The sequence below is a fragment of the Cebidichthys violaceus genome, unplaced genomic scaffold, assembly GCF_023349555.1.
Source record: "Cebidichthys violaceus isolate CVI_PGR_0920_01 unplaced genomic scaffold, fCebVio1.0.p SCAF_39, whole genome shotgun sequence".
NCBI lineage: Eukaryota > Metazoa > Chordata > Actinopteri > Perciformes > Stichaeidae > Cebidichthys > Cebidichthys violaceus.
Window position 1 is genome coordinate 844,534 of NW_027176583.1, and position 72,089 is coordinate 916,622.

General features: G+C 40.8%; 1 protein-coding gene and 1 long non-coding RNA gene across 2 annotated transcripts in view; one reads left to right on the top strand and one right to left on the bottom strand.

Annotated features, from left to right (window-relative positions):
* Positions 1-19,942: 19,942 nt before the first annotated feature.
* LOC137884593 (uncharacterized) lies at positions 19,943-43,038 on the top strand. The gene is made up of 3 exons (XR_011104749.1): positions 19,943-20,120; positions 41,414-41,471; positions 41,618-43,038. It is a non-coding gene; the product is annotated as an uncharacterized lncRNA (long non-coding RNA).
* Positions 43,039-69,137: 26,099 nt separating this feature from the next.
* rnf144aa (ring finger protein 144aa) overlaps positions 69,138-72,089 on the bottom strand; it is a 26,793-nt gene continuing 23,841 nt past the window's right edge. Inside the window, exon 8 of the mRNA XM_068726446.1 lies at positions 69,138-72,089. This exon is cut by the window's right edge and continues 852 nt beyond it. The gene's annotated coding sequence lies outside the window, so the exon portion shown is untranslated.

The window sequence follows — 72,089 nt, forward strand, 5'->3', positions numbered from 1 at the left end:
TGGCGGCTGGAGTCGATCCCAGCGCACACTGGGCCAGAGGCGGGGCCACATCCTGCGGCGGTTGCCGTTCCAACACGGGGGCTGTGCATCCTGTGCGTGGCCAGTGAACCTACAGATGATTCACTTTTAGACCCGGGACCGTTTAGCTGTGAATGCTAACGACACTTGTACTGCTAAGTGAGCCACTGTGTCCCCATTAAGCTGAGGAAATTAATTATGTAATTTAGGGGTTAAATTTAGTACTTGTATGCCATGAATTAATAATTTGATGAAATTTGTGCATAGTTGTTAATAACTTTCCTTTGAGGTCACAATTTGATCATTTGAAGGCACACAATAGTCATTTAAAATCCGAAATGATTAATTTAAGGGACATCACAGGGCATGAGATATTAATTGTTAGGAAACAAATGAGTATTCACTAAACTTTACCCTTGATATGTAATTTCCAATACTAAACATGTGGCTATGCTTAATGACTCTCTTTAATGAATCATTTTATTTTATTATAGCACACAAGGAGAACAGAGGTTGTTTCTTCTGGAAACCTTGTCTTCAGTACGACTCCAGGAGAAAAGACGCAGAAAGACTCAATGATCGCTTGAAAAAACTGGAAAACAAAACGTTAAAAAAAAAGTGTCAGCTCAAGTGCTGATTATGCGCGTGATTATGGAAGCAGTAGGAAGCATATGGGTTGTAGATATAAACCATAGCACGCATGTGTGACTGCTTTGCGAGATGTTAAAGATGAGAGGGGATGAAAATTGGATTAAATTGTGTGTGGCAGCTCACTGTAGGGAGGTAATTAGGGACAAACATTGAGACGCAGAGTCTGATCTCTCCTGCTGGAGGTTAAGTGAAATAGGAGCTGTGAGTCCCAGCGTCCCGGTGGCACAGTGATTAGAATTTCCTAATGTGGGGCTAATGGGATGTCAGCCGGGAGCAGAACCCCTACACAGAACCACTCATAACAACAAGTGGTCAAAGATCAAGCCTGATTAAAGAGATAGAGAAGAGAAGCAGGAGCAACATCGCCAGCGTTGACGAACAAGTTGACACTTTGGAGACACGTGAATCCTGACTATCAGCTGTGTCATCAAACCATTCAGGAGAAGGGAGAGGGGAAGCGGGCCGTTCCTGTTTTGAAATTAGAGACATCATTGAAAAGACAACGCTATTTTATTTTAATAACCCGCAGCTTGAAAATGCTTTTGCACAAAATCAATGTTATTTTACAACCAGCTCGTTATAGGCAAACAGTTGCAAATCAACAGATTTATACGTCATTAAGATGAACCACAAGATAAAACCAATTGTAGACAGATGTCTGAGTCATATTTCCAGCTGTTTTGAATGGAACGTTCCTACTATTGCTGTTATTCTCCCTCCGCTGCCGCGCCGTCCACCATTCCCCTGCAGCTCACGTACCTGCTCTTTCTCCAGCTCTGTGTCTCATCCTCACCTTGTTTGTTCTCTGTGTTCATCCACCCCGGCCCCATCTTGCATATTTGATCAAACCCCGGTGAGGATGTGATAGCGTTGCTAGTTGCCAGTTGCAGCCGGGGCCTGTGGTTGAAATAACAACAATAGCAGCGCAACTTGACTGCCAGCCCCTGATGATGAAACGACAGGGGGAAACAAGAGCAGCCCCCAGAGCTGCAGATGTTGACGCTGGAAGCTGTTTGTTGTATAGAGGTGTTTGAGCGGTAGAGGTTGTGTGTGAGTAATATATCGGTGTGTGTGTGTGTGTGTGGGTGCATCAGCACATGTACTTGCATGTTGCTGCGTGTGCGTGTACTGTACTGTCTAACTGCATGTGTGTCAGTGCTGTGGCCCTGTGGCTATGAGGAACCCAGCTGGGAGGAAGAGTGAGTGCATTCATCCTGGCTCTCAGGGGCCGGGGGCCACACAGGTACCCAACGAGGGGATGAAAGGCTGCTCTGCAGATGTCACCCGCTGGGGTTCAGTGGCCTAGCCAGCAAATGTCATGTTTGGCAGCTGGCACGCTGCTGCTCTCCCGCCAGTTGTTGGCAGAGGCGTCTTTTAAAGGATGCTAGAGTGGGATGCAAGCACCGGGAGCGCCCTAATGGGAGCAACATTAAAGAGAGTTGCTGGCTTCTGTCTGTCATAGAACATTAACCTTGTCCTGTTTCCTGCTTCTCTCAGGCAGCTGACGCATATACTCTCTCTCTCTCTCTCTCTCTCTCTCTCTCTCTCTCTCTCTCTCTCTCTCTCTCTCTCTCTCTCTCTCCTTCTCGCTCCACCCCCAATAACCTGCTCATGCGCACATGGATGCAGGATTACTCTCCATTAAGCATTGATCTCTCTCCATACCCTAATACAATGGAGGTGTTTGTGGTGTTTACAGAATTTTGCTGAATGACATGAAGCAGGTCTCTCTATAAAGTCAGGTGCATTTCTTCTTCTTCTTTTGTAATTTGGGTGAACTCGACCCTTTAGAACATCTTGACTCTTGCCTTTTCTCAAACCTTGTCTTGTCCCAGTATCTGCCTTTCCCTGTTTTGCAGCACACACATGCCTGATCCGTGTCAAGGGTCGTGTGACCGGCCAGCGGTTTGTGGACCCTCCTGCTGGCCCACAGCTGAGCTCCCCGAGGTTACCTACACACAGGAATATCAGCCGCTTTGAACACGCTCCACACATGGCTACACATCCAGATGCATACGCACATGCACATTGGAACCACACAGCTTCTTCTTTTTTTTTTTTACCATCCTCTACAAAACATTTTGTTTGTGTTATCAGAATAAGATACAAGTAAAAGTATATACAGTTATTCAAATGGGCCTACATGTCAAGCTCTATAGATGTTATTCACAGTTTCAGCAAGTTATTTTAAGCCTGTGTTCCAAGTGTGTACAACAGAGCAGGGTGGTGTGTGTGTGTTTTTTCCTGCTAGTCACACAGTAATTCCGTTGGCATTGACAATACTATTCCAGTTGTTGGCCTTTGTGTTAATGCTCACCAGGGCCTGTACATGAAAATCCAATTTGTGCAAATGCTAAAAGAAAGCATTAAAGAAAGGTCAGTTTCTCACTGTAGGATTGCTATTTAACAACACATCAATCCTTCCATAAAGCGAAAAAACACATGGGAGGAAAGCTGATGCTTTTGTTTGTTGTGTGTGTGTGTGTGTGTGTGTGTGTGTGTGTGTGTGTGTGTGTGGGTGAGATCATTTTTTTTGATTATTTTCTGTCAAGCCACTAATAAGAAACATACTGTATTTGGAAAGAAGGGTGAATCAGTGGGTTTACGTTTCCATTGACGCTCCAAACGCTTTATTTTATTTACCCTGCCTGCCTAAAAAAATGGTAATATTCAAGTAAAGGTTTGTGTTTTGCAACATCTGTAAATAATTACACTAAATTTGAATCTCCCAAAAGGACAGCAGTGTCCATATATTATAATCATTTAAAAAGATGATGTTATGGTTTGCTCCATAACAGAATTGTTGTTGGAGGAAAAGTTAGACATTAACAACTTATTAATAATAACGGTCATAGCTGCAGTTAAGTTAAATGGTGAACAACAAAATACTTGTTTGTTGCAGAGGAAAAATAGCATCTTGTAAGCTGAACACCACGTTATTATTCTAACTCTGTTTTCTTTTATTTCTAACTAATAAGAGATCTTCGTATTTTGTTCTCATTAGAATTTTAAAGCCAGTTCACTAAAATTAAAAACACAGGACTGGAACTTATTTTTCCCAAATTGATTCATGATTAAATTTAAGTCATAATGAAATTATAATTTTCTGATCCTGCTAAAGGAATTATTTGATATTTTGGGAAATCCGCTTATTGGCATTCTGGTCAAGGGTTTCTATGAGGAGACTAATGCCACTTTCATGTTGGTACATATGTTAGCTTAGCTTAGCATAAACACCAGAAACACTTTCTGGTCTCACGGCAGGGCTGTGTGCTGGACTAGTTCCTGATCTCCAGGCCTCTGGTATGCGCTGTCCAACGTGTTTTAAGCTTATTACATATCAGACATATTGTGTTGCCTTTGGACAGAGCCAGACTATATTTCCCAAAACTGTTAAACTACAGGTTTGTTAACTTAATGTTTGGAAATACAGAGAGAAAAACTGGTTCATATTTCCAGTCAAGAAGCCAAAAAGATGAATGATTGGGCCTTTAAAGCTGTGACGCTCTGCTCAAACTCCTCTCTCTTTGTGTTAAGATGTCCTGTAGTTTAACAATGTAAGCTGACATTCCATGCATACTCATATGTACTTTACATGCACATACACACAAACATGCATGCACAAACACACACACACACTCGTGGCAAGTGGACAAATCACACCCAGGGGATTTGGATGCATGCAATTAAGATTATGATCAATGACAAGTCAATCATGTGAGCCTGTTCTCCTCTCCCTTCCCCAACTCAGCAATTATTCTCCAGCTGGTGGGGTCTGCCCTGAACCATTGGAGGAGACATTATGCTCCTCTTTTTCCATGATTTCTTTTTCCTAGCGCCTCCACCCCTGCTCCTCCTCCTCCTCCTCCTCCTCCTCCTCCTGCTTCTCCTCCTCCTGCCCCCCCCCCCCTCCTCACTTCCCTTACAGAGCAGTTTGCTTTGTCTCCTGCTCCGCCTCTTCTCCACGATCTCTGTGGAGCAGTTAGTTCTGTCAGTCAACTCTGACAGCTTGGGGCTTTTCACCATTAGCCCGTGGCCTCCCAGCCTTGAGGCTCCATGTTAGGTCAGACACCACCCCCGAACCCCCAAACACCAAAAACACAAATTAATGTTCCTCTCATCTGAACCTTGAAGCTTCAAACCGCCGGCAGAAAGGACGCTATGTGGTCAACTCTGACACATTTGCGCTGGATATTTGCCAAAGATGGACAAAGTTACTTCAGTTACTACTGTTTTCAGTATTGCCACTTGAAAAAGCTGCTCGTGTTGTTGACCACTCAGAGCTGTGTGCAATGTACACAGACAACAGCAGGAGAGGAGCTGCACCTGTCCTCTTCCCCGTTTTGTTCTTTTTTTTGTTTTTTTGTTGGCAGCCCAAACATGCTGGATTTCACAGTATCCCAGGTACGCTCGCCACCGTGCTACCGACTGCACCGGATAACAGCGCTCTGTGCGGTTGTGTACGTTGAAGAGAGGCATGCGCTCGGCTCTGCCCATTATTCATAATAGAAAGGCTGACGGTCCTGCCAGCAGACCCATCGCTCCCGTGCTATCTGAGAGCAGATAAAGGAGGCAGGTGTGAGGAGGAAATTAATGTAAATCCATCAGTCTTCAATTAGAGCTCTGCTCACACCCAAAATAAAGACTCCATCTCAAACCAATAGGACCCCAGCTTTATTCACATCCCAACCCCACCTGCACAACCACAACAGCAGCAGCAGCCCGACTGTGTAAACATTCAGGAGCTATATAATGCAATGTTTAGTGAAGAGAAGGCGTGGGATGTGTGATATTTGCAGGTGCAGGGTGTTATCTGGCTCCTGAGCTGCAGCCGTGCTGTACACGGGTTGTCCATTAGGCTCCCAGTGTGTGGCTGGGCTAATTCTGTGTGCCTGGAGGTGCAGGGTCAGAGACTCTCCATGGACTGTGGGCTGGGGGAAGAACTGCAATTTAACCTAATTTGGTTCTAATTACAAAGACAGGACGTCCACCTGCCACACATACGGCTGTGCTCTCCTCCTCTCTCCAAAGATTGGAGTCTGGAGGGAAGGGGGGGAGGGGGGGAGAAGGGAGAGAGAAAGAGCTTTTTGTTTTTCTTCTTTTATCTCGTGTTGTGTCCTTCTGTGCGGTACAAAAAGACCCGTCATCTCACAGCATGTACAGTATCGTCACAGCTGAAACTGAATATTTTAAATATCTGCCTCAAGAATAAATATTTGAAAAGCAAATAGCCCATTAGATAAGAATTTACAAGGAGCTCTGGGAATCTTATAAATGTCAAAGTGAATGTTATCTGACAAGAACAAAACAGTATTTTCTCAACAGAGCCACCGCAGCTATGCCAAGCACTGAAACAGCCTTCATGTGTGTCCGACGGTTTTCAACTCGTCGCTGTTAGTTTTCAGGAGTTGGGTTTCTCTGGTGTTAGCCATAACAACGTGCCACAGACCATGTGTACAGTTTGAACACGACGCTGGAGTTCTCATTCAACACACGACATCATCACGACATCATCACGAGGAGGTTCTAGTAAAGCAACAGAAACAATTGGTGAATGAAAACAGAGGGTATCGCACGCTGCAGTCCTTGTCATGTTTACAGCATTTGGCTGTATTTGCACAGCTCTATTAACTTGCATCCAAACCGCAGTTGTACAGAAATAACGGGTTGGAAGTGGAAATGGAATTTACGGGTCATTCCAGTGGTTTTTGTATGTTTTTGATCGCATTGTGTATATTTTAAATTGACAACCACCGTTTTCCAAATGGCACCATATGTTCATTGAATAATTTATCACGTGTCAGGCAGCCAATGGATGCTATATATCTCGCCGCGTCTTCAAAGGATAAGGCTGTCGATACTCTATGTTTTTGTTGTTGCCAAAAAAAAAAATCCCATGAAAAGATCAAAATCAACAACGCGCTAGTCTCTCCATTCAACTCTTGGCTTTCAACACAAAACCGATTGAAGATGGAAATATTTGTTTTGCAAACATACTTTTCTATTAAAAATAGCTGAGCGATGTAGTTTTCATCAAACGCTGCTGAGACAGGAGTAAATAATGCTGTTTTTCGCTGTGGGTTTGGTAGACCATTGAGTGATGGAAGGTGTAACAGTGATTGACTTGGAGTAAACTAAAGTGCTCATATTGATGAAAGGACATGGAGGTTTATGCCCCAGAGAAACAAGCTCCGGCTGCACAGACGATACATCTCCAGAGATCCAAATAATAGTTTGATTTGGTCTTTTCACGTCATTTTTCACCAATAAGAAAAGTATGGAACATCACCAGCTTTTTTTTTGCAGAGATATGCAGAGATTGGAAACATGCTGAGTCACATTAGCATTGTGTGGTTATGCAGTTGCAAGCAGGAAACCTGTATTTGCGCTGACATCGTATAAATTAGTGTTGGCTGTTGAACAATAAATCAAGGTACTGATTCTTTTTTTATATATTTAATTCAAAATATACAAATATATGCATATGTTTGAACTTTGTAACCTGCAAAACGCCTACTGTGGCTTTCCTCTGTCAGGCCTTATCAGCTGACCAGATCCCCCAGTGGTGTTAATGGCAGGCTCTGGGGGTGTAAAGCTCCCTAACAAGGAACCCGATTGTTCCGTTAATGTGTTACTTCCTGTCGGAGTTGCTGCTGCGGAATGGAGCCGAGTGGCCAGTGCCGGAAGAATTCCCCACATCAGAGCGATCGCAGGCCGGCCAGGGTTTCCCTGAGCCGGTCAGGCAGCTTCCACGGCCCCTGATTGAGAAGATGGATTTCACTAAAGCAGTCTGTGTAACCTGACACCCAGTCTAAGGAACCTGGTGGTCCAAAATTAAGTTGGGCACACAGAGGATTTCATACCAAGGAGTTAAGTCTATATAGTAGTGCAGTTTTAAATATGAATTATTCAATTTAGAGTAAATTCTAGATTTCAACATTTTTAAGTATATTCAGATATGCGCCCTCACATAATACGGTACACTTCCACCCATTTTGTGAAGCCACATGACACAAGCTTCAGATGTCTTGTATGTGTTGTTGCTATGTGCCATCTGAGTGTTAGCAGTAGTGACTGTTGCCACTATGGATTCCTCCAGCTTATTCCTCCACTGGCGGATTTACACTCTGTGCACAACTTTGATCTCGAGGTATTAAAGTCAATAGTAACCCAAACAGGGTGTGAAGTAGAGCAGGGGCTTATGGGGCTTTATACCCTACTCTACATGCGGGGAGCTATCTGAGACCAAACAGAGTCAGCGTGGGTGGAGGTGCGGAAATGATGGGGCAGAGACACTGTTCGATAGAAGAGAGAGAGAGAGAGAGAGAGAGAGAGAGAGAGAGAGAGAGAGAGAGACAAAACATCGACTATCTGGCCGATCGTGTGAGTAGCGGGTCAACGCTTGGAAGAGAAAATGCTGTGTTGACGTGGCAATATGCCTTTTTACCCACACAAGAGTCGCGGGCCAGGGCGGCATCAGTAGTGTGAGCCTTGTTCAAGAAGCAGTGGCATCAGAACCTTAATCAGTCGGCACCGAGACAAGGGTGAAGAGTGGGAATGGAGCCTGGGGCTGTTTGGAAGCGAAAACATCAGTACACACACACACACACACACACACACACACACACACACACACGGACACACACGTGCGTACACACCGACACATCCGTACAAACACAGCGTCTGATGCACGGACGAGTTAGCAGGACTAGTGATGCGTCTGGTGTGATTCCGCGTTGTTCTTAGTTACTAGAAAGGGAATTTAGAGTGTCGATCCTAGCAGTGATAGCTCCACGCATTAACATGTTAGCCTCATGTCCCCCGTGATCACCACGTTGCTCATATGCTTCAATATGTGCAACTCCTGTTGGCATCTTGTCGTAGCTGCAAAGAAGTAAATAAGAAGAAACTTCTTGAGTGTGCCCAATTTGAGTCTTTTTCCCTCCAAGGCTCTTAAAGTCTGAGGAGGAAATCTATCCTGAAGTTATGAAACTTAATAACTGACCGACCATCTGATTCACACCCTATCTGTCCAAGACGTGGCACATATTTATTTCCAGCGAGTGATTGCATCAAATTTGTCCTGTTTTTAACTTTGTTAGAAAAAAAAAAAAAAGCATGCTTGGCGGATGCACGGCACACACTGGTGGCTGCAGGGAGCCAAAAGCACTTTATTTATGTTTGGATGGCAGCGGGCGCTCAGTTCTGCTTGGCACAGACAGTGTGCTGTGGTCTTTGGCACCTCCTTGCATCCCTCCTGTCCCCCCGACATACACTCTCCCCATCTCTACTGGGCCTCTGGAGCGTCTTGTGTATTTCTGTGTACGTATGCATTTGCATGTGTTTGGAACTTTGCATGTACGCTGTTTGCTCCTGTTTATATGTTCTTTGAACTGCAGTTTCGATATGTTCTACCCTGAATATCACATGAAAGAGACAGGCAGCAGCAGTAGGCCTTGTATCAATTTTTCATAGACTCCTTTATCTGTCCTTTTTCAGAAAGGACTACTAGCTGCTTTAATTAAACATGAGATGTTTTTCAGAAAGTGGTTTTGAAATTGAAACTAATCTCCAGTGCACCTAAGGTCATGGGACTGCAAAGCTCAAAGTTCCAAGAAGAAAAAAATGCAACATGAATTAAGATGAATACGCACGCCAGTGGCTAATCTTTTACTTTGAGACTTTGCTACTTGAAACTTACTTAAGACGTCACATGCAGGGCATGAGTGACTCATGTAGTAATGCCAGCCAAGTGCAAATTCTAATCTTCCCTCAGCTCTGCTTATGCAGGAGAGAGCACTCTGCCAGGGCGTCCACTGAGCACAGCCATTCCAGAAACTCAAAGTTACAAGGTCGCTGTACATCTGCTGCCGGCAGAACCTAAAGTAAGCAAATATCCCCAGGTCTATACCCCAACAATCTCATTTATTATTCTTCCTCCACCTTCCCAGCGCTTTTCATTTTACCTCAGGGAACCGACTGACCCTCACTTGGTATATAAATATATAATTTATATCTCATATATTTATAAACCGAGCAAGTCCAGCCACCTTAAAAGGAAGCGAGGCCTTTTTTTTCCCTTGTGCCGGAGCTCTGCGGAGTCTGTTGAGGCTCAAACCCAGGATCCGTAGCCTGGGTTTCCTCAGGCCCGAGCAGCCGCTGCACGGCAGAGGGCTGGGAAGAGAGTGGTTCTGGTCAGGCAGGCAGGCAGGCAGGCAGGCAGGCAGGCCATCCGCAGTCAGATAACGGCTGATACGGGGACTAATTTGGTCATGTGCAGGGCTGCCGGATGACGAGGGGTTGATAAAGAAAACATGGCAGATAGACAGCTGGGCTGCTGAAAGAGGATGTGAACTCTCTCCAGATCCGTGCTGCAAGATTTTAAGTATCCTGAGTCTGTCCGTCCATTCATCTGTCCACTCATTTGTCCATAAAGTCATTCACGCATAGCAAAAATATCTTTATTTCTCGTGTTTTTGACTGATTCATTTACATTGACGATATGTTTTCTCAACATTTATCACACATTTTTTCAATTTAACTCGTTCACGTGTTGTCCCATTTGCACTTTGCCGACACCGGCATGTCGTGGATTGACATCTCAGCACATAAGGGCAGCATATAGAGCCCCGCATATCCCCAAAACCAGGCTGATGGATGGATAACAATCCCCAGCGGAGGAAGCTGCTGTGCTGGAAACACACTGTGAACATGAGCAGTCTTGGCCGGCGGAGTATGATTACGGAGCAGCGGCGCAGTTTGAGAAGCCCTGTCGGGGTCATATGGTTCTGACAGTCCCGGTCTGCTTAGGCTAACACGGAGCCTGTTGCCCGGGCCCAGAGAGGGGAAAGACAGAGAGATAGTGTGTGTGTGTGTGGCGGTGTGTGTGTGTGTGTGTGTGTGTGTATGTAGATTGGCTCCCGGAAGAGCGGCAGTGGCTCAGGACAGCAAGGAGGCTGCTGGGAAATGTCTGTGTCACTGGTGTCACCCAAGCAAGGCAGATACACAGAGCAGCAGCCGCGGACACATTCTTGGCCCGGGCTGATCTCCAAACACGCTCGCTACCGCGATCCCCCTTCTTGCACTTTCAAGCCTTCACTCCGCTTCCTCTCCCTCACTCACAGATGCTCTTTGTCTCGTTCTCTCTGACATCCACAGCTCTCTTCTGCCTCCGTCAACAAAAACACACACTTTTTAACTATTAACTAACAGAGTGAAATGAATCCTGAGGACTCTAATGTCATAACGTATCAGACTATATATCACGACCAGAAACATCTGTTTAGATTCTTTTCAAACATTCTTTTTTAGAACTAAAACAAGCAAACACTTCATTATCTTCGGGCGTTTAGCGTTGAATCATGTTCATTTTCTCCACTGACTCTGTTATTCAGTGCAACCCGTTCAGAGCAGCGCAGGCAGAGAAGCCAAATGCAGATAACTAGCACCCCCTTTTGAAAGTGCTCACTTGAGCAGAAGAAAAGCAGTCCTCTGTCTGTCTCATGGAGCAGATAGGACTGCCTCACTAGAATGAATGGATATAGAGCGATGAGCTGAATTAGCGATTAATTTGGATTAAAATGTTTACCACAGAAGGTTGTTTTGGATGACCTTTTACGTACAATGCGTGTATGTGGAGAAAACAACAGCTTAGCTTTGATTAATATGGATTAGGATTCTTACAACTCATAATTTGCACTCTGAACAAAAACATGTTTGGTGAAAAAAACATAATTCATCTGAAATTTGAAAAAAAACACACTATAGAAACATATTGAATCTAAACGTGTCTGGCCTTTTTTCTCTGGCTGAAATATGGACTAACTTTTACAACTATCACTTAATATCACATAAAATAATCTTTTATTATTGAAGCATAAATCATCCTCCAGAGACGTTGCTTAGTTCATCCTCACCACGCAGAGGAGTCAGCGTTAAAGCTGCCTACTAAAGTTGCCATTAGCAATAGTGTGTGATTAAAACTGCAGATTTAGAAAGTAAGTGCAACTCATTAAGTGGTTTAATGCGACCATTTTTTCCTCTTAAATCTCCATTCACACTGTTAGATGTACGAGATAGCTCAAAGCATCTCAATATATCTGTATTTTATGACGCAATTCCATCATTTAATGTGATTTTGATTAGGTTTTGACCATTCTTGGAATGTCTTTTGCCCTGTTTTTAAAAAATATATTTTAGTGTCAGACACAGAATGAATCCGTCTTGATTAAAGCTGGTGTGTTAACAATAGAATACGTCCAGGACGCTATTCCTTCCTGATATGTTCTGTTATTATTATATTGGAGTGTAGATCAGCTGGTCAGAAGGTGTCACTTAATCTCCCAGCCACACACACACACACACACACACTGTGTCTGATATACCAGTCATTGTTAAGCCACAATGCACATATCCATCCATCCATCCATCCATCCATAGATACATACTGTACATCCAGCCAGACACATTTCCAGGCAGCTAGTCGGAGCCCCAGGAGTTTGAGCTCTTACACCAGAGAGCGGTGTGGGAGAGACCCGATAAGCGGCTCAGACTGGATCAGTGGTAGCAGGAGGGGAGCATGGGAGCTCCTTACAGCCCCTTCCTCAGTATCCTCCATGTGCTTACACCCCACCTCCTTGGTATATATATATATATATATATATTTTTATGAATTACTGTAAATTTCTCATGTTTTTGCCTTATTTCCACATAGCTTGCCTTGATTACTCATTTTGCCCGCTTGCAACATGCATCCACTATCTCGCTCAACGCCTCCTCCACCTCTTTTGTTTTCCCCATCACGTTCACATCCTCCTCATAACCGCCCCTTCTAACTCAATGCTCCGCCAACACAACTAGTTTCCACTCAGAGTTCGGGAGGCGTTGGAGGTCAAAGAGGAGACGGAGGGAGGGGGGGGGGGGGGGGGGGGGGAAGGGAGGGCTGAGTGAGCGTTGAGCCGGTCGGTTCGGTCAGGTGCAGCGCCACCAGTGATCATTAGGGTTACAGCTGCCCGGGCCAGATTGTGTGCTGCCTGCACCAGGCGAGATGTTTTGCCCAGGGAGAAGAGCGAGCATCTGTCTGTCCCTCCCTGTAGACAGCAACCTCCTACCAGCCTGTCCAACTCAACCCAACTGGTAACAAGGTCACCCAACTCTTACTTTCTCTCGCTCACTCACGCACACCCACTCTGAACTACTCTACACTTCTTTTCCTGTTTTCTTTTTTTTTTTTTGCTCACTCGCTCCTTCGCACTCAGCTCTTCTCACTCGCTCTCTCTTTAGGACAGGTTGTGAAAGCAGCAGGCCCTTAGTGCAGTGCAGATTGAAAAAACAAAAAAAAACGAGTGCATGTGATATTTGGAGTGAAATGAGCTCACAGAGCAGCTTCTCCTCTTCAAACGGTAGAGACTGTTCATACGTTATCTCTGCCCAATGTTAATTGCATAGTTTGATCCGTGTTGATAAAGGGACACTTTCATCACAAGAAGAGAATTGGCTCCAGCTGCTTGAGAACTTCTTTTTTTTAAACCATTGTTTCTCCTTATCTTATCAAACTAGTACAAAATTATAATTAGGCACAAAGCCCAAAGGGGAACTTGTAGCTGAATGTGTATTCACTACAGAGCTGACATTCTCTAACTGCTGTTTAAAGACTTAAACCTGACGAGAGTGTCAGAGGACACCATGTGGAACTGCCTAAGAAGTGTTGAGATTATATCTTGTTTTTATACATATATATATATAATCATTCACTTGAAGCTTGAAACAAATCAAATTGTAAAGTACCATGAAAGCTATAAGTCACTATCATATTCCCTTAAAGAAAAAGGTTTAGGGTTGTTAAAGGAATAGTTTGAGTTGGATGATCGACATATTTGGAAGAAGAGGGAAATCTGTCTGCCAGCTCCTCTAAATACCACTAGTTTACATCTTATTTGTACACTAAGTACACCGACCACATACTGAACGTGGGGGACTATTTCTTTGCCGGTCGCGGCGACTTCCTGGAAGGTGGTCGTCGTTTCGAGGTTGCCAGGCAACTAATGGAGACTCCGGGAGAATTGCTTTTATAACGTAGCGAAGTGTAGACAATATTAAAGTAGATCCTACTCAATGAAGTCCTACAGCACTACAGATGATTAGCAAACGGATTGGTGATCTAAACTGTTGTTTCAGAATATTCAAAGTGAATTATAAGCATGATTGCAGAGAAAAGGGAGGGTGTGCGTTTATTGCTCTGGGTACAGAGGGTCTGCTGTTTATGCTCAAATCATCAGCTTCCCACCAGATTATTTGGGGGAATCCTCAGAGGAGAGAGTTCTTCTCTGGTTCTGTGCCAGGCGTCGGTATTGTTTGATAGGGTTTGGGGTAATTTGCTGATTGAATGCATTAGGTGATGGCTGCTAATCTCTCTGATCTAGCTTTGTCCATGAACTAACAACAGGGCTGTGTGAGGAGAGAGCATCTTACAGGGGAACAAATAACACATGGCCTCTGTTGTTAATCTATCAAACACGGTCGCTCCCTTGACAGCAATGAACACTTAATGAAAATGTAGAATATATAACGACTGAACGGATGATTTTTTTCCTAAATATGTACGCGTAAACAGCGACTTTGATCGGCGAAGTGGAGGGTTTAGAGAGCAGTGGAAGCTTTGATTCATTTCGACAGCATCATCTGTACTCGGTTGTCAGACACACTGACTGAGCTGGACCAGGAGCGGACAGAAACGGGCTGAAACAGGTGTGACACCAACTTTCTGCCTCACAGGAGACGACGGAGCCCTTGGTCAAGGGCACAGCACCTGGGCCATTGTTTTACCACACAAAATAGCTTTTAAGTGCAAATTTCCACTTGGTCCTAAAGGAGACCTGGCCTCTGCACTTGCTTTACTCGTCTGAACCAACATGTGATCCGTCCTCATTTGCATAATGGGCATAATGGAAATGAGGGGCCAGCTTTGTCAGCCCAAGACAAAAAGAAGAAAGAAAAAAAAAAAAAAGAAGGAGGCACACTGATGCCATTTTGTTGAACTGCATCTGTACAACACAATGGTGTGATATCTTGAGGCTCATTTGGACACTTTTAATTATGATCAGAGGTTGTATTGAGCACTGCTGCCACTCTCACGGTTTGAAAAACAAGGCCTTATGAGTGGCTGGATAATCAAACATGTGGACAGATGACGTAAGCGTGCGCCCGTCTATACATCCTTCTCTTTTGTTAATACTAATAGGATTTAGACCTTTTTTTTTTTTTTTTTAAATTACAAAAGCACTGTTTGACACCGGTTAATGAGATGCTGACAGCTTTCAGTCGTGCACAGGGGCTGGGTTCTTCTGGTTGTTTTATGCTGACTGCGTTGCACCGATGTTGCATCATATGTTTTGAGAGTTTCATCTCTCAGTCTGACTAACAAGAGATCAGCGAGTGAGGACTTGGCAGTTGGGCTGGAATTAATCCCCGTGGTGAAACTGATTCTTCTGCAGCACTCCAACTATCAAAACTTTATCTGCTGCGTTAATTAATGCAATTTAACCAAACTGTACATATACATGCATCACAGCTGCCGATGCGGTTTCTCATATCGGTTGTATGTTTCAGTCAATTTGATCGTGGTGGAAGTCAACAACAGGGCCCCAGGATAGTCACAGGTAGAGACAGTTGAGACAAAAGAGGTTTAAGTTTGTCGGCTACTTAGTCAACATGTGTAACAGCTAAGTTGTAAAAGCTTAATTTAATGTGTACTATATCTGTTTTGGCACCGAAGCAAGGCAGGCTACTTAATAGCAGGCCTAGTTTATTTACGTTCCTTTTTTCCTCCATTAAATTGCCGTTTACCTTCTGCCTTATTTAGGTGGTATAACTAACTCAATTACTAAGATGAAGGAGCATCGAAATGTAGCTTTCAATTACAAGAAACTGGTCAGAGAGACGATATTAGTTCTAGTTAAGACAAGCTGTGACTACACCAGACGAGCTCTTACTGCCGTGTCGTAATCAATAACAAAAAGCCACAAGACGCTCGTTCAAGTTCGAGCGAAGCGACGAGACTCTCCTCACCCACGTCTGAGGCACGTTGTGCACGTTGCTCTGCAGCAGCGATGGCCTCCTCACCACCTGTACGGCGGCTCTGCGGCCGGGTTCTCCAAACCGTCAGCAGCGGTGCACTGCAAATAGCAAAAACCTCTCTGCTTGTGTCAACACCAGCTCCTCAGTATGACTCATTTCTGCTTCTTCAGTTAACCGCTGCCAGTTCTTCTTGTTCTGTGACATGAGAGCAGCGCTGCGGTGAGATGGTGCACCCTAGATTGATAAACAGTAGAAACACTGCAGAGAGACCCACACGTCAGTGTATAAAACAACATATGGGTGATAAAATGTTATTGTTTGTGTATGACGTGCAATTATATTCATCACCTGTAATCAATTATTGTGGATTTTAAGCACTCCCAGTTGAAACAGTTTTACGAGAGCCAACAAGAGCTGCATTATCTTGAGATCATGTTATATGTATGGGCATTGTGTTGTTGTATGAACAATAAGTAAATAGACACCTCTCTCAAAGCCATACACACTCATACGCACAGAGGCAAAATAAGAGTACATGATTCCTGTCGAGAAACAAAACAAACGCTCATTTTCGATGTCTGAAAATGATTTCTTTGCTGTTTCCTTTTGGGAAACATCATAATGAGATATGTACGCCAAAGTGATATTTCCAGTAAGCCGCTACTTGCTTTCACTGTCTTTTTTTTCCCCCCTTGCCTTGCTGGCACTTAGGCACAAAGGTATTTACTTTAGTTTAATCTTCTTGAGCTTTCCACAACCAGGCAACACGTCCACATAAATTCTTACATGGACAAATACACAAAGAGGCAAAACCCTGTCGCCTTGTTCTCTGCGAAGGTAGATTATCTGTGAATGCGCGGAGAAATTTCTCGGGGGATGCTTTGGCGCCGAGAAATAAAACTCGGAGAGTGTTGCCTTTGCCAAGCTGAGACATCTGGTCACCTTATCACAGATAAGTGGGGGTTAGTCCTGGCATCTGCTAGAATTAATCCATTTTGCAAACACAGTTATCCTAATCTCCTAAATATGTCATTCCACAACTGTACAAAGCAGTAGGTATAGTTTCACCTTTCCTTCCTCCGATGTGCGCGAGATTGATCAAGGCGCACTTCGCCGCACCTCGTCGTGAAACGTGAACAGTGACACAGGATAGAAGTGGAAGACAAAAAGAGGTTGGAAATTGGTGTCACAACCTGCACCTGGCCAACTATTTGCTGGTGCCCAGTCTGGTCTACGGCTAGCCATCTAACATCCCCGCATGAATATTCATGTGGGTGGATTTCTCTTTTGTTGCCTGCCTAGTCAGCAGTCACAGAACACATGGTGAGTGTTGGCAGAGCCCGGCCTAGGTAGAGGGGCCGCGGACGGAGGCAGTGGCAGGAACCAGGACCTGTGAGGCTGACTGACATTTCCATCTGTGGCGAGGCCTGGTAATTATCGGGGAGAGGAGCGCCCGCAGCAGCGCGCCATCTGCTAGGGGAGATGGCTCAATGAGGTATGAGCACGAGCGGCACTCCGTCGGGCCACTGCCTGCCTCTGACATGAGGGCTCGCATCTGCTACCGAGGAGCCGGGCCGCCCAACACAGCCTGCCTGCCTGGCCGAGAGAGGGGGCTGACAGGAGGGAGGAGAGCAGCCAAGAGCCCCCCCTGACCCCCTCCACCACCACCACCACCACCCACCGCCATCACTACCACCACTGCCCTGCCAAAGGCACACTTGACAAACAGCAGAGCCCACTCACAAGTTTCCATACAGATCTCATCAAGTTGTTGTTTGGTTGTAAAGGACGCGTCTTAGTTCCAGTTATTACTGAGGAATCCATCATTGTTATGTCAGTGTCAGTGCATGTTGGAACAGGCTTACAGTGTGAGGTGAGATTGAGTGAACAAATGTATTATACAATATGCATGTTGGCAGTGGATGGCTGGGCTCAGTGGAGATATTCTCTGCTGGTGTTCTTGTTACCAGGATTTGCTTCTGACTCATTTGTGAAGCACAGTTCTCTGAGACCGGTCGGTTGTGGGAGCCCAGCACCATCTCACACAGCCTCCTCACACACCTGGCAGGTGTGTGTGTGTGTGTGTGTGTGTGTGTCTGTGTGTGTGTGTGTGTGTGTGTGTTATCCTCATCTCCTCATTTTAACTCTCATTTTGCGCTCAGCATGGTTAGTCCAACTGTGGTTTCTGTTATTACACTCTGCCCACAGACACAGGCACACACACTCTCTGAGCCACACAATAACATCCCATTAACAATGAGCACAGAGCGCAGGCCCACCGCTCACTGAGCAGTCAAGATGGCTAACCACTGAAAAAGACAGCTGTGTGCATCATTGTGTGTTTGTGAGGTGCGAAACCAAGAGAGTTTCTGTTGTGTGGGCTATTCTTGTTCTGCTTCACAGTGGCCTTTAGTTAAGCAGATTTTGCAGATGAAGATCTGTACTAGTTTAGGAAGCAGTCAAATCCGCATTTTTGACTGAAATCGGCTAATTTCAAAGGAGTCGCCGTGATCTAGTAGTAGTAGTAGTAGTAGTAGTCACTTCTGGCATAACCTAGTTTGAGATGACATATGGATGAATTCTGCTGCTTTCTGGTGTAACTGGTCACTTACTTGCATTGAACAAAGCCAACAAACATCGGTGATGCAGAGTAAAGCAGTTCATGTGTTCTGTAACTCGCTAAATTTAATTTTAGCTTCTCCTGTTTTACTTTTTTTTAAAACATCTGTCAAGTCCCTGACAAGTTATTGTGAAAGTTGTTTTTTTTTACCTTTGTGGATCAGTGTTTTCATTCTGCCCTCGTGACTCTTGCATCACTTGTTACCACTTGAGATTTACTCTAAAGGAGAGACGGAGCGAAGGATTCAGAAGAGGTGGAGAGAGGAGGGGAGTGACAGAGCATGAGAGAGAGAGAGGAAGGGAAGGAGGGGGGGAGAGTGAGAGAGAGAGAGAGAGTGAGAGAGAGAGAAGCGCATCTCTTCATCGCAGGATTTTATCTGACTGTTTGACAGATTGGTAGAATTCAAAATGCAGCAGGGGCCTGTGATGTGGCAATAAAGCGTTTGCCTTTGATCCCGCCTCACAATTTTCTCTCCCCTGCACATGTGCGCGTCAAAATCAATTAGATCAACTCTGAAGAGGCGAGGCAGCTGCGCATCCGCACAACAAACCTTTGCATCACCTTAGTTTACCAACAATCTGGTTTTATTCTCATTGTCAACTCATTGCTACAAACTCCGGCAAATGCTATCACCTGCATGCACAACAAACTTCAAGGTGTGTAAAAGATGAAATGGTACACAAATAGAATATCCATCTCAGCAGACAGAAGCGCATGCTTACATCTTAGCCGCAGCTGTCAATTACCTACAAAAAAAACCCCCTCTTTGATAAGAAAAATTTGAATTTCTCCCCTCCCTACACTTGGAGTGGCTTTTTCAGATGTCGTAGCACTTATGAAAAATTTGTGACAGCATCAACAGCGCCTATTCCCCATTCAGCAGCATTAACTCTGTGCCATGTGTCTAACAAACGGAGGCCATTCTGGAGCCCTTAATGACAAGGCTGCTCCGCTCCTCTCCTCTCCCCCTCGCTCTTTTCAAATTGCTCTCTAAATGAAGTACAGCTGTGTGGACCAGGTGCTGCCATCCCCCTTTCAGAAAGAACAGGAAATTATGAAATCCCCAAATCCTTCACAAATGGCGGGCAGGAGGGAAGGTTGGAGAACGTCAGCTCGGCTTGCCTGGTCTGTAGCTACATGTCTCTCGTCGGCGGACGATCTTTCATTCGCGTTTATCGCCGAGCTCTCTCCAGCCACCGCTCCGACCCAGTACCCAGCGCTTACGAGTGCCGGGGCGTACGGCGGCTGAGCCGATAGCTTCATTCACTGCAGCATCGTTATGACTGGCGGTAGCATTTTTGGAAACATGTATTCATACTAGTGGCTGCATCTTTTTGGAGCAGCTCTAAATTTGTGCATTAATGCCTTTTTGTTAGGTAGTTTGCAATTACTGAATATTATGTTTTCTAGTTTTATGACTAGCCTGATAAATAAAAGGTTTTCAACAAAGAAAACGTCAAATGAAGGCTTTACCCGGCTAACACTCAGCGCTCTGTGTTTGTTCTCTGTGTTCTCCACAACAGAAAGAGCACAACTGCTGAAGTAGGCCTCCTGCTCAGGAGACTGTCAATGTGCAGCTGTCAATGTCTCCATAAAGCCCCATATCCATAATAGACAAAGCACTCATCAAGCCTCAGCTTCATCTGGCCTCCCAGATGCCCCATCACCAGGGGCAAATCCCATCCAGGACTGAGCGCCGCACCATGCAGCCAGATGTGAGCTGGCAACATGGCCGTGGGGTCAACACATGGCAAAGGTAGACCCAATAAATGAATTATACTCTGATTATCATAAATGTGGCATCTGAGCACGGCTCTTGTGTTAGTGCTGTTTGGAAGGGAAATGCTGGGACATACTGCATCAGCTGCACCACACACACACACACACACACACACACACACACACACAGAGACATTGACTTTGTACACGATTTCATCATGTTGATGTTAGAACATGGAACTCAAGTTTGAGTACATTTCTTTTGGTATTCATTCACATATTAAACTTTGTTTATATGACATGGGGTAACATGATGAAGCCAAAAACATATTTAGGATTCTCAGAATGATTCCATGCCATATGCCCTGTATTTGTACATAATTCCACAATGTTCTAGGTCGCTCCCCCAAACATATTCTGTTTCGTCACATGCCAAAAAGACCTTTCCCCCCCCCCCCAACCCTCCCTTCCTCAGTTCGACACGTTTGCATGCGGTAGCTGGCTGCCCTGGCTCCCGGTCTTCCCCTTTAAAATGCCATGCCAACTTCAGAGGACCCAGGTGTATGGGTCCGTTATCAATTCCACTAACAAGCGTGCTTACTGGGATCACAGGACGCGTTGTGGCTTGCTTTAAAGTCCCCGTCTGTAGCCAAGGCTGACCTGAATTGGAGACATGCGGCCCCCTGCTGATAGCAGCCAACCTCTGATGGGCAGTCCCTCTCCCAGACTTGGCCAGCACTCCGCCTGGGAAGGAGGAGGGGAGAGAAGAAGAACTCTTTGAAATGCTGGAGTTCCATGAAGAATTGAGAAGCAGGACAGAATCAAAGGCTTCGGATATAGGAAAGGAAGAAAAAAAAAATATAGAATCAAGACTTGGAGATGAGGAGAAAGGGAAGATCGAACCCCCTTCCCATACACACACACACACACACACACACACACACACACACACAGACTAGATCACATATACACTGCGAACAAAAGACATATCTGAAGCTGCAAGGAATACTTATCTATCCCTTTGCCACAGAGGCCTTCACATGACACATAAGAATGATGTCATCTAAACCTGCAGTACATGCACACACAGTGTTAACATCAAACAGCTAACCTCTACTGTAGATATTACACAGTATAGCTGTTTTTATACACAGAATACCATTATCTTTTAAAGATATTTATGTATATGTGTGTTCCCAGAAGGTGTGGTTGTGTGATTGTGTGTTTGCATGCATTGTCTATGTTTCTCTGTAGGTGTGCACATCATAAAAAGAAAATGGCTTCTAGAAATGCGTCTCTAACTCAGCTCTTTCTGCAGCTTGTATTGCTGGTGATGGTGGCAGCTGAAGGCCATTATGTCCAGGTGGCCTAGAGGATGCAGGGGCTTTACTGAGAGCTATACACTCCATACACACACTCTCACACACACACACACACACACACACACACACACACACACACGTGCATGCACAGAAAGCTTCACAGCTGCTAGGGCCCACTGCATGTCAATTAGGACAGCAGAGGATGTACAGGGACACATGGACATTCACACAGCACATGTATAATGCATGATAGGTTGGATGGACAGTATTCAGGTCTACCGGTAGTTTGGATCCAGCAGTACTGGTGTATAAAAAAAATACAGGATCACACACCTGAGGTTCTCGCTGGCAGGTGGGTTTGATGCGAGTTGATATTTGAGCACCATTTGTGTGTATGTGTGCGCAGACGTGCTTGTATTTTTATGCGAGTGTGTGATGTATATGCAGCTCCTGCTGTTGCTCACACACACTTAAAATAAAGTAGGTAAAGGTGTGCGCTGCTTAGGGAGGTTGCGCCGAGAAATAGAAGAAGTGAAATTGTTGTGACAGCCATTATATTCCCCAGAATATACTCTCATTTCCATTCACGGTTCAGCCTGCAGCAGAATAAAAACATCTTCACTGAGCAGAGAAATAATTGTGATCTTTATTAAGATTTAGGAAAGTCATAGATCTTTTTAGTTTGAATATCCAAATTGTCTGCGAGCAAAAGAACATTCCTTTTAAGGTCAAAGCAACTCAGAAGTTATCTCTAGAAGCTAGCACATTATGCTGATTACTCTTATGAAATTTACATGTTAGTGGGGTGAGGGGTCACCCGAGCTTAATTCCGTTTTCATGTTTTGTTTCACACTGGCCAAGCTGTGGGTGTCTGTGTGTGAGGCAATGTTTTCTATTGGCCTTGACAGCGCGTAGTGTAATTGGCTCACTAAGGTGATTCAGTAATCGCCTGAGTGACACCTTCCCTGGTACATTTTGACATTGGAGGTGGATGAGGATGCCGTGGGCTTCAAGTGCCAAGGGAGCTAACCTTGTAGGAAAACCAAATTTATAGCAGGGAGCTGTGGAGGAGACCCACTTCAAGATCTGCATCATATAACGAAAAGGTAACATGGATAGGGAGACTTCTTATCTGATCTAACCTTATAGACTTCAACCGATTGTCCTTGTTCTTGATTATGTTTAAAAAGGTCATCATCTGTCCTCGTACACTTCCTCGTCTACCTCTTCCTCGTTTCCTTTTCTTACTTCTCCTTCACTCCTCTCGGTCTTTACTTCTCTGGATCATCACTACTCCTGCCCTTCTCCTCTTCGTCCCATCACCATTCCCCTCACACCTCCATCCTCATCCTCCTCCCCCTCCTCCCCCCTCCCCTCCCCTCATCCATCTCCTTAACTTCTCCTCTCCCTTTCTTCCGCCTCCTCCACTTCCTTCTCCTCCCTTTTGCTCCTGGCGTAGCTCATGGAGAGGAGGAGCAGCCAGCGCTGTTCTGTTCTGTTCCTCAGGACTGTCCTCCTCCTGCAGAACACAGATGGTTATTATGGAGCTGCACATAAATTGATTATGTTGGAAATTAACTGTTGCTGTCAAAGGCAGCCGCCAACCTGTCCCAGTGTGTCCCTGTGCCCGCTGATGCATAGGATCCAGCTGATGGACCAGATGTTTGCACAGTGCGCCGCTCCTTTTAAGGTCAGCACAAAAGTGGTATGGGGGCTCTCTGATCTCCATCTCTTTGTACTTTCAGCCTGTGCCGTCTTGCCTCTTGACATTTTGAGGAAGTAAAATGTGAGTTTTCAAAATGCGGATTGTGACGCCGCAGCGGTCGATGCGCTTTTGTCACACCAAAACTATTTTAATTGAAAATCACTTGTAATGTGGTTGTGGAATCATTATCTTTTTCCTTGGGAGAAATGCTCATTGTTTAGTTTTTTGACCGGCCGTGTGTGTGTGTGTGTGTGTGTGTGTGTGTGTGTGTGTGTGTGTGTGTGTGTGTGTGTGTGTGTGTCTGCAGGATTTGTGTGACCAAGGGTGGAGGCTCCTGCTAAGAAACATTCAATCAATGGGAGGTTGAAGTAGGCCTTATGTTTGTGCCAAAAGACCATGTAGTGTCTTCGACAAAACCAGCATGCCAAGAGTCTCTAAACGCCATCCCTAAGTAGGACTGTCTTCCAGCAGCTCATTACAGGTTGGTCTGGATAAGCATGATGGGTGACTCCTGGCTGTGGCCTCGGGGGACAGGCAGCACAATGCCAAACTCAGCAGAAAGTCAGGTCTTAGGAGTGTTCCTACATTGTTTTCCAGGCCTGACCTTGATTCCAGGCCCACTCCTGCATGTTTCCGTATGCATGGCAGAGTACGCAGGGCTGCCAAAATCTGAGCCAAACAGGGAAGAGACACACACACACACACACACACACACACACACAGCAACGCACAGACACATGAGTGAACACACACACACACACACACAGAGACGTTGGGCCAAATCCCATCAGGAAGGTTAACTTGCATGGAAATGGAAGCTGAATAAGTTGTCATATGTATATAATGGATTAAAAGTACATGAGAAAATACGTTTTTTAAGACTTTTTTTAACGTGCTGTACGGTGCATAGTGTATATAATATCATAACTTTAGGCATTTTCCTTTCCTGCCCGTGTCACTGCATTGCACACATGGCTCGCTCCCTGTTTTTATAAGAACATTTTGTTCTTGTTTAATGTCAATTTCTGGTTTTGTTTTTATATTCATGACAAAAATCATCTTCTCTGATGCACCTCCACCTTGGCGTTAGACATGTTAATACCTCTCCAGTGCAAAAGTCTCTTTCAGCATTTTGATTAGCGCCACGAGATGAAGAAGAAGTTGTAGATCGCTTTAAGAACCTTTCTGGTTGAAAGCTGTTCGATGCTTTCAGCAGCTTTTTAAAGCAGAATACTCCTTGGTGGTCAGCTAACCAACAGACTCCTATAACAGGCGAGGCATAGTGACATGAATATGAATGTCAGCAGGTGATAAACAGAGTGGATTTCTGGGAGGTGTGACTGCTTGCGACACGTACCCCTCACACCCCAGATGTAAGCGAACTGGGGAGGCTGCCACTCAATTTGACGACATCTGAGCAGCTATAGCGGCAGTAATTGGCTACAACAGCCTGGTTGTATGGAAATGAGGCTCGTGGAAAACTTTAGAAATACGGAAGGAGATACACAGCACCGACAGTCACTGACTGTATTTTACCTTTCTATAAATGAAATGCTGTTACTGCAGATATGGTAATTTGATGAATCAATATAACTCCAGCGCAGTTTAATTACATTACAGACACTTGAATCAAAGTCTTTTCTTCAAAGGCTTTCGCATAACTTTTGGATCTTGAAGAACTGTAGGAACTTAGAGGACTCGAGCATATTTAGAAATCAATATTTAGTTTTAGAAAACCATCCAGCTAACTATAGCCAACATCCACTTTAGCTCAGGTCAATTTGGGATCATGAACTCTCAGTATCATCAGTCCCAGATCTTCATTAGAAGACGAATCCTTAAATACTTAAGGATAGCGAATACTTCACAGTAATCTCTATAAGTACACACAATATTAGGAAATATAATTCTGGTTAAGCAGCCTGTCCTGAATCAAACGTCTGAATATATTATACGCCAGTAATAGTTAGTGTCACAACTTGGGTCAATGGTCACAGTACTGATTCAAAATGGAATCCATAGTAAGCATCTACAGACTATATATATTCATAGCCTAATATTTACCAGCAACTCACAAGAAAAGCTGAAAGTGAGATGTTCGTTGATCCATCCAGACACTTTCATGAGACCATCACCTGACTTTCTTCTTCTTTGGCATGACAGTGTCTGAAAAATGAATCTGGTGAAACGAGTTGCCACACAGCACGCAGTGGTAGAAACACTAATGTTGTGTTTATATTATTTCATACTGTATCTTAGACTGTTTGTTCTTGCTGGTCGAGCACAGGAGGCACAGAGCGGAGGACGACCCATTGCATATTAATTATGGTTTGGTACGGACATATTTGAAGAGGTTTATCTTCTTTTACAATATATTTGTGTATAATATCTTTCAACAACCAGACAGAGTAAAAAAAAAAAAAGGAAAAAAAAGCCAAAGAAAACAAATTCAGGATTTCAGAGCAATGTGCGTTCATTGTTACCCAACTTAGATTATAAGAAAGAAAAGGCTGGAGGATTGCTGGTGATTTGCAGTCCTCTGTGTGAATAAAACGTAGGAATCTCCTTTTCTTCTCATCTCTATCAGACTGGAACACCTTGGGTTGATAGGAGCCCAGAGGTAGCTACAAGCTCAATGAAATGTTCCTCGTTGGAGTGTGTGCGTGCAGGCATGCGTGGGCATGTTCCGGTGCACATCTGTGCGTCCCGCGTATCTTCATGTGTGTCTGTGTGGGTGCGCGTCTGGTAGTGGTGGGAGATATTTTCCAATCACCGCTCTGCCGGTTTCTCATTGTTCTGGGAAGCTGTTTGCCACTCTGCACGATTAACAGTATTATCTGTACCTAGCCTAGTCAGCCAGCCAGTCCTTGGGTCATTGTGTTCCCGTCAGGGGTGAGTGCTCTGGGCGCTGCGTGTGACGCCTGCCCCCCCCCCCCACGACAGTAGGGACAGGCTTGGCTAGGCCCAGGTGGGACGTGCTGGCATTTGAGCACCGTCCGCTGCAGGAGGGAAGGGGAGGACGGGAGGGGGAGGGGGGAGTGGCCTCCACAGCAGGCAAGAGGCAGAGAGCCGGTCCCTTTGCCCATCCAGAGCTCCGGTTTAGGGATGAGGAGGGGTGAAAGGGTGAGGATAGGAGGCCCCCGGGGGCCACCTTTGTGTGCCCTGAGCATCAAACTCCATCTGGTCACTCTGCAGAGAGGACAGTGCCTGTGACAAGCATGCTTTTAGACAACAGAGTGGCCTCATCGCTTTTGGTTGTCTCTGTCCTCTCCCTCATATTCTCCCTCCGACGTGTTTTTATGCAAAAAATGTCACAAGTGAAGGACAAAGCAGACATTGATATACTTGTAACTTAACATGTATTTATGCACAATGTTGAGGCACTTCAACTGCATTTGACTTGACTTCGATTTGACTTTTTAAGATTTTGAAAATTAAACATATGATGTCTGTTTTATCTCATGTTTGTAATGAATTCAACCACCCTATACCAGCTGCAACATTAAAACGCTGCTTGCTCATTATCATGTAAATAATAATGAGCAAATAATAGAATATATAAGCAATCAAAGGGTTGATTCTGCCTACATCATAACCCTTCGGGTCAGATAAGAACAATCGTCACAAAAAAATACAAAAGTGAAAGATTTAAAAAGAGAGAACTCTCCGTTAAAACAACAGAGGGAGGTTTCACCCTCCGTTATCGACGGCAACACAAGAATTACATTATGAGGAAGCAGAATTACAAGAATGTATAACATTTAACCACCGCGGTTTATTACCTGGTAATTACATTCAACCCTATTAATTTCCAGTACAGTGAAGGATACTGAATCAAGAGGCAAACACTCATATTAAGCCTTTTAACCAAATGTGTGTGTTATTTCATTTGATGATGTAGTCTCCTCTTATGCAAATGTCACATTAGCATACCACTGGCAATCTACGGGACTGAAGCTCTCCATCTCAGCTCCTCTTTCTCTCGCTTCCTCGCGGCCTCTCTCACCGCTGACCTCTCTGCCCTCTCCTTTGATGAACTCATGCATTCATTGCCCTGGTTCTCGGGCCCTCCTCTTCCTCTCCTGCTCTTTACTCCTCTTCCCTACGCTGCATAATTGACTCAGCTGCAGCCTTTGTGATATAATAGCTAGTTTACCTGGCAGAATGACATTTCACAGGCTCTGAGCCACCATAAAGCTAATTGTTCTCGAGCGAGAGGGAGAGAGCAGTGTGTGTGTGTGTGTGTGTGTGTGTGTGTGTGTGTGTGTGTGTGTGTGTGTGTGTGTGTGTGTGTGTGTGTGTGTGTGTGTGTGCGTGCAGCTGATGATAAGAGGAGAGCGGTCGCTCCATTTGTGCTGTATAGGCCAACGGAGGGTTAGAAGTGACATTTATCTCCACATTGAGCCTCAAACCCAGCCATGGCCTGCTGTACTCTCTCCCCCTCCTGCTCTTTCTCACTCCTATTTGGTCTCTTTTACCATAATAGACTTTCTGTAGCTTTATTATTTTTCTAATAATTGTTGTGCATGTAAGTAGTTAGTACCTGCTCTAGACCACAAGAAAGACTGGGTCTCTCTCTGGTGGCTGTATTTCTCCTCTCAGCATTCAGCGTAATGCATAAATATACATGTTTATGGATGAGAAAGGCAGGTGGTGCTGTTTGCCCTGTCCATCTGTGTTCTTTCAAATTAATATACGGCATGAGTCCATTTGTTCTAAACAAATGTCAGTTACCAAATAAGGCACTGCTGTTTGTACTGAAATATAGTGCGCGGTGCAGTTTACGGCGCAGATGACATGAAGTCCTCTGTCATCTTTGATATTTCATTTAAATGTCCACCAGAGATGTTGTTGAGGGTAAACAGGACTGACTCTCATCCAGTTTCTGTATGTTCCAGACTCCTCTAAGGGAGTATTGAGGCACATTGGTGTTGCTGTTAGCATTAGGTTGATGTGCAGCGTTGTGATTTGCTTAGATCTTGATTTATTCTGTGAAACTAGAGCAACATGAGCAGACACTAATTCCATCATGAAACATTCCTAGCCCTCCGATTTTTATATATCTGAGCCGGCAAACTGGATTGGTCTTATGAATTATATAGATTTCTGGTAATTGTGTTTATAAAGAACAACTCAACAGCAGGTGAAAACCTATTTATTTGTATTTTTTCGCTGTGATTTTACTTCTCACCTTGTTGCAACAATTTATACGCGAACTCCAAATGTGTCAGTACACCGTGACATACATGTTGGGTTTGAGACTCATTTTCAATAATGGGTAATGGCCAGAGGTTCCTCATGCAGGGAAAGATTAGATTTAGAATGAACAATCCCATGAAGGTTGCAGCTTTGGTTGTAATGGGATATCCAGAAATCCAATAACAAACTCGTCGTTGCATGATGAAAGTTTCAGTTGTAAATATTGTTAATGTCCTTCCCTCGTGTTTTTGTAACTGTATTCTAAATTTATACTAATTTCTGTTACTTTAACTCTGTGGCAGTAACTTCGGTAAATGTCACAATAACATAATAATGTGATACTCATTCTTGTTCATCGCTGTATGTCTATCTTGTGGGGTCGAGGAGTGGAGATACAGAAGTCTGACTCTGCCCGTCATTCCACTGAATCAGATTCTTTATAGAGAGTGGGGATCTGCCGCTGACATGCTTTGTATCGATTCCGTCTGTCTGACGTACAGATAGCCACGTCTAGAGTTTCAGCAGAGAGAGCGAGAGCGAGATGGAGGGACGACTATGGAGAAGAGACAGCGAGAGGGAGAGCAGCTGCACAGCAGTACCAGAAGATACATTTCATAATGGAAACGTATTGCTATTGATTCCGGGTTTTGAATGCGAGCATTGATTTGATTGAACAGTCATTACATCGTGGCCCTTAACAACCCTAATGTGATCAGGCTAAAAGCATGTCTAATGGTATCTACCCAGGGAGGCATTTTTTTTTAAATATGCTTGTTCACTTCTTGCTGAGAGTGAAGAGGGAGGTAGTTAGCTTAGCTTAGCATATACACTGGAAGCAGAGGGAAACTGCTAGCTTGGATTTGTCCAAAGCTTTAAATAATGGCTACCAGCACCTCTGAAGCTCATTAATTACAAGCAGTCAATTAGATTAGAGATGTTCCTAAACCCAGCCCCTGTTAGCTAACTCCCCAAATTGTCTGTTCATATCTCTGTGAACAGATGTAAACAAACAAGATGTGATGTGTAAATTAGTGAGCTTTAGAGGTGCTGCTAGGTGCATTTATTAAAGCTTTTAACTGTTTCCCCTTTCCTACGGTCTTTAAGCTAAGCTAATTACCTTGCAGGTCTAGCTCCATACTTGCTCTTGTCATCTAAGTCTCGCAAGAAAAGCAAATAAGTGTGTTTTCTAACCCTAACCCTTTAAAGTACTTGTAACTTGTAAAAGCCGTCGAAACAGTCGAAAACATATAAGGAGTGAAATGTGTAGACCAAAACTAAAAAAAAATCATAAAAGACAATGTTAGCTTAATCTGAAAGAGACATTTCATATCTGCAGTAATGCCACAAATGTGCAAGTTTTAGTCATGCTCCAAGTCAACCTTGTCATGTCAGTGCTCTCATATTAAATGTATGGCAACACATCCGTCCATGCTGGCAGGTTTTGAGGAGGCATGTCCGCCTGCCTCTGTGTTGAACAGACTGTGGGATGTCACTGAAGCGTCACTAGGTTTCTTCTGCTCTGTTCCTGTTAAAAAACCCACAGGCCCACCCATCCAAGATGGCTTCTCCGCTTCCCACTTAGAGAAATAGATGGAGTGTTTAAGTGTTTTTGTCGAGTCAAATGGCACCAGGCAGATGACTGCATGCCATTACCATAATTTACCCTGATCCAGGCTGTCAGGGTGTATCATCAGCAGGTCTGTTCCCTGCCCTATGGAGCCTCCAGGAGCGTATAGACAGGTGTAGCAGTCCACAGTCACTCCGTGAGGTCTGCGCAGGTTCAGATTGTTGCTTAGTTTGGCAAAGTTTTGTTTTGTTGTCTGCCACAGCTTGTCACTAGCAAAGTTAGCTTCAGTGCCTCTTCTCTGGTGACAGCTGAGGGGTGCTGAGTGGCACTCGTCCTTCAGCCTGTCTGTCTATCCATCCCCACCTGTCTCTCTCTGCCAAAGCTTTCAGGGGCTGCCCGCACAAATCTGTCAGGCAGATGGGGGGCCGGCTTTTTACATGTCACTTGAGGGACGCCCAGGAAACACAATCTGCGGCCCACAATGCAGTGTGTTTGAACCTTGTGAAACCCAAATGGAGAATCGATGCGGCGCCATGAACGGCCCAGATTCTCTGAAGAAGCCCTCCGCATCCTGCTCGTCTGTGTCTACCTTCTGCCGGGCTCCTTTAGAAGAACTCTGCATCTTTTATTTATCCCTTGAAATAAGGCTGGACCCTGACGAGAGCGTAGGCTGCACACACAGACACACTCTCTCTCTCTCTCACACACACACACACACACACACACACACACACACACACACATGTACACACACACAAATGGGCCTCCTTCTGTTACTGAAAAGTCGGCAATTATGGAGAGAGAGGGGAGGGACAGTTGGGATTTGCATATGTCGTTGAGAGAAGAAACTACATCTCCCACAAGGCCCGGCAGTGGAAATGAACCAGCTGTCCATGGTTTGTAGATCAGATCCCATCCTCTTGATTACGAAATCACAGAATAATAAGGACCAAAAAGTTGTGGGCCACGCTGTTTGTTCCTCCTTTGTTGTTCCCTAGAACAGAAGTTATTTTGCTTCCGCTGCCTCCGAGCTGTTTGCCATGTGCCAATGTTTGGTGCACTGTGCTCCACTTGTTCTCCTTCTCACACAGAAAATCAGAAGGCTCCAGCCCTGCCCCTCAAAAGCTGTCATGTGAACTCCCGCCTTTTGTTTAATTTACATTTTGAGGCACAGCCCATCAATTCCCCCTCATCCCACAAACCCCCCCCCACCACCACCAACACGACCACCACCACCACCACCACCACCCCACCAACTGGCTTCATCAAAAATGCAGAGTTCAAACTAATTAGTGACATTTGGCCATTTGTGAAACTTTTCCCTCTCCAAGCTCAGCTTCAGTCAAGCACGGCCTCATAGCTCATAGAGGTCTGGATTAATATGACCAAATAGAAAATTTCTACCTCTACGTCTATGCTGATATGAGTAGAGATCTAATGCATATTAAATAAAGTGATAATTACACACAACATTGACCAAATAATCCTATCATTCTAAAGTATACATGATGATTTTGTCAGTAGTAAAAAACTCACTATCTAAATAAGGATTTAACATTCATAGAAACAATGCACACGATTACAATGTGTTGTGACAATCATGTGTGCAAATGTACAATATGCGGTTGCCTTTTTTAGTGAATTGTAAAGTTTGCTTTTGTGTGGTGAGAGACATCTGTCTCGCTGATTAATAAAAATAGCTCTCAGTGTGAAGGCAAACATCTGTAGAGACAACGATGAATAAATGATTTGATACAATGATGAGACGGAAGCTTAATCACACATATAAGTATTGAAGTTCAAATAGCAGATTGTGCAGAGGAGGTAACATACACACACACACACACACACACACACACACACACACACACACACACACACACACACACACACACACATACTTACACACAGGCCTTTGCAGTGTGATTTGGCCAGTGTGATGATATTTTCAAGTGGCCCATGGAGAGCTTTCTATTCAGCTTCAAACAGTTGACTCTCAGTCTATTAAGGAAATGTGCAATATGAAGGGACATTAAAGCGGGCATGATCAATATTTTTATATTAATATGGATCTCGTGACTACGTTTGTGTGACTTGCTGGTAGTGATGAACATACTGTACATGACTCTGCATTTCCCCCTCGGTTCTCCAGAACTATGTAGTGTGTGTCCGCTGTTTTTACGGCCCGCAACTTTACTGTTTCGGTTCACTCTCATTGCTCTCATCGGGGCTGTTTTCAGTGTAAAAGCTCTAAAAACCCACCAAATAGACAAAAGTTAGCAATGAGCTAGTCAACCTTGTGGAACATTTAGCAGCTCAAGAGCCAAGTGCTTCTCTCATCAATTGGTGGTGACCAAAACCAGAGCAGAAGAGTAAAACGGATAGAATTATTTCTCGTAGATACAGAAAAAAGCAGTTTCTAACGTAGCAGCTGTATAAAATCTTTCCGTCAGGTTTAGAAAGATACCTGCTATGATAATGGTGTTTACACAAATTGCATGGAGTTGCGGTCCTGTCTGTCATATCAACCCCCTGTGAGATGCAACATCTAACTGTGACTTAGTGGTGTTGTCTTTACAGTTGTTATAGCACTGTTATTATACGTATTCACAATGTCACAGCGGCTGGCTAACTAGAAACGAGTCGCATCATGAATCCTCAAACAGTGTGTACGTCGCTGACCTTTACCAACAGTGGTGTACTGAAGTGTGTGCTGCTGTTAGCTTTCATTCTACGGTAGTTTGTTAGGTGTTTTCATCCAGAGCTTAAAAAAAAAACCCTATTTGTCGAATTGAAAAAAACACATTGCTTCAAGGCTGAAAGTATCTGCCAAACTTTCTTTGACTGCTGCGTTTCCTGTAGAGTTCGGGTGACATGGGAGCACTTGAAAACGAGCGAACAGCAGAACATGGCGAGGAACGGAGCGGTGCAGGTGAGGAGAGCGGAGGTAAAAAGCTGACAACGTTAATGTGGAACCAAAAGGAGAGTGCAACCTGGCAGTCACTCAAATCCTGCACCTGCACCTTTATAAAACAAGCTCTCCGGTGTGCTTCTCTGGCTCCCTCTCTCTTTTGTTTCTCTCTCTCTCTCTCTCTTTCTCCCTCCCTCTCTCGCTTTCCTTTCCATGTGCTGTGGCTTGGGGCGTTGTCATTTTCAGCATGTTTTCTATACACCGTACGCTTTGTGTGTGTGTGTGTGTGTGTGTGTGTGTGTGTGTGTGTGTGTGTGTGTGTGTTAATTGCGGCCATCCTTGGGGAAGGAGAGAACGATGAGGAGGACCTGTATGAGAGCAGCCGTGCCAGGTTCTGTGGTACGACTCAGCGTGGCGCTAGAGACACCTGGTCTGCCTGAAGGGCAAGAGGAAAGTAGACTTGCTTTTTCTCTTCGCCCTCCTTCTGCCCTCCCTTTGCTTTCTATTCGACCTCTCTCTCTCTCTCGCTCTCTCTCTCTCGCTCTCTCTTTCTTTCTCTCTCTCACTTTCACACACTCTTTCTCTGTCTCTGCTCTCCTCGAGCTTGGAGAAAACAGCTGCTTGTACAGCCTGTGCACAGGCATCCCACCTTATCAGCCCGGCCTACCCCATCAATCACGAAGCGCTACTCACCACTGTTTGTATGGACACAAGCGCGCTAGAAAGGGGAGAAACTCAGAACTTTGTGGTTCAATGACTTTGAAAGAATTCATCCAGAATGCCCAAGGCCTCCGTAGCAGCTAATAATGCTTCATAAACTCCAGCAATACACTGCTGACCCTCCTCAAAACCTCTTGATCAACCTTATCGAGAGCTGGCAAAGATTTATATATTATTTTTATATGTTATTTTCTATAAGCTGTGTTGTTAGGTAGATTTTGTTCCATCTGAACAGAGCCAGGCTAGATGTTTGCCCCTTTTTTTACAGTTTCATGCTAAGCTAGGCTAACAGGCGGCTTGTGGTATAGCCTCATTTTTCTAGACTTCGACATAGTATTTCAATACGGTCATATCTGTGGAGATGTTGGTGAAATTACATCTGTAAAATGATCACATTTCACGTTTGAAAATGAACTGGACTGTGATCTTTGTCCGTCACGACAGTGTGGCCTGGATTGACAGTCTGCGGTGCTTTCGCCTTGTCGCTGCTCCTTGGCCTTTCCACTCAACTTTGACATTCACCATCAGCTTTGTGGCCATATGTGCACATGGTGGTTGAGGGATGAAAAGTTGCCCGTATTCATATTCAAGTCTGACATATTGAGGAATGGAAAGATGCTCGTGGAGTGCTTGTGGGCAAAGACAGTGACATACGGACACTTTCTCTCTCTCTCTCTCTCTCTCTCTCTCTCTCTCTCTCTCTCTCTCTCTCTCTCTCTCTCTCTCACATACGCACACAACTCTTGGTCAGCAGCACAGATGAGTTCTGGGAAAACAAGCAGCTGCAGAAGGAGGAAAGGACCATAAGGCTGGACGGCTTGCCAAATTTCATCATCTATTATGGATTGCCTAAGATGCACACGCTACTGCAACCAGGGGCATGTCTCAGATTCACATGCAATCGCAAATCTGCGTGCACACACACACACACACATGCATGCTCACGGGCACACCTCTGCAGCAGCATTTCAAACCCTCAAACCCTGCAGAACAGGGACCTGGACGGCCAAACTGAACCAGTTAAACTGGGGTTCAAGAGCAAAACCCTGTTCACTTTCTAGTAGCAAAAGACAGTATCAGCATCTGGGGTTTCTTTATTATGTGCTAATCTTTTATTACATGCATATGGCTCCAATATTTCTTGCTTGCGTTGCTATTTGCAGTGTCTTTTTCTACACGACCACTGGGAGTCGCCAAAGTCAGACATTTTACAATTCCACACACTGGGCCTTAAAGTGAAAAAGAGTTGATGCATTGGGCAGCTGCATTACAGCCCAATACATATATATATATATATATATATATATATATATAGATATATATATATCTATATATATATATAGATATATATATATAGATATATAGATATACTGTATTAAATGTACATCAACTTACATTTAATATGCTTAAGTTTGTAATTATCGTCTGTATAGCTAATATGTCTGGGTCTACATGTCAGTTCCCTAGATTTCATATCCTCAGCGCTGGGTGGGGGTGCTTTTTGAGGTATGATGCCAAGCCCTCATGAGTAAGTTGCTCACTAGATAGAATATTCACCTCATGGGCAGAGGGGCCTCGTAGGGGATGGTCAAACGGCAGCTGGAGTCCAGTCCACATGTAGTAGATTCTATATACCAGCTGCTGTCAGGCTCAGTATGTAACGCGGCTTTATGCTGTGCTGAGCCTGGCGTATGCTTGTGAAGATGAGGCTTTAACATCTAATAACAACGTATATGTGCATATATTGCGATGCATCCTTTGTGATAGTCAAGCTGTCTCTGTTCTACTCACTCTTTCACTTAGCTGTATGCTGCTGCTGCTGCTGCTGCAGCTGCTGTGATCATGTGCTAATGCTTGGTCTTGCAGCGGCTGCTGTGGCTGGTTTTGTGCTGTTTTGAGCGTATTATGTTATTACGACTTATAGTGTATAGCATTTCACGAGCATAAAGCAGCCCTGAATATCAGTAGTCACAGGGGAGGAATATATTCCTCCCCAAACCCCTGAGTTTCTTGTTTGCTTGTGGGGAGGGACAAGGCCAAATACGAATAACTTTCACTTTTCACTGTAAGAAATTGTCACTTTTTGGTTTGGAGTTTATTCAATGCAACGCATCTGCATGTATTTGTGGTGAACTCATCCTTTGGTCTCACTGAGACATCTATAGCGCGCAAATAAAAACAAATTATGAGAAGTTCGTGGCAGGTTTTTAAAGTGAAATCAGTAGAAGAGGGAGGCAACTACCTGGAACATACCCTAGATGCCTCGTGGCCCTCAACAACACAATCACGAGTCCCATAGTTAGATTTTATAGAGTGGTCTTGGCATTCTTGGTCTCATCTTCAGGAAGGGAAATGGGATAACTTGTTGTTGTGCATGTTTGTGTATCTTTTCAGAGGGAGCACTTTGGCAGGCACCATTACCGCCCAGCAGTAAATTGCCTTGTAAATTACAGTGCAGGGGTAATAAAGCCAGATTTGTATATCACCGGGAGTGGAGACTGTGTCTGTCTTGTAAATTTAATTAAACAGCAGGTGCAAAATCAGGTCATATGGCTTTGATGTGCCCCATGTGAGAATGACAACCAGACAAAGATTCTAATACGAGCAGCATTTACATATTTTTGCATGCGGCGGGCGTCTCGTACGGGTAGGGGGAGCCTTGCCTATCACCTTGTAGTGTATTAAATTTCCCCCAAATTAAAAAGGATTCAAATTAGCTGTCACCTTCTATTTTAATAGATCTACAGCAAAATAAATGGTTATGCTCTTCAAAAAGCAGCCTCTTGCTTGTCGAGAGCATAAACTCAGCCATTACCAACACCTTGTGCTGAATGAAACACTTTCAGACTAATTGGCTTTTATTGCCTGCCTACTGTACATTACACAACATCAGGACTAACCCATTAGAATGCAATTAAAATGCGTCTCAAGAACTTCAGTTAAACAAGATGTGACATCCAGCTAAACGAACGCCTGCAGTATAGTATATTGGAAAAACAGTTATTTTCTTGCCAACTAGAATTGTGTTTTTAATATAGATCTCCGTCTGGCTGATGTGCACTGAAGCCAGAAATCATGCTCTTATGGCTGTGCTTGACCTGTGACACTGTCAACGTGCTGCCTGGGCTCCAGAAGGCCCGTTTCTGTACGTCGGTTTGAGCTCACTGCCAGAGAGCTTACAAACGTGTCAGCGGCATCAGTTGACCTGACGGCAACACCTTGGCTTGTTTCTTTCTTTTTTTTTTGTGTGTGTTGGGAGGTAGTGGTTGATAATTACCACCTAGGATGTAGCCATCTGTGCCGCCCTTTCACGGCCTGTTAAGCTCGCTTTTCAGAAAGTTTACTGTTGACAGAGGGCACGCGAGAGGAGTGAACGCCAGAGCGCGTTAAAAAGACTGCACACTCAAGCAATATTAAGAAGCCGCGCTAAGGAGCTGATTTACAAGCAGAAGGTGGTGGTGGTGGAGGAGGAGGAGGAGGAGGAGGAGGAGGTGAAGGAGGAAGAATAATGGATGAGATTGCACTTAAACCAGGTGGAAGAGAGTATTCTCAGTGTTGAGTCAGTTTCCCAGTGACCTCACACGGGTTCAGCGGCCCTATCTCGTGTCTGTCCCAGCGTGAACACTTTCCACTTGTTCCGGCTCCGTAACTTTTCATCAAACCCGTCCATCACCCAGAGGCCGCCTATTGTCTTCAGCCGTGAGGGACACCTGTGTTTCTGCCATAAGGCAGCAGTTATCATCAAGCTGTCGGATATCTGTCACTATATGGCAGGATCTATGTGGAAACCTTCACTGTCAAAGCCTGTCACATTTCATAGAGTCTTTAATGAGAAAAAGCCAAGTTGAAACCACAGGCGCAGAAGTGTGTGTGTTGTGTGTGTGAGAGTGAGAGATACAGCAGGCTGAGGGAACAGGTGCATGGCTGGAAGCTGTGGTGGTGGTGGAGGGAGCAGGAGGGGCTCAGTACAGTACGTCATCTCTGATAGCTGGTTCCAGTCCCACTAATCAAACGCACATCAACTGCCAATGACTAAACGACACATGACTGACATTACATAAAGAGCACTGGGCTGGAAACTGATCCAGCTCCATTTCACAAATTCCATGTTACATTCACAGACACAAATACTGTTTCAACTGTAGCCTCAGGTGTTTGAAAAAAAAAAAAATCTATTTGTTAATTGTGTGAAAAGAAAAAGTTTCTTGCTAAACCAAATATAGAACATGAAACCATTTCTGAGTGATTTCCCTACAGTTCACGCTCCACCTGGCAATATCGCAATCAACTCAAGCCTGTTTGTTTTAAACTATGTGCTCATTGCAAAACCGAATCCCTCAGGTCTTCGCTGTCCTCAGGTATGTCATCATGACAACCGCTATCCTCACCAGGCAAAGGCCAGGTGAGGAGGCACAGGTGCAATGACCCCGAGTCAAACTTCTCCCAGATAATCCCGGAAGAGAGGAAGGGGAGAAAGGGGAATGAGACGGGATAGGCAAGTGAAGCGGGAAAGCAAACACAGGTTGTAGAGTGAGAAGTAGGATGAGGCGGATGAGTTTTTCTTCAGGTGTCGAGCGTGGCAAGAGGTTAAGTCAAGCAAAGCTGAAGGTGAAGGGAGAGGAGGTACAGTTGTGGTCAAAAGTTTACATACACTTGTAAAGAACATAATGTCATGGCTCTCTTGAGTTTCCAGTTATTTCTACAACTCTGATTTTTCTCTGATAGAGTGATTGGAACAGATACTTCTTTGTCACAAAAAACATTCATGAAGTTTGGTTCTTTCATGACTTTATTATGGGTTAACAGAAAAAGTGACAAAATCTGCTGGGTCAAAAATATACATACAGCAACATGAATTAGCAATTTTGGTGACTTAGAAAGTTGTGTCAATGAAATGAGCTTCATAGCATGGCCTCTTAACTTCTTATGAGTGATTATGAGTGACTACAGCTGGTGACTTCTCTGAGGCCATTTAAATAGGGCTCATTGGATACAAACGCCCACAAACGCTACAATGGGAAAGTCAAAGGAGCTCAGTATGGATCTGAAAAAGCGAATCATTGACTTGAACAAGTCAGGAAAGTCACTTGGAGCCATTTCAAAGCAGCTGCAGGTCCCAAGAGCAACAGTGCAAACAATTGTTTGTAAGTATAAAGTGCATGGCACTGTTTTGTCACTGCCACGATCAGGAAGAAAACGCAAGCTATCACCTGCTGCTGAGAGAAAATTGGTCAGGAGGGTGAAGAGTCAACCGAGAACCACCAAAAAGCAGATCTGCCAAGAATTAGAAGCTGCTGGAACACAGGTGTCAGTGTCCACAGTCAAGCGTGTTTTGCATCTCCATGGACTGAGAGGCTGCCGTGCAAGAAGGAAGCCCTTGCTCCAAAAGCGGCACCTTAAGGCTCGACTGAAGTTTGCTGCTGATCACATGGACACAGATAAGACCTTCTGGAGGAAAGTTCTGTGGTCAGACGAAACAAAAATCGAGCTGTTTGGCCACAATGCCCAGCAATATGTTTGGAGGAGAAAAGGTGAGGCCTTTAACCCCAAGAACACCATGCCTACCGTCAAGCACGGTGGTGGTAGTATTATGCTGTGGGGCTGTTTTGCTGCCAATGGAACTGGTGCTTTACAGAGAGTAAATGGGATAATGAAGAAGGAGGATTACCTTCAAATTCTTCAAGATAACCTAAAATCATCAGCCCGAAGGTTGGGTCTTGGGCGCAGTTGGGTGTTCCAACAGGACAATGACCCCAAACACACATCAAAAGTGGTAATGGAATGGCTAAATCAGGCTAGAATTAGGGTTTTAGAATGGCCTTCCCAAAGTCCTGACTTAAAATCCCATTGAGAACATGTGGACAATGCTGAAGAAACAAGTCCATGTCAGAAAGCCATCAAATTTAACTGAACTGCACCAATTCTGTCAAGAGGAGTGGTCAAAGATTCAACGAGAAGCTTGCCAGAAGCTTGTGGATGGCTATCAAAAGTGCCTAATTGAAGTGAAAATGGCCAAGGGACATGTAACCAAATATTAGCACTGCTGTATGTATATTTTTGACCGAGCAGATTTGATCACTTTTTCTGTTAACCCATAATAAAGTCATGAAAGAACCAAACTTCATGAATGTTTTTTTGTGACAAAGAAGTATCTGTTCCAATCACTCTATCAGAGAAAAATCAGAGTTGTAGAAATAACTGGAAACTCAAGAGAGCCATGACATTATGTTCTTTACAAGTGTATGTAAACTTTTGACCACAACTGTACGTGATGACACATGAGAGCGGAGGGGTATGAAGTTCTATCTCTTAGTGACATTGACAGGTTCTTATGCCGCAGCCTCGTGTGTAAATCCGCCGTGTTTAAGTGAACATTGTGACATACTGTATAAGGCCCACGACAGTTTAAAAGTTGACTGTGAAAGCCACTTAGCATTTAACAAGCTAGCAGCTTAGTTTAGCTTTGCAAAAAGACTGGCAACAACAAGAACTCTGAGCCAAGACAGCTAATGTGTTTTTCAACCGTCAAACTTTTCCTTAAAACGGATAAAATCTTGCTCTAATATTCTGATAAATTCCATTGATGTTTCTCTGTGTCACAGCTATTTATTAGAACGGTAATTAATTGTTGGAAGAACATCACAAGCGCTGTGCATCTTTTGTTGTTGATCTGACAGGCCAGAGCCTCGTCTTGTTGAGCCACGGGGAGCTAATGAGAGCTAATAGGTGTCCGCAGGCCTAAGGGACAATGAGCAGCACAACTGCATGCTGGGATTAAATAGATCAGAGGCGGGACCCTGTCATCTTATGTCAGTCACTGGCTCATGGGCAGCGGCCGCTGGTCACAATTAGAGTCCTGTGTGCTGTGTGTGCAAGTATGAGCAAATGCAAATGCCTATTATTAACCCTTAACTCCCCATCGGGAGCTGGCAGGGAGTTTTTAGATTTTAATGTCAGCGTGTGTTTACTTGAATCTTTCCTCCGCAGGGGCAAATGCTGCCCGTCAGCGTGACATGTCAGGACTGAGAAAAGACCCTCCAGAATGGACAGTAATGCTCAGTGGAACAGAAGACAGTATATTGCTGTATACTGCACTGGAGACTGCCCTCAGTGACACATGAGCGAACAAATAAAGAGTGCTGAACCACACAGAACGAATCCCTATGTTTGACCGTAGCTGCTTTGAATTTCCGTGGTGCTGAGGACATTTTACCTCTCAGTTTTTGATGTATCAAAAGTCAGTGTGTAGTTCATAATTGACAAACGGGGCTGCGCTGTTTTAACAGCTCTCTAGTTCCCTCTTCTGGCAAGCAGATTTACCATTAACATCACGTACATCATAATATTACTCACAACACAACTACGTAATGACTTCTGCTGCACCATAGTGCTCATGAGAATTACCTTCACAATTCCTGTGGGTACTAATATGTCTCTCACAACTGAATTATGGTAATAAAATGATCATTGAGGTAGCTGACAATACTAACAAGCTATGTTATGTAAGATGAAGGCATTTATCCAATGACGTTATAGCTTTTGCCTCACTATCTGCAACATGTAGTTTTAGTCTATCATAGCCTTGCTCAGGGGAAAGATATTACCACTAACTTAAGGATACTTTTTCCAATTAATCTTATTATTGTAGCATTACTGGTAGTGTAGACTCACACAGAGCGATTAATCAACGCTTATGATGAACACCAATTAACTCCGTTGGGTTCTTTTGTCCTAAAAAATGGCTTTAGGTAAGGTCTTTCTGTTTTCTCATCAGAAAGTCCAATTCACTCAAAAATAGCCGTCATGAATTCTGACTGTAATATGATTTTTCTATGCATCTCTTGCATTGATGTTTTAGTATTAAGGCTAAAAGGTTCTACATGTGTTGGTTGGTTTGTTTGTGCAGAGCAGCAGAGGATGCTGATGGGGAGCAGGAAGAGGATTTGGCAGCAGGGCGTTGGAAGGTAAAGCCAGAGCAGAGCAGCCTGATCGGCCTGCAGCCAGCACACGTGTGACAGCAGAACCTTGTGTTCTATACAGAGCAGGTGCAAAGGCCTTGTCTCTTCTCTTTTCATCCATCCCTCTCTCAGCTTGGCCCTTTGTCTTCCAGGCGATGCACTCCTCCTGGTCTCTCTGTCCATCTCTCCATTTCTGTTCCCACACCTCCTGGCTCTTACCCCCCCCCCCTCTCTCTCCAGCCCTGCATCATACTTAATTTGCTCCAGATAACACATCAACTTCAACGCCCCATCCACAAACTCTGTCACCATGATGCCCACAGATGGCAACTTCCTGTGGTCCTGCCCGGTGATTGGTGGAGAGACTTCCAAACAGAGAACAGCTGGTGAGGGATGATATATCACCGAGCGTTTGCACTTTCATTTTCAGGGTTGTCTTGTTAATGCTCCCAATCCAGCATCTGGCAGGAAATAGACACAAAGGCAGAGAGAGGCAGAGAACAACCTGTTCTTTGGCAGACCTTAACAAAAGGCTGACACATGTCTGATGAACACACAGAGCTGCAATGGAACAGACAGAGCTGCCGGGAATATGAACGAAAGATGCTTCACGCAGAAATAACAAAGACTAGGAGAGGATGTGAACATTTTCTACAAAAGGTCAATGCATCAAAAAATGTTCTTTGTAAGAAGAATACATTCAAAACTGTGATAGTGTTTTAGTTTTTAGTTACAGATTATTATTTTCCTAATATTTTACAAACTGATGTAGAAATGATATATATATAACATGTTACCTCACTTTATATTATTACTTTGTTTTTCACATTTGTATGGCATTTTTCCTGACCTTTCTATACTTTCTTATGACACACTATACCATGACTTTTTATGTCACACTGTTACGACCCCTCCTTTCCACTAGGGGTGTGTATCCCGCCTGCTGGCTCTTTTCTGTCTTTCAGGATGTTAATCGTCAGCTGATGAGCCACACCTGACCCTGGTGTGGTTCCAGCTTTAAAGTCTCTCGGTCTCTTCCTTGGCTGACGCTGCTGCTGTTTAGTTTATGTCAGACATCCTCACACGCTGACATTACTGATTACCGACTCTCCACGTTTGTTTATTTATTACTTTTACTCGTCTGGTCTTCTATTCATGTTGCAGCCTTTGAGCCGAGTTGTAACATACGGGGGCTCGCCCCAGCTTGGTTGACCAGGGTAGGATTTGTGAATTGAAGTTGGCTCTGCTGGATGTAAATTGGCTTATTGTGCAGAGACTGATTTCAGGATCAGCCATAGCCTAGTAGGCAGGTGCACCTCGTTTGGTGAGTGAGCTGTGCGGCCTGGTTGTTTGGGAGACGGGTGTGGTGAGTTGGTTTTTTTTTTTGTTAATGTGAGCAGCTGTACTGATAAGTTTCCCTGAGGAGTGTTTGTGTCACTGAGCTGTGTTTTGCTGGTGATTTTTTATTTTTTATTTTTTTTTTGGACCAGTTTGGTCCTGTATGCACGGTGATTAAATTGCTGTTCTGTCACTACATTGACATTTTCAATAAACATTTTATGGCTTACTATAACCATGATTCTTTATTTTTATGACACACTTTCTGTATAATGACATTTTCTATGGTATACTATATCATGAAATATGGCATACTGGCATTTTTTTATACTATACTTGTGACCTACTCTGCATGGAATTATTGATATACTATATATTTTATGACATCCTATGTCATGGTTTACTTGTTTGATATTTTTATATGGCGTAATATATCATATTTGTTATGACATACTATGTTTCTCATCATGACACACTTCATATTTTTATAACGTACTATACTGACATTTTTTACTTTTTCTCATGGCACAGAATACTACCTTTTTTGACATTTCTTTAGTACATGCTATACCATCACTTTTTAAATGAGATTTTTATTGCATACTTTTCTATGACATATTACATATCTCTTCTGTCCCAGCCTCCACCTGTCAGTGGATCATAAACTTCCCGACAGACCGGAGGCAACAGGTTGGGGAAAATCTCATCTAGCAACCGGACCATAAGCATTGGCGCCACCCAGAGATGTGTTCTCCCAAATGCTCCTCTCCCACTGCACCTCAGGAGACCCGACACAACGGTCATCGGCCTCATGACAGTGAGTCTGCATACAAATGTTTCAGCTGGCCCTCTGGTGTAGTCAGACATGCCTGGAGCTTAATAGCAGACCACCTCAAGTTGTCACTCAGAGAGAACCAGGACATTCTGATGTAGCATTTCAAAATTAAAGCCCTTCAAAATCGCACGCATGAGCTAACATCACATTCATGCGACAATACTATAATGCTACGCACTGCAATTATTTAGACCGTTCGCTTGACACCCGTCACTGTCTGTTTTGGATCAGCCACTAAACAGGACAGAAGGAGACTACAACGGACAGCCAGGACTGTAGAGAAAGTCATTAGTGTCAGCCTGCCCTCGTACATCTCTAGAGTAAGGAAACGGGCAGGAATCGCCACTGCAGGTCCTTGACACCCTGGACACGAGCTGGTCCAACGTCTCCCCTCTCGTAGACGCTGTACGCCGTGATGAGACACAACAGTTTCTTCCTGCAGAGGCTGTCACTGTGATGAACGCTTAACATCAACCGTATTGTGTTAATATCCTTTACCGGTAAATGATATACGTATACTGTGTTCTTTAATATGCTAATATCATCACTACCAGCATGTTCCAGCATCCTTTGCACTCTGCACATTGCAGATTTATGTCTTATTTCTGTGCATAAACAGAGCAACAAAATACAGGTGTCAAATTTGTTGTATATGCTCACACTTACGCGACCATTAAAGATTATTCTAATGACCTTTTTATTACATACTCTGACATTTTACAGATTTTTTTTTTTTTTGGGGGGGGGAATTTTTATGGAAATTGTTTATGGACATTCTATCCTATGACATTTTCTGGACTTTTTTTCAAATATACTATATGACTTTGTGATACTGTACTATGACTTTTTTGACATACTATGGCTTTTTGACATACTAATCTACAAAATTTGAATAATGCAAAGTCTTTGGCGATTGGACTCCATCCTGAAGCAGCGATACTGAGGTCAGATGAGGCCTAATCTCCCTGGAGTCCAGACACTGGTGGTGGTCACGAAGCGAGTCGCTGCAATCCGCTGATGAAAGAGGAGCATGACTGTGATGCTGACTGGAGGTGACTTGGGTGGATGAGGGTCTGCTTTGAGCTGGAATGACAACTGACAGCAGCATACAAGAGAACACTTTTTAAAGTTCGACAGCAATGATGTGATTGATTTTAGGAAAAACTCTCCAGAATCTGGTTGGTTACTTTAAAGCGAATGCCCTCAATCAGCTGATGGAGTAATCACAGAGAGAGAGCAACGCAGAGAATATGAAAGAAATGGTGTAAAGAAAGTCTCCCTGACTAAACTTGTGCTTAAGCTTCATTATGACTTTTTGACATACTATACTATGATGTTTTATGACTTTTTGAAACATACTATACTGTTTATTTTTTATGACTTATGTCATCATGCTAGAGTCTGACTTTTTCATGATTTTTTTCAATATAATATAGTGTTACTTTTTTGACATACTGTACTATTACTTTTGTCGACAGGCTATACTTTGACTGTTTTCGACATAATATACTATGACTGTTTTTTTTTTTTAACTTTTTTCAACATGCTATACTATGACTGTTTTCTACATGATATATAATATGACTTTTTATAGACATACTATGCCAAAGGTTTTCAACTGCTGTCCATGGCTAATTGGGGAGCACGGCTGCCTCTCAATCAGAGGGTCAAAGGTTCAATCCCTGTCTCCTGCTATGCTAGTCACAACCCCAAAATACTATTACTATGACCGTTTTTCACTTTTTTCGACAGGCTTTACTATGACTGCTTTCGACAGGCTATTCTATGACTGTTTTCGACATAATATGCTATGACTGTTTTTTGACTTTTTTCGACATGCTATACTATGAACGTTTTTCACTTTTTTCGACATGCTATACTATGACCGGTTTTCTCTTTTTTCGACATGCTATACTATGACTTTTTTTGACAGGCTTTACTATGACTGCTTTCGACAGGCTATGCTATGACTGTTTTCGACATAATATACTATGACTGTTTTTTAAATTTTTTCGACATGCTATACTATGACCGTTTTTCACTTTTTTCGACATGCTATACTATGACCGTTTTTCACTTTTTTCGACAGGCTTTACTATGACTGCTTTCGAAAGGCTATACTATGACTGTTTTCGACATAATATACTACGACTGTTTTTTGACTTTTTTCGACATGCTATACTATGACCGTTTTTCAATTTTTTCGACATGCTATACTATGACCGTTTTTCACTTTTTTCGACAGGCTTTACTATGACTGCTTTCGACAGGCTATACTATGACTGTTTTCGACATAATATACTATGACTGTTTTTTGACTTTTTTTGACATGCTATACTGTGACCAATTTTCAATTTTTTCAACATGCTATACTATGACCGTTTTTCACTTTTTTCGACAGGCTTTACTATGACTGCTTTCGACAGCTTATACTATGACTGTTTTCGACATAATATACTATGACTGTTTTTTGACTTTTTTCGACATGCTATACTATGACCGTTTTTCACTTTTTTCGACAGGCTTTACTATGATTGCTTTCGACAGGCTATACTATGACTGTTTTCGACATAATATACTATGACTGTTTTTTGACTTTTTTCGACATGCTATACTATGACCGTTTTTCACTTTTTTCGACATGCAATACTATGACTGCTTTCTACATGATATATAATATGACTTTTTATAGACATACTATGCCAGTGGTTTTCAATTACTGTCTGTGGCTAAGTGGGGAGCACGGCTGCCTCTCAATCAGAGGGTCATAGGTTCAATCCCCGTCTCCTGCTATGCTAGTCACAACCCCAAAACACTATTACTATGACTTTCTTTAGACATACTATACTATGGCTGTTTTTCACTTTTTTCTACAGGCTATACTTTGACTACTTTCGACAGGCTATACTATGACTGTTTTCGACATAATATACTACGACTGTTTTTTGACTTTTTTCGACATGCTATACTGTGACCAATTTTCAATTTTTTCGACATGCTATACTATGACCGTTTTTCACTTTTTTCGACAGGCTTTACTATGACTGCTTTCGACAGCTTATACTATGACTGTTTTCGACATAGTATACTACGACTGTTTTTTGACTTTTTTCGACATGCTATACTATGACCTTTTTTCAATTTTTTCGACATGCTATACTATGACCGTTTTTCACTTTTTTCGACAGGCTTTACTATGACTGCTTTCGACAGGCTATACTATGACTGTTTTCGACATAATATACTATGACTGTTTTTTGACTTTTTTCGACATGCTATACTATGACCGTTTTTCACTTTTTTCGACAAGCTTTACTATGACTGCTTTCGACATAATATACTATGACTGTTTTTTGACTTTTTTCGACATGCTATACTATGACCGTTTTTCACTTTTTTCGACAGGCTTTACTATGACTGCTTTCGACAGGCTATACTATGACTGTTTTTGACATAATATACTACGACTGTTTTTTGACTTTTTTCGACATGCTATACTATGACCGTTTTTGACTTTTTTTGACAGGCTTTACTATGACTGCTTTCGACAGGCTATACTATGACTGTTTTCGACATAATATACTTCGACTGTTTTTTGACTTTTTTCGACATGCTATACTATGACCGTTTTTCACTTTTTTCGACAGGCTTTACTATGACTGCTTTCGACAGGCTATACTATGACTGTTTTCGACATAATATACTACGACCGTTTTTTGACTTTTTTCGACATGCTATACTATGACCGTTTTTCACTTTTTTCGACAGGCTTTACTATGACTACTTTCTACATGATATATAATATGACTTTTTATAGACATACTATGCCAGTGGTTTTCAATTGCTGTCTGTGGCTAAGTGGGGAGCACGGCTGCCTCTCAATCAGAGGGTCATAGGTTCAATCCCCGTCTCCTGCTATGCTAGTCACAACCCCAAAACACTATTACTATGACTTTCTTTAGACATACTATACTATGGCTGTTTTTCACTTTTTTCTACAGGCTATACTTTGACTACTTTCGACAGGCTATACTATGACTGTTTTCGACATAATATACTACGACTGTTTTTTGACTTTTTTCGACATGCTATACTATGACCGTTTTTCACTTTTTTCTACAAGCCATACTTTGACTACTTTCGACAGGCTATACTATGACTGTTTTCGACATAATATACTACGACTGTTTTTTGACTTTTTTCGACATGCTATACTGTGACCTTTTTTCAATTTTTTCGACATGCTATACTATGACCGTTTTTCACTTTTTTCGACAGGCTTTACTATGACTGCTTTCGACAGCTTATACTATGACTGTTTTCGACGTAATATACTATGACTGTTTTTTGACTTTTTTCGACATGCTATACTATGACCGTTTTTCACTTTTTTCGACAGGCTATACTATGACTGTTTTCGACATAATATACTATGACTGTTTTTTGACTTTTTTCGACATGCTATACTATGACCATTTTTCACTTTTTTCGACAGGCAATACTATGACTGCTTTCTACATGATATATAATATGACTTTTTATAGACATACTATGCCAGTGGTTTTCAATTACTGTCTGTGGCTAAGTGGGGAGCACGGCTGCCTCTCAATCAGAGGGTCATAGGTTCAATCCCCGTCTCCTGCTATGCTAGTCACAACCCCAAAACACTATTACTATGACTTTCTTTAGACATACTATACTATGGCTGTTTTTCACTTTTTTCTACAGGCTTTACTATGACTGCTTTCGACAGGCTATACTATGACTGTTTTCGACATAGTATACTACGACTGTTTTTTGACTTTTTTCGACATGCTATACTATGACCGTTTTTCACTTTTTTCGACATGCTATACTATGACCGTTTTTCACTTTTTTCGACAGGCTTTACTATGACTGCTTTCGACAGGCTATACTATGACTGTTTTCGACATAATATACTATGACTGTTTTTTGACTTTTTTCGACATGCTATACTATGACCGTTTTTCAATTTTTTCGACAGGCTTTACTATGACTGCTTTCGACATAATATACTACGACTGTTTTTTGACTTTTTTCGACATGCTATACTATGACCGGTTTTCTCTTTTTTCGACATGCTATACTATGACCGTTTTTCACTTTTTTCGACAGGCTTTACTATGACTGCTTTCGACAGGCTATACTATGACTGTTTTTGACATCATATACTACGACTGTTTTTTGACTTTTTTCGACATGCTATACTATGACCGGTTTTCTCTTTTTTCGACATGCTATACTATGACCGTTTTTCACTTTTTTCGACAGGCTTTACTATGACTACTTTCTACATGATATATAATATGACTTTTATAGACATACTATGCCAGTGGTTTTCAATTGCTGTCTGTGGCCAAGTGGGGAGCACGGCTGCCTCTCAATCAGAGGGTGATAGGTTCAATCCCCGTCTCCTGCTATGCTAGTCACAACCCCGAAACACTATTACTATGACTTTCTTTAGACATACTATACTATGGCCGTTTTTCACTTTTTTCTACAGGCTATACTTTGACTACTTTCGACAGGCTATACTATGACTGTTTTCGACATAATATACTATGACTGTTTTTTAAATTTTTTGGACATGCTATACTATGACCGTTTTTCACTTTTTTCGACATGCTATACTATGACCGTTTTTCACTTTTTTCGACAGGCTTTACTATGACTGCTTTCGACAGGCTATACTATGACTGTTTTCGACATAATATACTACGACTGTTTTTTGACTTTTTTCGACATGCTATACTATGACCGTTTTTGACTTTTTTTGACAGGCTTTACTATGACTGCTTTCGACAGGCTATACTATGACTGTTTTCGACATAATATACTACGACTGTTTTTTGACTTTTTTCGACATGCTATACTATGACCTTTTTTCAATTTTTTCGACATGCTATACTATGACCGTTTTTCACTTTTTTCGACAGGCTTTACTATGACTGCTTTCGACAGGCTATACTATGACTGTTTTCGACATAATATACTATGACTGTTTTTTGACTTTTTTCGACATGCTATACTATGACCGTTTTTCAATTTTTTCGACAGGCTTTACTATGACTGCTTTCGACATAATATACTACGACTGTTTTTTGACTTTTTTCGACATGCTATACTATGACCGGTTTTCTCTTTTTTCGACATGCTATACTATGACCGTTTTTCACTTTTTTCGACAGGCTTTACTATGACTGCTTTCGACAGGCTATACTATGACTGTTTTTGACATAATATACTAAGACTGTTTTTTGACTTTTTTCGACATTCTATACTATGACCGTTTTTCAATTTTTTCAACATGCTATACTATGACCGTTTTTCGCTTTTTTCGACAGGCTTTACTATGACTGCTTTTTCGACAGGCTATACTATGACTGTTTTCGACATAATATACTATGACTGTTTTTTGACTTTTTTCGACATGCTATACTATGACCGTTTTGACTTTTTTTGACAGGCTTTACTATGACTGCTTTCGACAGGCTATACTATGACTGTTTTCGACATACTATACTTCGGCCGTTTTTCACTTTTTTCTACAAGCCATACTTTGACTACTTTCGACAGGCTATACTATGACTGTTTTCGACATAATATACTACGACTGTTTTTCAATTTTTTCGACATGCTATACTATGACCGTTTTTCACTTTTTTCGACATGCTTTACTATGACTGCTTTCGACAGGCTATACTATGACTGTTTTTGACATAATATACTTCGACTGTTTTTTGACTTTTTTCGACATGCTATACTGTGACCAATTTTCAATTTTTTCAACATGCTATACTATGACCGTTTTTCACTTTTTTCGACAGGGTTTACTATGACTGCTTTCTACATGATATATAATATGACTTTTTATAGACATACTATGCCAGTGGTTTTCAATTACTGTCTGTGGCTAAGTGGGGAGCACGGCTGCCTCTCAATCAGAGGGTCATAGGTTCAATCCCCGTCTCCTGCTATGCTAGTCACAACCCCAAAACACTATTACTATGACTTTCTTTAGACATACTATACTATGGCTGTTTTTCACTTTTTTCTACAGGCTATACTTTGACTACTTTCGACAGGCTATACTATGACTGTTTTCGACATAATATACTACGACTGTTTTTTGACTTTTTTCGACATGCTATACTTTGACCGTTTTTCACTTTTTTCAACATGCTATACTATGACCGTTTTTCATTTTTTTCGACAGGCTTTACTATGACTGCTTTCGACAGGCTATACTATGACTGTTTTCGACATAATATACTACGACTGTTTTTTGACTTTTTTCGACATGCTATACTATAAACGTTTTTCACTTTTTTCGACAGGCTTTACTATGACTGCTTTCGACAGGCTATACTATGACTGTTTTCGACATAATATACTACGACTGTTTTTTGACTTTTTTCGACATGCTATACTATGACCTTTTTTCAATTTTTTCGACATGCTATACTATGACCGTTTTTCACTTTTTTCGACAGGCTTTACTATGACTGCTTTCGACAGGCTATACTATGACTGTTTTCGACATAATATACTATGACTGTTTTTTGACTTTTTTCGACATGCTATACTATGACCGTTTTTCACTTTTTTTGACAGGCTTTACTATGATTGCTTTTGACAGGCTATACTATGACTGTTTTCGACATAATATACTATGACTGTTTTTTGACTTTCTTTGACACGCTATACTATGACTGTTTTCTACATGATATATAATATGACTTTTTATAGACATACTATGCCAGTGGTTCTCAATAGCTGTCAGTGGTTAAGTGGGGAGCACGGCTGCCTCTCAATCAGAGTGTCATAGGTTCAATCCCCGTCTCCTGCTATGCTAGTCACAACCCCAAAACACTATTACTATGACTTTCTTTAGACATACTAAACTATGGCTGTTTTTCACTTTTTTCTACAGGCTATACTTTGACTACTTTCGACAGGCTATACTATGACCGTTTTTCACTTTTTTCGACATGCTATACTATGACCGTTTTTCATTTTTTTTGACAGGCTTTACTATGACTGCTTTCGACAGGCTATACTATGACTGTTTTCGACATAATATACTACGACTGTTTTTTGACTTTTTTCGACATGCTATACTATAAACGTTTTTCACTTTTTTCGACATGCTATACTATGACCGTTTTTCACTTTTTTCGACAGGCTTTACTATGACTGCTTTCGACAGGCTATACTATGACTGTTTTCGACATAATATACTATGACTGTTTTTTGACTTTTTTCGACATGCTATACTATGACCGTTTTTCACTTTTTTCGACAGGCTTTACTATGACTGCTTTCGACAGGCTATACTATGACTGTTTTTGACATAATATACTTCGACTGTTTTTTGACTTTTTTCGACATGCTATACTGTGACCAATTTTCAATTTTTTCAACATGCTATACTATGACCGTTTTTCACTTTTTTCGACAGGGTTTACTATGACTGCTTTCTACATGATATATAATATGACTTTTTATAGACATACTATGCCAGTGGTTTTCAATTACTGTCTGTGGCTAAGTGGGGAGCACGGCTGCCTCTCAATCAGAGGGTCATAGGTTCAATCCCCGTCTCCTGCTATGCTAGTCACAACCCCTATGACTTTCTTTAGACATACTATACTATGGCTGTTTTTCACTTTTTTCTACAGGCTATACTTTGACTACTTTCGACAGGCTATACTATGACCGTTTTTCAATTTTTTCGACATGCTATACTATGACCGTTTTTCACTTTTTTCGACAGGCTTTACTATGACTGCTTTCGACAGGCTATACTATGACTGTTTTCGACATAATATACTACGACTGTTTTTTGACTTTTTTCGACATGCTATACTATGAACGTTTTTCACTTTTTTCGACATGCTATACGATGACCGTTTTTCACTTTTTTCGACAGGCTTTACTATGACTGCTTTCGACAGGCTATACTATGACTGTTTTTGACATAATATACTAAGACTGCTTTCGACAGGCTATACTATGACTGTTTTTGACATAATATACTAAGACTGTTTTTTGACTTTTTTCGACATTCTATACTATGACCGTTTTTCAATTTTTTCAACATGCTATACTATGACCGTTTTTCACTTTTTTCGACAGGCTTTACTATGACTGCTTTCGACAGGCTATACTATGACTGTTTTGACATAATATACTATGACTTTTTTTTGACTTTTTTCGACACGATATACTATGACCGTTTTTGACTTTTTTTGACAGGCTTTACTATGACTGCTTTCGACAGGCTATACTATGACTGTTTTTCACTTTTTTTGACAGGCTTTACTATGACTGCTTTCAACAGGCTATACTATGACTGTGTTTGACATAATATACTATGACTGTTTTTTGACTTTTTTGGACAGGCTATACTATGACTGCTTTCGACATGCTATACTATGACCGTTTTTCACTTTTTTCGACATGCTATACTATGACCGTTTTCAATTTTTTCGACATGCTATACTATGACCGTTTTTCACTTTTTTCGACAGGCTTTACTATGACTGCTTTCGACAGGCTATACTATGACTGTTTTCGACATAATATACTATGACTGTTTTTTGACTTTTTTCGACATGCTATACTATGACCGTTTTTGACTTTTTTCGACATGCTATACTATGACCGTTTTTCACTTTTTTCGACAGGCTTTACTATGACTGCTTTCGACAGGCTATACTATGACTGTTTTGACATAATATACTATGACTTTTTTTTGACTTTTTTCGACACGATATACTATGACCGTTTTTGACTTTTTTTGACAGGCTTTACTATGACTGCTTTCGACAGGCTATACTATGACTGTTTTCGACATAATATACTACGACTGTTTTTTGACTTTTTTCGACATGCTATACTATGACCAGTTTTCTCTTTTTTCGACATGCTATACTATGACCGTTTTTCACTTTTTTCGACAGGCTTTACTATGACTGCTTTCGACAGGCTATACTATGACTGTTTTTGACATAATATACTAAGACTGTTTTTTGACTTTTTTCGACATGCTATACTATGAATGTTTTTCACTTTTTTCGACAGGCTTTACTATGACTACTTTCTACATGATATATAATATGACTTTTTATAGACATACTATGCCAGTGGTTTTCAATTGCTGTCTGTGGCCAAGTGGGGAGCACGGCTGCCTCTCAATCAGAGGGTCATAGGTTCAATCCCTGTTTCCTGCTATGCTAGTCACAACCCCAAAACACTATTACTATGACTTTCTTTAGACATACTATACTATGGCCATTTTTCACTTTTTTCTACAGGCTATACTTTGACTACTTTCGACAGACTATACTATGACTGTTTTCGACATAATATACTATGACTGTTTTTTTAATTTTTTCCACATGCTATACTATGACCGTTTTTCACTTTTTTCGACATGCTATACTATGACCGTTTTTCACTTTTTTCGACAGGCTTTACTATGACTGCTTTCGACAGGCTATACTATGACTGTTTTCGACATAATATACTATTACTGTTTTTTGACTTTTTTCGACATGCTATACTATGACTGTTTTTCACTTTTTTCGACATGCTATACTATGACCGTTTTTCACTTTTTTCGACAGGCTTTACTATGACTGCTTTCGACAGGCTATACTATGACTGTTTTCGACATAATATACTATGACTGTTTTTTGACTTTTTTCCACATGCTATACTATGACCGTTTTTCACATTCTTCGACAGGCTTTACTATGACTGCTTTCAACAGGCTATACTATGACTGTGTTTGACATAATATACTATGACTGTTTTTTGACTTTTTTGGACAGGCTATACTATGACTGCTTTCGACATGCTATACTATGACCGTTTTTCACTTTTTTCGACATGCTATACTATGACCGTTTTCAATTTTTTCGACATGCTATACTATGACCGTTTTTCACTTTTTTCGACAGGCTTTACTATGACTGCTTTCGACAGGCTATACTATGACTGTTTTCGACATAATATACTATGACTGTTTTTTGACTTTTTTCGACATGCTATACTATGACCGTTTTTGACTTTTTTCGACATGCTATACTATGACCGTTTTTCACTTTTTTCGACAGGCTTTACTATGACTGCTTTCGACAGGCTATACTATGACTGTTTTGACATAATATACTATGACTTTTTTTTGACTTTTTTCGACACGATATACTATGACCGTTTTTGACTTTTTTTGACAGGCTTTACTATGACTGCTTTCGACAGGCTATACTATGACTGTTTTCGACATAATATACTACGACTGTTTTTTGACTTTTTTCGACATGCTATACTATGACCAGTTTTCTCTTTTTTCGACATGCTATACTATGACCGTTTTTCACTTTTTTCGACAGGCTTTACTATGACTGCTTTCGACAGGCTATACTATGACTGTTTTTGACATAATATACTAAGACTGTTTTTTGACTTTTTTCGACATGCTATACTATGAATGTTTTTCACTTTTTTCGACAGGCTTTACTATGACTACTTTCTACATGATATATAATATGACTTTTTATAGACATACTATGCCAGTGGTTTTCAATTGCTGTCTGTGGCCAAGTGGGGAGCACGGCTGCCTCTCAATCAGAGGGTCATAGGTTCAATCCCTGTTTCCTGCTATGCTAGTCACAACCCCAAAACACTATTACTATGACTTTCTTTAGACATACTATACTATGGCCATTTTTCACTTTTTTCTACAGGCTATACTTTGACTACTTTCGACAGACTATACTATGACTGTTTTCGACATAATATACTATGACTGTTTTTTTAATTTTTTCCACATGCTATACTATGACCGTTTTTCACTTTTTTCGACATGCTATACTATGACCGTTTTTCACTTTTTTCGACAGGCTTTACTATGACTGCTTTCGACAGGCTATACTATGACTGTTTTCGACATAATATACTATTACTGTTTTTTGACTTTTTTCGACATGCTATACTATGACTGTTTTTCACTTTTTTCGACATGCTATACTATGACCGTTTTTCACTTTTTTCGACAGGCTTTACTATGACTGCTTTCGACAGGCTATACTATGACTGTTTTCGACATAATATACTATGACTGTTTTTTGACTTTTTTCCACATGCTATACTATGACCGTTTTTCACATTCTTCGACAGGCTTTACTATGACTGCTTTCAACAGGCTATACTATGACTGTGTTTGACATAATATACTATGACTGTTTTTTGACTTTTTTGGACAGGCTATACTATGACTGCTTTCGACATGCTATACTATGACCGTTTTTCACTTTTTTCGACATGCTATACTATGACCGTTTTCAATTTTTTCGACATGCTATACTATGACCGTTTTTCACTTTTTTCGACAGGCTTTACTATGACTGCTTTCGACAGGCTATACTATGACTGTTTTCGACATAATATACTATGACTGTTTTTTGACTTTTTTCGACATGCTATACTATGACCGTTTTTGACTTTTTTCGACATGCTATACTATGACCGTTTTTCACTTTTTTCGACAGGCTTTACTATGACTGCTTTCGACAGGCTATACTATGACTGTTTTCGACATAATATACTATGACTGTTTTTTGACTTTTTTCCACATGCTATACTATGACCGTTTTTCACTTTCTTCGACAGGCTTTACTATGACTACTTTCAACAGGCTATACTATGACTGTGTTTGACATAATATACTATGACTGTTTTTTGACTTTTTTCGACATGCTATACTATGACCGTTTTTCACTTTTTTCAACATGCTGTACTTTGACCGTTTTTCACTTTTTTCGGCAGGCTTTACTATGACTGTTTTCGACAGGCTACATTATGACAGTTTTCGACACAATATACTATGACTGTTTTTTGACTTTTTTCGACATGCTATACTATGACCGTTTTTCAATTTTTTCGACAAGCTTTACTATGACTGTTTTCGACAGGCTATACTATGACTGTTTTCGACACCATATACTATGACTGTTTTTTGACTTTTTTGGACAGGCTATACTATGACTGCTTTCGACATGCTATACTATGACCGTTTTTCACTTTTTTCGACATGCTATACTATGACCGTTTTCAATTTTTTCGACATGCTATACTATGACCGTTTTTCACTTTTTTCGACAGGCTTTACTATGACTGCTTTCGACATAATATACTATGACTGTTTTTTGACTTTTTTCGACATGCTATACTATGACCGTTTTTCACTTTTTTCGACAGGCTTTACTATGACTGCTTTCGACAGGCTATACTATGAGTGTTTTCGACATAATATACTATGACTGTTTTTTGACTTTTTTCGACATGCTATACTATGACCGTTTTTCACTTTTTTCAACATGCTATACTTTGACCGTTTTTCACTTTTTTCGGCAGGCTTTACTATGACTGTTTTCGACAGGCTACATTATGACAGTTTTCGACATAATATACTATGACTGTTTTTTGACTTTTTTCGACATGCTATACTATGACCGTTTTTCAATTTTTTCGACAAGCTTTACTATGACTGTTTTCGACAGGCTATACTATGACTGTTTTCGACACCATATACTATGACTGTTTTTTGACTTTTTTGGACAGGCTATACTATGACTGCTTTCGACATGCTATACTATGACCGTTTTTCACTTTTTTCGACATGCTATACTATGACCGTTTTTGACTTTTTTCGACATGCTATACTATGACCGTTTTTCACTTTTTTCGACAGGCTTTACTATGACTGCTTTCGACAGGCTATACTATGACTGTTTTCGACATAATATACTATGACTGTTTTTTGACTTTTTTCCACATGCTATACTATGACCGTTTTTCACTTTCTTCGACAGGCTTTACTATGACTACTTTCAACAGGCTATACTATGACTGTGTTTGACATAATATACTATGACTGTTTTTTGACTTTTTTCGACATGCTATACTATGACCGTTTTTCACTTTTTTCAACATGCTGTACTTTGACCGTTTTTCACTTTTTTCGGCAGGCTTTACTATGACTGTTTTCGACAGGCTACATTATGACAGTTTTCGACACAATATACTATGACTGTTTTTTGACTTTTTTCGACATGCTATACTATGACCGTTTTTCAATTTTTTCGACAAGCTTTACTATGACTGTTTTCGACAGGCTATACTATGACTGTTTTCGACACCATATACTATGACTGTTTTTTGACTTTTTTGGACAGGCTATACTATGACTGCTTTCGACATGCTATACTATGACCGTTTTTCACTTTTTTCGACATGCTATACTATGACCGTTTTCAATTTTTTCGACATGCTATACTATGACCGTTTTTCACTTTTTTCGACAGGCTTTACTATGACTGCTTTCGACATAATATACTATGACTGTTTTTTGACTTTTTTCGACATGCTATACTATGACCGTTTTTCACTTTTTTCGACAGGCTTTACTATGACTGCTTTCGACAGGCTATACTATGAGTGTTTTCGACATAATATACTATGACTGTTTTTTGACTTTTTTCGACATGCTATACTATGACCGTTTTTCACTTTTTTCGACATGCTATACTATGACCGTTTTTCACTTTTTTCGACATGCTATACTATGACCGTTTTTCACTTTTTTCGACAGGCTTTACTATGACTGCTTTCGACAGGCTATACTATGACTGTTTTCGACATAATATACTATGACTGTTTTTTGACTTTTTTCCACATGCTATACTATGACCGTTTTTCACTTTCTTCGACAGGCTTTACTATGACTACTTTCAACAGGCTATACTATGACTGTGTTTGACATAATATACTATGACTGTTTTTGACTTTTTTCGACATGCTATACTATGACCGTTTTTCACTTTTTTCAACATGCTGTACTTTGACCGTTTTTCACTTTTTTCGGCAGGCTTTACTATGACTGTTTTCGACAGGCTACATTATGACAGTTTTCGACATAATATACTATGACTGTTTTTTGACTTTTTTCGACATGCTATACTATGACCGTTTTTCAATTTTTTCGACAAGCTTTACTATGACTGTTTTCGACAGGCTATACTATGACTGTTTTCGACACCATATACTATGACTGTTTTTTGACTTTTTTGGACAGGCTATATTATGACTGCTTTCGACATGCTATACTATGACCGTTTTTCACTTTTTTCGACATGCTATACTATGACCGTTTTTCACTTTTTTCGACAGGCTTTACTATGACTGCTTTCGACAGGCTATACTATGACTGTTTTCGACATAATATACTATGACTGTTTTTTGACTTTTTTCGACATGCTATACTATGACCGTTTTTCACTTTTTTCGACAGGCTTTACTATGACTGCTTTCGACAGGCTATACTATGAGTGTTTTCGACATAATATACTATGACTGTTTTTTGACTTTTTTCGACATGCTATACTATGACCGTTTTTCACTTTTTTCGACATGCTATACTATGACCGTTTTTCACTTTTTTCGACATGCTATACTATGACCGTTTTTCACTTTTTTCGACAGGCTTTACTATGACTGCTTTCGACAGGCTATACTATGACTGTTTTCGACATAATATACTATGACTGTTTTTTGACTTTTTTCCACATGCTATACTATGACCGTTTTTCACTTTCTTCGACAGGCTTTACTATGACTGCTTTCGACAGGCTATACTATGACTGTTTTCGACATAATATACTATGACCGTTTTTCACTTTTTTCGACAGGCTTTACTATGACTGCTTTCGACAGGCTATACTATGACTGTTTTCGACATAATATACTATGACTGTTTTTTGACTTTTTTCGACATGCTATACTATGACCGTTTTTCACTTTTTTCGACAGGCTTTATTTTTACTGCTTTCGACAGGCTATACTATGACTGTGTTTGACATAATATACTATGACTGTTTTTGGACTTTTTTCGACATGCTATACTATGACTGTTTTCACTTTTTTCGACAGGCTATACTATGACTGCTTTCGACAGGCTATACTATGACTGTTTTTGACTTAATATACGACGACTGTTTTTTGAATTTTTTCGACATGCTATACTATGACCGTTTTTCACTTTTTTCGACATGCTATACTATGACCGTTTTTCACTTTTTTCGACATGCTATACTATGACCGTTTTTCACTTTTTTCGACAGGCTTTACTATGACTGCTTTCGACAGGCTATACTATGACTGTTTTCGACATAATATACTATGACTGTTTTTTGACTTTTTTCCACATGCTATACTATGACCGTTTTTCACTTTTTTCGACAGGCTATACTATGACTGTTTTCGACATAATATACTATGACTGTTTTTTGACTTTTTTCGACATGCTATACTATGACCATTTTTCACTTTTTTCGACAGGCAATACTATGACTGCTTTCTACATGATATATAATATGACTTTTTATAGACATACTATGCCAGTGGTTTTCAATTACTGTCTGTGGCTAAGTGGGGAGCACGGCTGCCTCTCAATCAGAGGGTCATAGGTTCAATCCCCGTCTCCTGCTATGCTAGTCACAACCCCAAAACACTATTACTATGACTTTCTTTAGACATACTATACTATGGCTGTTTTTCACTTTTTTCTACAGGCTTTACTATGACTGCTTTCGACAGGCTATACTATGACTGTTTTCGACATAATATACTACGACTGTTTTTTGACTTTTTTCGACATGCTATACTATGACCTTTTTTCAATTTTTTCGACATGCTATACTATGACCGTTTTTCACTTTTTTCGACAGGCTTTACTATGACTGCTTTCGACAGGCTATACTATGACTGTTTTCGACATAATATACTATGACTGTTTTTTGACTTTTTTCGACATGCTATACTATGACCATTTTTCACTTTTTTCGACAGGCAATACTATGACTGCTTTCTACATGATATATAATATGACTTTTTATAGACATACTATGCCAGTGGTTTTCAATTACTGTCTGTGGCTAAGTGGGGAGCACGGCTGCCTCTCAATCAGAGGCTCATAGGTTCAATCCCCGTCTCCTGCTATGCTAGTCACAACCCCAAAACACTATTACTATGACTTTCTTTAGACATACTATACTATGGCTGTTTTTCACTTTTTTCGACACGCTTTACTATGACTGCTTTCGACAGGCTATACTATGACTGTTTTCGACATAATATACTACGACTGTTTTTTGACTTTTTTCGACATGCTATACTATGACCGTTTTTGACTTTTTTTGACAGGCTTTACTATGACTGCTTTCGACAGGCTATACTATGACTGTTTTCGACATAATATACTACGACTGTTTTTTGACTTTTTTCGACATGCTATACTATGACCTTTTTTCAATTTTTTCGACATGCTATACTATGACCGTTTTTCACTTTTTTCGACAGGCTTTACTATGACTGCTTTCGACAGGCTATACTATGACTGTTTTCGACATAATATACTATGACTGTTTTTTGACTTTTTTCGACATGCTATACTATGACCGTTTTTCAATTTTTTCGACAGGCTTTACTATGACTGCTTTCGACATAATATACTACGACTGTTTTTTGACTTTTTTCGACATGCTATACTATGACCGGTTTTCTCTTTTTTCGACATGCTATACTATGACCGTTTTTCACTTTTTTCGACAGGCTTTACTATGACTGCTTTCGACAGGCTATACTATGACTGTTTTTGACATAATATACTAAGACTGTTTTTTGACTTTTTTCGACATTCTATACTATGACCGTTTTTCAATTTTTTCAACATGCTATACTATGACCGTTTTTCGCTTTTTTCGACAGGCTTTACTATGACTGCTTTTTCGACAGGCTATACTATGACTGTTTTCGACATAATATACTATGACTGTTTTTTGACTTTTTTCGACATGCTATACTATGACCGTTTTGACTTTTTTTGACAGGCTTTACTATGACTGCTTTCGACAGGCTATACTATGACTGTTTTCGACATAATATACTTCGACTGTTTTTTTGACTTTTTTCGACATGCTATACTATGAACGTTTTTCACTTTTTTCGACATGCTATACTATGACCGTTTTTCACTTTTTTCGACAGGCTTTACTATGACTGCTTTCGACAGGCTATACTATGACTGTTTTCGACATAATATACTACGACCGTTTTTTGACTTTTTTCGACATGCTATACTATGACCGTTTTTCACTTTTTTCGATAGGCTTTACTATGACTGCTTTCTACATGATATATAATATGACTTTTTATAGACATACTATGCCAGTGGTTTTCAATTACTGTCTGTGGCTAAGTGGGGAGCACGGCTGCCTCTCAATCAGAGGGTCATAGGTTCAATCCCCGTCTCCTGCTATGCTAGTCACAACCCCAAAACACTATTACTATGACTTTCTTTAGACATACTATACTATGGCTGTTTTTCACTTTTTTCTACAGGCTATACTTTGACTACTTTCGACAGGCTATACTATGACTGTTTTCGACATAATATACTACGACTGTTTTTTGACTTTTTCGACATGCTATACTATGACCGTTTTTCACTTTTTTCGACATGCTATACTATGACCGTTTTTCATTTTTTTCGACAGGCTTTACTATGACTGCTTTCGACAGGCTATACTATGACTGTTTTCGACATAATATACTACGACTGTTTTTTGACTTTTTTCGACATGCTATACTATAAACGTTTTTCACTTTTTTCGACATGCTATACTATGACCGTTTTTCACTTTTTTCGACAGCCTTTACTATGACTGCTTTCGACAGGCTATACTATGACTGTTTTCGACATAATATACTATGACTGTTTTTTGACTTTTTTCGACATGCTATACTATGACCGTTTTTCACTTTTTTCGACAGGCTTTACTATGACTGTTTTTCACTTTTTTCGACAGGCTTTACTATGACTGCTTTCGACAGGCTATACTATGACTGTTTTTGACATAATATACTATGACTGTTTTTTGACTTTTTTCGACATGCTATACTATGACCGTTTTTTAATTTTTTCGACATGCTATACTATGACCGTTTTTCACTTTTTTCGACAGGCTTTACTATGACTGTTTTCGACATAATATACTATCACTGTTTTTTGACTTTTTTCGACATGCTATACTATGACCGTTTTTCACTTTTTTTGACAGGCTTTACTACGATTGCTTTCGACAGGCTATACTATGACTGTTTTCGACATAATATACTATGACTGTTTTTTGACTTTCTTTGACACGCTATACTATGACTGTTTTCTACATGATATATAATATGACTTTTTATAGACATACTATGCCAGTGGTTCTCAATAGCTGTCAGTGGTTAAGTGGGGAGCACGGCTGCCTCTCAATCAGAGTGTCATAGGTTCAATCCCCGTCTCCTGCTATGCTAGTCACAACCCCAAAACACTATTACTATGACTTTCTTTAGACATACTATACTTCGGCCGTTTTTCACTTTTTTCTACAAGCCATACTTTGACTACTTTCGACAGGCTATACTATGACTGTTTTCGACATAATATACTACGACTGTTTTTCAATTTTTTCGACATGCTATACTATGACCGTTTTTCACTTTTTTCGACAGGCTTTACTATGACTGCTTTCGACAGGCTATACTATGACTGTTTTTGACATAATATACTTCGACTGTTTTTTGACTTTTTTCGACATGCTATACTGTGACCAATTTTCAATTTTTTCAACATGCTATACTATGACCGTTTTTCACTTTTTTCGACAGGGTTTACTATGACTGCTTTCTACATGATATATAATATGACTTTTTATAGACATACTATGCCAGTGGTTTTCAATTACTGTCTGTGGCTAAGTGGGGAGCACGGCTGCCTCTCAATCAGAGGGTCATAGGTTCAATCCCCGTCTCCTGCTATGCTAGTCACAACCCCTATGACTTTCTTTAGACATACTATACTATGGCTGTTTTTCACTTTTTTCTACAGGCTATACTTTGACTACTTTCGACAGGCTATACTATGACCGTTTTTCAATTTTTTCGACATGCTATACTATGACCGTTTTTCACTTTTTTCGACAGGCTTTACTATGACTGCTTTCGACAGGCTATACTATGACTGTTTTCGACATAATATACTACGACTGTTTTTTGACTTTTTTCGACATGCTATACTATGAACGTTTTTCACTTTTTTCGACATGCTATACTATGACCGTTTTTCACTTTTTTCGACAGGCTTTACTATGACTGCTTTCGACAGGCTATACTATGACTGTTTTTGACATAATATACTAAGACTGCTTTCGACAGGCTATACTATGACTGTTTTTGACATAATATACTAAGACTGTTTTTTGACTTTTTTCGACATTCTATACTATGACCGTTTTTCAATTTTTTCAACATGCTATACTATGACCGTTTTTCACTTTTTTCGACAGGCTTTACTATGACTGCTTTCGACAGGCTATACTATGACTGTTTTGACATAATATACTATGACTTTTTTTTGACTTTTTTCGACACGATATACTATGACCGTTTTTGACTTTTTTTGACAGGCTTTACTATGACTGCTTTCGACAGGCTATACTATGACTGTTTTCGACATAATATACTACGACTGTTTTTTGACTTTTTTCGACATGCTATACTATGACCAGTTTTCTCTTTTTTCGACATGCTATACTATGACCGTTTTTCACTTTTTTCGACAGGCTTTACTATGACTGCTTTCGACAGGCTATACTATGACTGTTTTTGACATAATATACTAAGACTGTTTTTTGACTTTTTTCGACATGCTATACTATGACCGTTTTTCACTTTTTTCGACAGGCTTTACTATGACTACTTTCTACATGATATATAATATGACTTTTTATAGACATACTATGCCAGTGGTTTTCAATTGCTGTCTGTGGCCAAGTGGGGAGCACGGCTGCCTCTCAATCAGAGGGTCATAGGTTCAATCCCTGTCTCCTGCTATGCTAGTCACAACCCCAAAACACTATTACTATGACTTTCTTTAGACATACTACACTATGGCCGTTTTTCACTTTTTTCTACAGGCTATACTTTGACTACTTTCGACAGGCTATACTATGACTGTTTTCAACATAATATACTATGACTGTTTTTTAAATTTTTTGGACATGCTATACTATGACCGTTTTTCACTTTTTTCGACATGCTATACTATGACCGTTTTTCACTTTTTTCGACAGGCTTTACTATGACTGCTTTCGACAGGCTATACTATGACTGTTTTCGACATAATATACTATGACTGTTTTTTGACTTTTTTCGACATGCTATACTATGACCGTTTTTCACTTTTTTTGACAGGCTTTACTATGATTGCTTTTGACAGGCTATACTATGACTGTTTTCGACATAATATACTATGACTGTTTTTTGACTTTTTTCGACATGCTATACTATGAACGTTTTTCACTTTTTTCGACAGGCTTTACTATGACTACTTTCTACATGATATATAATATGACTTTTTATAGACATACTATGCCAGTGGTTTTCAATTGCTGTCTGTGGCCAAGTGGGGAGCACGGCTGCCTCTCAATCAGAGGGTCATAGGTTCAATCCCTGTTTCCTGCTATGCTAGTCACAACCCCAAAACACTATTACTATGACTTTCTTTAGACATACTATACTATGGCCATTTTTCACTTTTTTCTACAGGCTATACTTTGACTACTTTCGACAGACTATACTATGACTGTTTTTGACATAATATACTATGACTGTTTTTTTAATTTTTTCGACATGCTATACTATGACCGTTTTTCACTTTTTTCGACATGCTATACTATGACCGTTTTTCACTTTTTTCGACAGGCTTTACTATGACTGCTTTCGACAGGCTATACTATGACTGTTTTCGACATAATATACTATTACTGTTTTTTGACTTTTTTCGACATGCTATACTATGACTGTTTTTCACTTTTTTCGACATGCTATACTATGACCGTTTTTCACTTTTTTCGACAGGCTTTACTATGACTGCTTTCGACAGGCTATACTATGACTGTTTTCGACATAATATACTATGACTGTTTTTTGACTTTTTTCCACATGCTATACTATGACCGTTTTTCACTTTCTTCGACAGGCTTTACTATGACTGCTTTCAACAGGCTATACTATGACTGTGTTTGACATAATATACTATGACTGTTTTTTGACTTTTTTCGACATGCTATACTATGACCGTTTTTCACTTTTTTCAACATGCTATACTTTGACCGTTTTTCACTTTTTTCGGCAGGCTTTACTATGACTGTTTTCGACAGGCTACATTATGACAGTTTTCGACATAATATACTATGACTGTTTTTTGACTTTTTTCGACATGCTATACTATGACCGTTTTTCAATTTTTTCGACAAGCTTTACTATGACTGTTTTCGACAGGCTATACTATGACTGTTTTCGACACCATATACTATGACTGTTTTTTGACTTTTTTGGACAGGCTATACTATGACTGCTTTCGACATGCTATACTATGACCGTTTTTCACTTTTTTCGACATGCTATACTATGACCGTTTTCAATTTTTTCGACATGCTATACTATGACCGTTTTTCACTTTTTTCGACAGGCTTTACTATGACTGCTTTCGACAGGCTATACTATGACTGTTTTCGACATAATATACTATGACTGTTTTTTGACTTTTTTCGACATGCTATACTATGACCGTTTTTCACTTTTTTCGACAGGCTTTACTATGACTGCTTTCGACAGGCTATACTATGAGTGTTTTCGACATAATATACTATGACTGTTTTTTGACTTTTTTCGACATGCTATACTATGACCGTTTTTCACTTTTTTCGACATGCTATACTATGACCGTTTTTGACTTTTTTCGACATGCTATACTATGACCGTTTTTCACTTTTTTCGACAGGCTTTACTATGACTGCTTTCGACAGGCTATACTATGACTGTTTTCGACATAATATACTATGACTGTTTTTTGACTTTTTTCCACATGCTATACTATGACCGTTTTTCACTTTTTTCAACATGCTGTACTTTGACCGTTTTTCACTTTTTTCGGCAGGCTTTACTATGACTGTTTTCGACAGGCTACATTATGACAGTTTTCGACACAATATACTATGACTGTTTTTTGACTTTTTTCGACATGCTATACTATGACCGTTTTTCAATTTTTTCGACAAGCTTTACTATGACTGTTTTCGACAGGCTATACTATGACTGTTTTCGACACCATATACTATGACTGTTTTTTGACTTTTTTGGACAGGCTATACTATGACCGTTTTCAATTTTTTCGACATGCTATACTATGACCGTTTTTCACTTTTTTCGACAGGCTTTACTATGACTGCTTTCGACATAATATACTATGACTGTTTTTTGACTTTTTTCGACATGCTATACTATGACCGTTTTTCACTTTTTTCGACAGGCTTTACTATGACTGCTTTCGACAGGCTATACTATGAGTGTTTTCGACATAATATACTATGACTGTTTTTTGACTTTTTTCGACATGCTATACTATGACCGTTTTTCACTTTTTTCGACATGCTATACTATGACCGTTTTTCACTTTTTTCGACATGCTATACTATGACCGTTTTTCACTTTTTTCGACAGGCTTTACTATGACTGCTTTCGACAGGCTATACTATGACTGTTTTCGACATAATATACTATGACTGTTTTTTGACTTTTTTCCACATGCTATACTATGACCGTTTTTCACTTTCTTCGACAGGCTTTACTATGACTACTTTCAACAGGCTATACTATGACTGTGTTTGACATAATATACTATGACTGTTTTTGACTTTTTTCGACATGCTATACTATGACCGTTTTTCACTTTTTTCAACATGCTGTACTTTGACCGTTTTTCACTTTTTTCGGCAGGCTTTACTATGACTGTTTTCGACAGGCTACATTATGACAGTTTTCGACATAATATACTATGACTGTTTTTTGACTTTTTTCGACATGCTATACTATGACCGTTTTTCAATTTTTTCGACAAGCTTTACTATGACTGTTTTCGACAGGCTATACTATGACTGTTTTCGACACCATATACTATGACTGTTTTTTGACTTTTTTGGACAGGCTATACTATGACTGCTTTCGACATGCTATACTATGACCGTTTTTCACTTTTTTCGACATGCTATACTATGACCGTTTTTCACTTTTTTCGACAGGCTTTACTATGACTGCTTTCGACAGGCTATACTATGACTGTTTTCGACATAATATACTATGACTGTTTTTTGACTTTTTTCGACATGCTATACTATGACCGTTTTTCACTTTTTTCGACAGGCTTTACTATGACTGCTTTCGACAGGCTATACTATGAGTGTTTTCGACATAATATACTATGACTGTTTTTTGACTTTTTTCGACATGCTATACTATGACCGTTTTTCACTTTTTTCGACATGCTATACTATGACCGTTTTTCACTTTTTTCGACATGCTATACTATGACCGTTTTTCACTTTTTTCCACATGCTATACTATGACCGTTTTTCACTTTCTTCGACAGGCTTTACTATGACTGCTTTCGACAGGCTATACTATGACTGTTTTCGACATAATATACTATGACCGTTTTTCACTTTTTTCGACAGGCTTTACTATGACTGCTTTCGACAGGCTATACTATGACTGTTTTCGACATAATATACTATGACTGTTTTTTGACTTTTTTCGACATGCTATACTATGACCGTTTTTCAATTTTTTCGACATGCTATACTATGACTGTTTTTCACTTTTTTCGACAGGCTTTACTATGACTGCTTTCGACAGGCTTTACTATGACTGCTTTCGACAGGCTTTACTATGACTGCTTTCGACAGGCTATACTATGACTGTTTTCGACATAATATACTAAGACTGTTTTTTGACTTTTTTCGACATGCTATACTATGACCGTTTTTCACTTTTTTCGACATGCTTTATTTTTACTGCTTTCGACAGGCTATACTATGACTGTGTTTGACATAATATACTATGACTGTTTTTGGACTTTTTTCGACATGCTATACTATGACTGTTTTCACTTTTTTCAACAGGCTATACTATGACTGCTTTCGACAGGCTATACTATGACTGTTTTTGACTTAATATACGACGACTGTTTTTTGAATTTTTTCGACATGCTATACTATGACCGTTTTTCACTTTTTTCGACATGCTATACTATGACCGTTTTTCACTTTTTTCAACATGCTATACTATGACTATTTTATCTTACACTTTCAACACCAGAGGTATCCATTTCACAACACCATATTTTTGACATACTATACTATGACTTTTTTACACTTTCAACCACATGGACCACAAGACTTCATGGTATTTTTGATATGCAAAATTGTAATATTTCAACAGAGTTGTGTGAATGAATAAAGAGCGCAGAATCACAAAAACTACAACCTTTAATACCTGTTGTCACAGTGTTAGTGGAACTGTAGATATACTGAGATGTCGTAGTTGTACAGAACTGCTCCAAATATGCCATTTTACAATGTTGAAGTCTTTGCATCACCCAGGTCAATTCACTTTCAATTACTACCTAACCTGGAGACATTGGTTACCATCTCTAACTACATACGTCTGGTGTACAGACAGCATGTCCTTTGACAATAATCCACTGACTGAGGTGATTTAAATTTAATTGACCAACCAGGCCTGAAGAATTCCGCTCCTAAAAATCGCTAATTCAAATACCACAAACTATGATGTAAAATGGGCGTATAAAAAAAATCAACAAAAAAGTAAGACATAATTAGCCAACCTGCTGAATAGAGGAAGGCCGCTCAACACTGTATATCATATGGCTGAACATCAAAAGAAGTTTTTCCAAACTGAAACAAAAAGCAGACAGTTGACTGATACCATTCCAAAGATCTTTAGAGGCTACAATATTGTAATATTAACAAGTAGAAGTTAGAGAAAAAATCATGCAGCTTCATCTCGACACAACCGGTTATAAAATATAAATCGCTGCATGTAACCAAACGTGATGTTAGGTTAGTAGATCTTGAGTTTAGAAGTAAACTTGACCTTGCTTCTTCTAATTCAAGCGCCAAATCTTAGAAGCAAGCCCTTAACCCGGTCAAACTGTTGTATTCAAACGCCAGTGCTGATGTTTCATCTGCTTAAGTGGTTCTACAGGTCGTTGTGTTGAGCCCTGCCAAGCCTCTAGTGTAGAAGACAATATGCAATGAGACACTGCAGTGATTCTAGTGTTTGCTGTTTTTTTGGCCCTTTTTTACGTTTGTTGCATAATACAGTATCCAGCTGCTCAGTGTTGCCAGCAAACATAGGTAAAGGAAAAAGGTGTTAAAAAATGGAAGTGGCAATGATTTTGTTTTGACTTCAGTTAGTTTGTGCCTGCTCAAGACTTTGATAATGATGGTTTTGTGTTTAAATGAATATTTGAAATGAATCTGTATCCTGGTGATATCAGAGCCCTGGCAACATTTAATCGTGAAACTCCTTTAAAAAGTACAGTTGCAATCTCTCACATGTATATTGACTTTACGTTGATTTCAGCTGCTAAACTTCTCCGTTAAACAAAGCAGGCGCCGTACCACACACATCACGGATCATATCAAGAAGCAAAACAAGGAAACCCATATACAGTGCGTTTACATAAAGAAGCATTAAAATATTTTTCCACCCTGTAAAAACTGTTATTACATTACAAATACATGGTCAAAATGCACATACAGTAGACAGCTCTGTTTCCTTATCCCTTCCAGGAAATCTGCTTGGCACGATTGTCATAAAAACAAAAACTTGAAGAATTAACCTATTTATTTTTCTTTTAGGGACAGCACCAAACTTCAAAAGTAGAAAATTGGACTGTCTATAATATCAAATGATCATGCTCATACAGTTGGTGAGGTCAGTGAAATTAACACAGTCTATAGGTAGGGTTGTTAAAATAATAATTATCATACTGAATGTCGGAGCTAAATTTGAGGACTGGAGTGAGTTGCAGATTAGCTACAGTTGTTAAATATTAATACATGTTTTTGGTAGCCACACTTCTCAGGAAATGCTACATAAACACTTGTAAAGAAAGGGGAAAGTGAGTAAATGGCTTATTCAAAACATTCGAGTGGCTATGCATGGTAAGAAAGAAGTAATGATATGAGAGAACATAGGACAATAATAATGTAATGAAATGCTTTTACCTTTTGTTCCTAGGTTAACTGTTGTGAAGCTGAGATTCCCCTCACAGAAATAAAGACATTAATAAATGTAAAACTCTGTCCTGGTTTTAGAGCTCAGACTTTAGATATAGCAAAGAGCAACGTAGGAGGTGAAAATAAGATGGATAGTTTCTGAATAACTCCCTGATTAAATAAAAGCCATGATATGCAAATATGTATATGGTGACATTCTGCAGCTTTCACTAGATAAACCTACTCTTGGCATACAGTTGATTATGACCAATCGATAGCCTTTTAACAATGGAATGCACAAACTTGCATAGATAAAGTGATATAGTATAGAGCAGTTTCATAATTATGTGCCCAAAAATGGAACATTCTTTTATATTTACTCTATACTTTTCCTTTTTTTTTTTTTTTTTTTTAAATGCACCTTACAGGCAATAGCTGCTTGTTATCGGAGGTCTAACTACCAACAAAACATCGACACTCTGACCACTAACGTATGCAAGTTTGCACTTTAGGCCGGTATCTAAGCCTCAACGAGAGGGAGCTCTGGTGCGAGTGAAGCTTCGGGTTGTTTGTGACGATGCAGCTCTCCTGCTCAAAAAAGGCTTAGCAAATACAGGCCCTAGGTCACATAAAACATCAGATTCCTTTTTACAATATGGGTATTAACAGCGTGGCGTATGGATGACATCATAGAATCATCTGAATATAAAGGGCTTCACTGACAACATGCTTCCCCTGGGATCATTTTGACTTTAACGCTTGTTAATGCACAGGGGGAAATGCCTGATTTTGGCTATTCTCAATTTAAGGCTATTCATATATCTATTTGGCTAAACCACCAGCTGGGGGACTGAGAATTACAGGAGTGACATCTCTTTTAGTGTATTAAAATGGTTCCACAACATGTGGATACAAAGTCCTCAAGTAGACTATTAATCAATGTTGAACTTAAAGGGGAGTGCCACTCAATTTGGGAAATCTCTGGATCTTAGAAATCTGTGCGACATCTTTCAGAAACAAAGCATCTCTCTCTTGAAGATGTAACATGTCTGAGATGGTAATGAAAAACATGATGTGAGAGTTGAACAAAACTAGTCTTCACTGTCACTTGACCACAGATCATTTGTGTGTTTTTTTAGATTTGAGTGGCAATCCCCTTTAATAACTGTAACTTGC